General features: G+C 47.8%; 3 protein-coding genes across 3 annotated transcripts; 2 read left to right on the top strand and 1 right to left on the bottom strand.

Moving 5' to 3' along the window:
* The first annotated feature begins 24,677 nt into the window (after positions 1-24,677).
* On the top strand, positions 24,678-25,585 carry LOC122542940 (nanos homolog 2-like). The gene has a single exon (XM_043681082.1). The coding sequence runs from the start codon at positions 24,709-24,711 to the stop codon at positions 25,096-25,098; it is 390 nt and encodes a 129-aa protein (XP_043537017.1). The 5' UTR covers positions 24,678-24,708; the 3' UTR covers positions 25,099-25,585.
* A 3,531-nt stretch (positions 25,586-29,116) lies between these two features.
* Positions 29,117-38,786, top strand: LOC122542805 (zinc finger and BTB domain-containing protein 17-like). Its single transcript, XM_043680863.1, has 2 exons — positions 29,117-29,216; positions 35,902-38,786. The coding sequence occupies exon 2, from the start codon at positions 35,914-35,916 to the stop codon at positions 37,867-37,869; it is 1,956 nt and encodes a 651-aa protein (XP_043536798.1). The 5' UTR covers positions 29,117-29,216; positions 35,902-35,913; the 3' UTR covers positions 37,870-38,786.
* Positions 38,787-39,896: 1,110 nt separating this feature from the next.
* Positions 39,897-45,345, bottom strand: polr1g (RNA polymerase I subunit G). Its single transcript, XM_043681081.1, has 4 exons — positions 45,296-45,345; positions 44,845-45,044; positions 43,923-44,070; positions 39,897-40,842 (listed from the first exon to the last, which is right to left on the bottom strand). Exons 1-4 carry the CDS (start codon positions 45,328-45,330, stop codon positions 40,245-40,247), a joined length of 981 nt encoding a protein of 326 aa, XP_043537016.1. The 5' UTR covers positions 45,331-45,345; the 3' UTR covers positions 39,897-40,244.
* Positions 45,346-52,839: the final 7,494 nt, after the last annotated feature.

Genomic DNA, 52,839 nt, shown 5'->3' with positions numbered 1-52,839 from the left:
AATCCTCCAACCCTGGCAACATCCTTGTAAATCTTTTCTGAACATTTTCAAGTTTCACAACATCCTCTTGATAGGAAGGAGACCAGAATTGCACGCAATATTCCAAAAGTGGCCTAACCAATGGCCTGTACAGCAGTAATATGACCTCTCAACTCCTGTACTAAATACTCTGACCAATAAAGGAAAGCATATCAAACACCTTCTTTACTATCCAATCTACCTGCGACTCCACTTTCAAGGAGCTATGAACCTGCACTACAAGGCCTCTTTGTTCAGCAACACTCCCTAGGACCTTACCATTAAGTGTATAAGTCCTGCTAAGATTTGCTTTCCCAAAATGCAGCACCTCGCATTTATCTGAATTAAACTCCATCTGCCACTCCTCAGCCCACTGGCCCATCTGGTCCAGATCCTGTTGTAATCTGAGGTAACCCTCTTCGCTGTCCACTATACCTCCAATTTTGGTGTCATCTACAAACTTACTAACTGTACCTCTTATGCTCGCATCCAAATCATTTATGTAAATGACAAAAAGTAGAGGACCCAACACCGATTCTTGAGGCACTCCACTGGTCACAGGCCTCCAGTCTGAAAAACAACCCTCCACCACCACCCTCTGTCTTCTACCTTTGAGCCAGTTCTGTATCCAAATGGCTAGTTTTCCCTAATCAGTCTCCCATGGGGAACCTTGTTGAACGCCTTACTGAAGTCCATATAGATCACATCTACTGCTCTGCCCTCATCAATCTTCTTTGTTACTTCTTCAAAAAAACTCAATCAAATGTTTTTACACAATGGTGTCCCCTAGTTCAGGACTCTCTCACAATTTTTGGGGAGGCGGTGACGTTATGTTAATGCCTCAGGCCTAGTAATCCAGAAACCCTCATTAATGTTCTAGGGACATGGGTTAGAATCTCAAGGATACCTGGTCAGCAGAGATGAAATGGACCGAAGGGCCTGTTTCCATGCTGTATGGAGCAGACGGTGAATTTTGAATTCAACAAAAATCTGGAATTAGCAAAAGAAAAGCTAGCCTAATGTTGACCATGTAACCAATGCCAATTGTAGTGAAAAGCCCTTCGTCCTTACTGGTGACTCCAAATTAATAAAGGGTGGCTCAGTAGCTAGCACTGTTGCCTCGCAGTGCCAGGGAGCCGGGTTCGATTCCACCCTGGGGCAATTGTTTGTGTGGAGTTTGCACATTCTCCCCGTGTCTGCGTGGGTGCACTCCGACTTCCTCCTACATTCCAAAGATGTGCAGGTTAGGGTGGATTGGCCATGCTAAATTACCCCATAGTGTTCAGGGATGTGTAGGTAAGGTGCATTAGTCATGGGAAATGTAGGGAAATAGGTCTGGGTGGGGTACTCTTCAGAGGGTCGGTGTGGACTTGTTGGGCCAAATGGTCTGTTTCCACACTGTAAGGATTCCATGATATGATAATGTGGTTGGCTTCAAATTGCCCTGTGGGCAATTAGGGATGGGCAATAAATACTGGCCTAGCTGGAGACATCCACATTCCGGTGAATTAATAAAAGATAAAGTGGAACTTCAAGCGAGCTTAGTTCACTGGCAAGGCTATCAGGATGTGTTCGTCAGGATGCAGAAAGTTTAAAACAACAAAAATAACCAGAAATGGCATGAGAAACTCAGCAGTTCTGGCAGCATCCGTGGACAGAGTAACCAGAGTTGGGTTTTGAGTCTGATGCTGCTAATTCAGAATAAAAAGCAAAAGAACTGCAGATGCTGTAAAGACTAAATGAGAACTATGCTCTAACAAAGTGTCACTGAACTTGAAACGTTAACTCTATTCCTCTCTCTGACAGACCTGCTGAGCTTCTCCAACAATTTCTGGCTTTTTTTTTCTATTTGTTTCAGATCTCTAGCATCCGCAGTTTTTTTTTGAACAGAATTTTAAAAAAGTGCTTCCCCAATTCAGGTGTCCATCAAATCTTGGGCTAGTTAGCAGCAAATCCAATTGTGGATGTCACCATGGACATATAACACTGATTTGACAATATCAAATTTCCCCTTAGTTATAATTTAATCCTCCTGCCGTGATATTTCCTTCACGTTCCTTTGAGAGAAGGCCCAGTTTTGTAACAGTCTCTCATATCCCACTGCCTAGGTACAACAGGTGAGCTGTTTACCTGTCTTCCTGTGCTTTTGTCCTCTTCCATTCAGGCCCACTTCCTGGTTCAATGATGGGTGCAAGATCTCCCTTGCAATGGCTTCTGGGAACTGTAGTCCCTTCCCAATGGTTTCTGGGAGTTGTAGTCCACCTCCCAGTGACATCAAGGAATTGTAGGCAGTTCCCCACTGGCTTCTGGGAGTTGTAGGCAAATGTGAGCACTGCAGATGCTGGAGATTAGAGTCAAGAGTGTGGTGCTGGGAAAGCACAGCAGGTCAGGCAGCTTTGGAGGAGCAGGACAGTCGACATTTTGGGCAAAAGCAGGACAGTCGACATTTTGGGCAAAAGCCCTTCATCAGGAATGAGGCTGGGAGCCTTGGGGGTGGAGAGATAAATAGGAGGGGGCTGAGTCTAGGGGGAAGTTAGCTGAGAGTGCAATAGGTGGATAGAGGTCAGGGTAATGGTGATAGGTCAGAGCAGAGGGTGGAGTGGATAGGTGGGAAGGAAGATGGATAGGTAGGACAGGTCAAGAGGGCGGTGCTGAGTTGAAAGGTTGGAACTAGGAAAAGGTGGAGGGGAGGGGAAATGAGGAAGCTGGTGCAATCCACATTGATGTCATGGGGTTGGAGGGTCCTGAGGCAGAAGATGAGGCGTTCTTCCAAGCATCGAGTGGTGAGGGAGTGGCGATGGAGGAGGCCCAGGTCCTCAGCGGAGTGGGAAGGGGGACTGAAGTGTTCGGTCACGGGGCGGTGGGGTTGGTTGGTGCGGGTGTCCTGGAGATGTTCTCTGAAGTGTTTCTGAGATGGTGCAGGTGAATTTAAGGTTGAGGTAGAATGTGGAGGTGAAGTTGATGAATTGCAAAACCTGCTCCCACACCTCCCCCATCACCTCCATCCAAGGTCCCAAAGGAGTTTCACCTGCACTTCCACACATTTACTGTACCCGTTGCTTTCGATGCGGTCTCCTCTACATTGGGGAAACAAGATGGCTACTCACATCCTGGGTTCCTGACGCTGTGAGGCAGCGGTGTTAACCACTAAGCCACTGTGTAATTATAGAAGTGTATAGTATGGAAACAGAAGTGTCAACCAGATATCCTACATTAATCTAGTCCCATTTGCCAGCATTTGGCCCATATTCCTTTAAACCCTTCCTATTCATATACCCATCCAGATGCCTTTTAAGCACTGTAATTGTACCAGCTTCCTCTAGGGGCTCATTCCATACACCGCCACCCTCTGTGTGAAAAAGTTGCCCCTTAGGTCCCTTTTAAATCTTGCCCCTCTCACCCTAAACCTATGCCCTCTAGTTTTGGACTCCCCTACCCTGGGGAAAGGATTTTGGCTGTTCACCCTGTCCAGGATTTTACAAACCTCACCCCTCAGCCTATTGAATGGCAGAGCAGGTTCGATGGGCTGAATGGCCTACTCCTTCAATTTTCTATGAAACGTCAACTCGGTTTCTGACGTTGCCTTGCCTGCTGAATCTCCCCAGCACTTTCTATGTGTGTTATTTTTTTCAGCTTTCCAGAATCTGCAGTAGTTTGCTTTTATTTCATGCAAAATGACATTTTTGTTTGGAACTTGGGGATTTTTCTGACCCTGGGAGAGCAGGCTTTGAGTATTTGCCTGTAGGAGGAGAGAGCTGTGACTGTACTCTGTGCTAGTATCGGCAGTACCAAATCAGAATATAATGTAACAGCACAGACACAGACCTTGCATAAAATTTAACTTAATATTTTCAAAGCTATGTGCAACATTACATTTTAAAGTGTCTTTTTCTCTCTGTGTACTTACTTGGCAAGAAAGGCTTCAGATGTCAGCAAGACTTTAGGTAATGGTGACGTATTTTTTTCCCAAGATGAAACATCATGTTCATTTCTCAGAGATAATGAGCAAGTGGGGAAGTGGCAAAGTCGGATTAATGCAGAATCTGCTGGGTGCACACGTCGAAAAAACAGAGAAAGAGAGTCATAGAGATGTACAGCATGGAAACAGACCCTTCGATCTAACCCATCCATGCCGAACAGATATCCCAACCTGATCTAGTCCCACCTGCCAGCAACCGGCCCATGGATTTATCCACCTTTATGCGTTTCGAGACATCCAGCACTTCCTCCTCTGTAATATGGACATTTTTCAAGATGTCACCATCTATTTCCCTCCATTCTTTATCGTCCACGTCCTTTTCCACTGATGCAAAATACTCATTTAGTATCTCCCCCATCTCCTGCGGCTCCACACAAAGGGCACCTTGCTGATCTTTGAGGGGCCCTATTTGCTCCCTAGTTACCTTTTGGTCCTTAATGTATTTGTAAAAACCCTTTGGATTCTCCTTTACTCTATTTGCCAAAGCTATCTCATGTCCCCTTTTTGCCCTCCTGATTTCCCTTGAGTATACTCCTAATGCCTTTAAACTCTTCTAAGGATTCACTCGATCCATCCTGTCTTTACCTGACATATACTTCATTGCTGTGTTTCCATGGTTCGTGCATTCATTTTTTATTTCTCCCCAGGGATTTGGGCAACACTGGTGAGGTCAACATAAACTCTTCCTAATAAACTAAGCAGTTCATTCAACCTCTGCTGATTAAACTAATAAGGTTTGAATGAAAATAGAGTTTCCACTCCCCACTGAAGGGAAAAGGATTTGTACACTCTCCGTCATATGATGTTTAGCAGAAATTTAAAGGAAGGTCATGAATTGGCTCACCTTTTAAAAAATTCTGTTTGTTTATTGGGTTCTCAAAAGATTTACAAAGATGTTGCTGGGATGGGAGGGTTTGAGCTACAGGGAGAGGCTGAGGCTGTTTTCCCTGGAGGCTGAGGGGCGACCTTATTAGATTCCCTACAGTGTGGAAACAGGCCCTTTGGCCCAACCAGTCCACACCAACCCTCTGAAGAGTAACCCACCCAAACCCATTTCCTTCTGACTAATTTAGCCTGGCCAATTCACCTAACCTACACATCTTTGGACTGTGGGAGGAAACCCACACAGACATGAGGAGAACGTGCAAACTCCACAGACAGTCGCCCGAAGCTGGAATCGAACCTGGGTCCCTAGTGCTGTGAGGCAGCAGTGCTAACCACTGTGCCACTGTGCCGCCCTTATAGAGGTTTACAAACTCATGAGGGGAATGGATAGGGTAAATAGACAAGGTCTTTTCCCTGGGGTGGGGGAATTCAAAACTAGAGGGTTTAGGGTGAGAGGGGAAAAATTTAAAAGGGACTTAAGAGGCGACTTTTTCACACAGAGGGTGGTACGTGTACGGAATGAGCTGCCAGAGGAAGTGGTGGAGGCTGGTACAATTACAGCATTTAAAATGCATCTCAATGGGTATATGAATAGGAAGGGTTTGGAGGGATATGGGCCAAATGCTGGCAAATGGGACGAGATTAGGTTAGGATATCTGGTCGGCATGGACGGGTTGGACCAAAGGGTCTGTTTCTGTGCTGACCATTGCTGTGACTTTGTGTCTTGTCCCTTGAGAAGGTGGTGGTGAGCAGCCTTCCTGCTGCCCCCTGCAGCCCATGTGGAGTAATGACACCCACAATGCCCTTATAGTCAGACAACAGGGGAAACAGACCCTTTGGTCCAACCAGCCCATGCTGACCCATAATCCCAAACCAAACTAGTCCCACCTGCCTGGTCTTGGCCCATATCCCTCCAAACCTTTCCTATTCACGAATTTATCCAAATGTCCTTTAAATGTTGCAACTGTACCTACATTCACCACTTCCTCTGGAAGAGGGGTGGTTCAGTGGTTAGCACTGCTGCCTCAGAGTGCCAGGGACCTGGGTCCAATTCCACACTCGGGTGACTGTCTGTGTGGAGTTTGCACTTTCTCCGTGTCCGTGTGGCTTTCCTCCAGGTGCTCTGGTTTCCTCCCAGTGTCCAGGAATTTGCAGGTTAGGGTGAATTGGCCATGCTAAATTGCCCGTAGTGTCCAGGGATGTGCAGGCTAGGTGGGTTAGCCATGGGAGATACAGGACTGGGTGGGTCTGGGCAGGATGCTGTTTGCAGGGTTGTTGTGGACCTGATGGGCCAAATGGTCTGCTTTCACACTGTAGGGATTCTATGACGTTTATTCAGAAAGGGTATTTCAGGATTTTGACCCAGCAACAGTAGAGGAACACCAACATATTTCCAAGTCAGATGGTGGATGAATTGGAGGGGAACTTGCAAGAGCTGGTGTTCCCATGTGTCTGCTGGCTTTGGGTTGGTGGAGGTTGCAAATTTGTTCAATGCTATCAGATTGGTGCGCACGTTAGTTTTGGTTTTATTTATTTATGGGATGTTGTTATCAAATGCCAGGCCAGTATTTATTTCCCATCACTAATTAACCAGAAGGAGATTAATGAACCAGATGGATTTGTCCAACAATCAACAATAGTTTCATGGTCATCATTAGACTCTTAAATCCAGATTAAAAAATAAATAAATTAAAATTTCACCATCTGCCATGGCAGATTAGAACCCAGGCTGGAGAACATTATCAAAGTCTTTGAATTAATAGTCAAATGAGAATATTTCCTCATATCCTGCCATAATCAATTTTATAATGTTCCTGTGAAGTGACTTGGGAACATTATATTATGTTGAAGGGCACTACACGAATGCAAGTTATTGTTGTTATTGACACCGGCTGGATTCAGTTGTGGACTATTCAGTCCACATCACAAATCTATCACCTTCACATTTCAACTTTAACGTTTCATTTCCACATTTATAGTGGAAATTCATATATAAACTGCTGAAATTACAATTCCAGTATAACAAAAAGTGAAGGGGTGCATTTATATAGCACCTTTCATGACCTCAGAAGATCCCAAAGCACTCCATGTTCACAGTCTAGATTAGAGTGGTGTTGGAAAAGCACAGCAGGTCAGCCCTTCATCCAGAAGCCCTTAGCCCAAAACATCGATTTTCCTGCTCCTCGGAAGCTGCCTGACCGGCGGTGCTTTTCCAGCATCATTCTGATCTAGACTCTGATCTCCAGCATCTGCAGTCCTCACTTTTGCCTACTCAATGTTCACAGCCAATAGATTTCTTTCTTAAAAAAAAGTTCTTATTTCACTGTAAAATCCTTGAACATTTCAGATGTGTCTTAACCGATAAGATGAATACTTCAAAAACTTATGGATTCAAGTCATACTCCAGCAACACAATCTACTCATCCTCCAGTGTGGTACAGAAGCAGAGCTGCACTATTAGAGGTAGGGTTGTCAGCTTTTAAATGTATTTTTGGAGGTTTCCTCCGGCCTTGATCCGTGCAATCCAGCCATTGGTCAGATAACATGTCCATCCTTGTGACACACCCACTTTCTACACCAATTGGAAAGCAACAAGGCTCATTCTGCTATTGGACAGTGCTTGATACTTAAGTCCAAACTGTCTTCTTCTCTCCCCTTTTCCAATTGCTTTTGCAATATAAAAGAGAAAAACATTGTTTATCTATTATGGAAAATAACATGAAAGCATAGGAAGGGTTAAAGCATAAAGACCACTAGCAATCTGTGGTCTGTGGAAGGCAGGATGGGATAACCATAGTGGAACATTCTTACACCAATTAGCAGAGTAAAGTTAAGGCTGAAAGGTCACTTTGGCGAGATGAGATAACGCAAGTAATAAAGCAAGTTTCTCTGTTAAGTGTTATTATGACAGGATTGGGATAATAAATATTTGGGACATGACATTAAAATATCTAATTAATACTTAATAGAATCAACTTGAGATAGGAGACTGTTGTAACAGATGGAATAGCTAAATATCTATCATGACAGGTTAGTCAGGAATGGAAAGATCACTGTAGCAGAGTTAGCAATAAACATCTAACCATGAAATTAGAATAACATTAAGTAGAATGTACAACTAAAGAGATAATGGGAACTTACATCACTGGTTTATTGTGTAGCTAGAGTGAGGTACTTAGATTAATATAGTTGGACATGCTGATAAGCTAACAGAACCATGATAAAAAAAATATAAAAATCCATGGACCCTGAGGTTCAGGTGCATTCGAGAATCTGCTTTCTCAGTGTCACGGTTTTTTGTTTGCAAATAAAAGACCTACTTCTTGAAGAACTCTCTGCATCTCCTGGTGGTTCTCTATATTTTCTCCACAACACTATTAAAATCCCTGTTACACCAAGGATACACGCTGGCTGTGGTCTGGAGATTGATCTTCAACTCCTGGAAACTTTAGGTCAATTGGGCAGCACAGTGGTTAGCACTGCTGCCTCCCAGTGCCAGGGACTGTCTGTGTGGAGTTCTCCCTGTGTCAGCAGAACTGTTTCCTCCCACAGTCCAAAGATGTGTAGGTTAGGTGGATTGGCCATGCTAAATTGCACATAGTGTGCAGGTTAGTTGGGTTATCCATGGAGAATGTGGGGTTGGTGCAGACTCAATGGGCCAAATGGCCTTTTCCCACAATATAGGGATTCTATGAATTCTGAGGAGTTAGCAAACCTAACGTGAGTGCCATCTTTCAGATGAGATATGACTCTGAGGTTATCCGCTCTCTTGGGTGGACATGAAAGTCTTTCGTGGCATTATTTTGAGGAAGAACAGGCGAGTGCCAGTATTTATCACCAAAACAGACTGTCTATCTGTGCAAAAGGATTATCATTATAAATGTGGGGCCCCGCTATGGAGGGGTTGTCTCGTGAGCAAAGGCTCTACAGTGTGGAACTGTTCTCACTGAAGTTTAAGACGATGAGGGGAGATTTTGGGCTTCCAGTCCAAGGTGGCGATGGAGTAGGACTCCTCCGCTGGAGCTCATCTGCTCCGACTGCTGTTAGGTTTTATTCCATCTCTTTTCCTATTTTTACTTACCTTCTCCCACGCTTGGATACTGTTGGCAGCGGTGAGAGTCCAGAGCTCGGACCCTGAGTGGATCCAGGGCTGACACCCCGAGTGGACCCAAGTCTCGGACCCCGAGTGGACATAGGGCTCGGACCCCGAGTGGTCCCAGGGCTCAGACTCTGAATGGACATGGGGCCTGGACCCCGAGTGGACCCAGGGCTCAGACAAAGATGGACACAGTATTAGTGTCACCGAGGTCCTTGATGGTGATGAGCTGCCTCAGGACCGATGGACTCTCTTCAAGAAGTCCATCTTCCTTTTCTCAACCTACTCCAAATGGCACCGTTTCATGGCGCCAAATGAAAGCCTTTCACGTAAAATACACGTGACAATACAAATCAAAATTCTGTTGCACCATGTAGGATTGCTGTGGGGTGAGAGCGATGCAGAATCCTAGTGTATATTTAAGCCTGAGATCGATTGTTGATCAGTCGGGGAATCAAGGGTTATGGAGAAAGAGCAGGAAAGTGGACGTGAGGAATGTCAGATCAGCCATGACCCTACTGAATGGCAGCAACGACTCAAAGGGCTGAATGGCCTACTCCTGTTCCTATTTCTTATTAAACAGGAAATATTTACATGGAATGAAGCCTGGGGCTTACATTGAGTTGATGATTCCTCCTCCCAATGGCCCTCCTTCCTCCAAAGTTAATCTTTTTATCTATTCCAGCTGCCCACTTTCTCCACCCCCCCCCCCACCGCAGTCGCCACCTGCTGGTGCCAATCCTGGCGCAACTGCTTGAGCTTCCCCTGTCTGGTGTCCTCCCTCACCGTCGCCATCTGGCGCTGGAGGTTCTGCTACACACAACATTCTGGTCTTCATGAAGAGAGGCACATATTATGAGAGCAAGGAGGGCATGCTGAATTTATTCAGGACTCTATTAAACACTGATGGGAAGATTGTGTTCAGTTCTACACAGGTGAAGTCCCCAATTTGTTAGATATTAGATTCCCCTGCAATGCGGAAACAGGCCCTTCGGCCCAACAAGTCTACACCGACCCTCTGGAGAATAACCCACCCAGACCCATTTCCCTCTGATGACTGCATCCAACACTATGGGGCAATTTAGCACGGCCAATTCACCTGACCAGCACATCTTCGGACTGTGGGAGGAAACCGGAGCACCCGGAGGAAGCCCACGCAGACACGGGGAAAACGTGCAAACTCCACACAGACAGTCGCCCGAGGCTGGAATCGGACCAAGGTTCCTGGCGCTGCAAGGCAGCAGTGCTAACCACTGAGCCACCGTGCCGCCCCTGTGGATCCACACAGGATACCCCAAATCATTAAGTCCCCAGGAGAGGAGGGATGAACTAGGTTCTCATCTTAAGTCAATTATTCCTTGGTTGTTCACAACAAGGTCAACAAAAAATTCATTCCCGAGTGGATACTTTTCTCTCTGGCCCAGGTGTACCCATGTTTAAAAAGGGGCCGATTTAATCAGGCTTTTGTGAGTTAGCACAGAGTGGTGTTCACATTGTTAAACACAAGTCTAAAAGGATACAAAATGTTCGAAGACAGACAGTCTTTCAATTGGTCACAAAGGATGGATAAGTTGAATGCTACTGCTACTGCACTGGAGGTTCGAGGTAATCTTAACTACGCAGTCATAGAGATGTACAGCATAGAAACAGACCCTTCGGTCCAACCCGTCCATGCCGGCCAGATATCCCAACCCAATCTAGTCCCACCTGACAGCACCCGGCCCATATCCCTCCAAACCCTTCCTATTCATATACCCATCCTAATGCCTCTTAAATGTTGCAATTGTACCAACCTTCACCACATCCTCTGGCAGCTCATTCCATACACGTACCACCCTCTGCGTGAAAAAGTTGCCCTTAGATCTCTTTTATATCTTTCCCCTCTCACCCTAAACCTATGCCCTCTAGTTCTGGACTCCCCGATCCCAGGGAAAAGCCTTTGTCTATTTATCCTATCCATCCCCCTCATAATTTTGTAAACCTCGAACAATTGATTTCACAATCCTCAGTCTTGAAGATTGTTTGGGATTCTTTAGTTCTGATCTGTGATTGAATTCCAATCCTTTGTTGTCCTGTTTTCTTCTGGATGGCTGACGTCTAGAGAGTGAGAAAGGTCCCATACCTGCAACACAGGGGTGACGAGGCAATCGATCTTTGGTGACTTTCACAGCATGTTAATGTTTGAATCCAGGCTGGCAGACACGAGAGCTTTCAATCCCACCAGCACACTCCAGTACAGTTGAAATTTTAGTCCCTGTTGTTGTATTCTTCGGAGAGAGAGAAAAACACAAAATGTGCGTGTAGTTGGCGACATAAATTCTGGGGGGGGGGGGGTCATCGGCCTCTCATCTTGGTTCCAGTCTGTTTTGACTTGCTTCACCTTACCCCCATCCACTGCCTGCCCACCCATTTCCCTTCCCACCAGCAGGCATGAGATCCCAAGGATCAAGCTCTCTCCAGGCAGCCATCTTGATTCACATCCACTGCCATCTTGGTCCTTTTTCTTGAAAGAAACCATTTGGAATTGGAAGATAAAAACGTCCACAGTATTCTAACCTTTGGTCATGGAATCCCTACAGTGTGGAAGCAGGCCATTCAGCCCATACTGACCCTCTGAAGAGCGTCCCACCCTACCCCCTGAACCCTGCATTTGCCCATTTACCCCCTGGACTCTCTCTATGTGGCAATTTAGCTTGGCTAATTCACTTGCACATTTTTGGATTATGGGAGGAAACCAGAGCACCTGGAGGAAACCCACACAGACACGGGGAGAACGTGCCAACCCCACATAGACCAGTCGCCCGAGGGTGGAATCGAACCTGGGTCCCTGGTGTTGTGAGGCAGCAGTGCTAACCACTGTGCCACCCAGTTCCAGGGATGGGGAGCTTAAGTAAGGAGTGAAAAATTACACACAATAAATGGTGTTCTTTTTCAGAAAAAAGGGGGAGGCAGGCAGGTGCTGATGTATGTAAGTGTTACCCTTGACCCAGTGGAGGACAAACACCCGCCATGTACAAGACATGCAGCAGGGTAGCAAACATTCTCCAAAAGATAGCACATATAGTCATGGGCCATTCACTAATGGTACTGACGACACATAGTATAGATTAGATTAGATTAGATTACAGTGTGGAAACAGGCCCTTCGGCCCAACAAGTCCACACCGACCAGCCGAAGCGAAAGCCACCCATACCCCTACCCCTACATTTACCCCTTACCTAACACTATGGGCAATTTTAGTATGGCCAATTCACCTGACCCTGCACATCTTTTGGACTGTGGGAGGAAACCAGAGCACCCGGAGGAAACCCACGCAGACACGGGGAGAACGTGCAAACTCCACACAGTCAGTCGCCTGAGGCGGGAATTGAACCCGGGTCTCTGGCGCTGTGAGGCAGCTTTGCTAGCCACTGTGCCACCGTGCCGCCCACCAGTATAGTGGCCTATGTGAACTCAACAGCCTTTACAATGACGTCACTGCGGCAAACCAGGTTAGAGAAAATCCTGAATGCACCACATATAACTTTTACACACGAAGGAATTAATATGGCTGACAATATGGGAGGAGAGCCACACATGTGTGAGGAAAAGATACAGAGAGATGTCAAAGTTAGGACAGATTTACAGGCAATTCCATTAGTAGACCCAGAAGAAGTGCTGTTCCACAGATGGGTGCTGTTACAGACATCCAACTGAAGGACTTAAAGCAGCCTATGCAGTGGTGTGACGGACAAGTTAAGAATTTGAGGAAGTGTTGACAGGAAAAGTGACAGGCAAAGAATCAGCTCAGTTGGCTGAACTACAGGCAATGATAGCTGCGTTAGAATGGTCAGAGGGAAAAAGAGTAAATATCTACACCGACTCTGCATATGTGGCAGGGGCTATACAGGTAGAACTCAGTCAATGGATCAGGGCAGGATTCTTAACAGCAGCAAAAACCCCAAATAAACATGAAAAAGATGTGAAAAGATTAGCAGAGGCCCTAATGAAACCTGCAGAAGTGGCGGTGGTCAAGTGTAGAGGACATGATAAAGCAGATACAGTAGTAGCGAAGGGCAATCAGGAAGCCGACTCAGCAGCAAAGAAAGCAGCAGGGTATACACCACAGTATATAATGATGCAAACAGAGAGAACAGTGTATGACCTGCTGCCCGCCTGCGATGCAAATGTGTTAATCAAAGAGCAGCAGAAAAGCCTCTCCTCATGAACTGACAGTATGGAGAGAGAGAGGGGCCACTTAGTCAGAAGGGATTTGGTGGTCACCGGACGGTAGACCAGTCCTAACCCCCTGAAGAAGGGCTAATGCCCGAAACGTCGATTCTCCTGTTCCCTAGATGCTGCCTGACCTGCTGCGCTTTTCCAGCAACACAATTCCATCTCTGATCTCCAGCATCTGCAGACCTCACTTTCTCCTATACAGGTAGAACTCAGTCAATGGATTAGAGCAGGATTCTTAACAGCAGCAAAACCCCAATTAAACATGAAAAAGATGAAAAGATTAGCAGAGGCCCTAATGAAACCTGCAGAAGTGGCGGTGGTCAAGTGTAGAGGACATGATAAAGCAGATACAGTAGTAGCGAGGGGCAATCAGGAAGCCGACTCAGCAGCAAAGAAAGCAGCAGGGTATACAGCCCAGTATATAACGATGCAAACAGAGAGAACAGTGTATGACCTGCTGCCCGCCTGTGATGCAAATGTGTTAATCAAAGAGCAGCAGAAAGCCTCTCCTCATGAACTGACAGTATGGAGAGAGAGGGGCCACAGAGTCAGAAGGGATTTGGTGGTCACCAGACGGTAGACCAGTCCTACCCCCAGGTTTGATAGCTTCCATGCTCCAGGAAGGTCATGGGTTGACACATTGTGGAAAAACACAGATGCAGAGGTATCTGACACGTTGGTGGCATCCGTTCTTGCCAGCGATGATTGAAAATTACATCAGAGAATGTAGAACGTGTACAGAATACAATGTGAGACCAACAGTGAAACCACACGAGGGAAAATTCCCTCTCCCAAGAACGCCAGGTCAGGAAATAGTGATTGACTACACTGATATGATAGAGTAAACGGAGAGTACCTTTTGGTAGCAGTGGAAGCGATATCTGCGAAAAAGGAAGACGCAAAAATAGTGATCACATTTTTGATAAACCAATACATTCCAATGCATGGGTTTCCAAAGAGAGTCAGGTCAGATAATGGCACACATTTCAAGAACAAAGACCTGCAAGAAGTTGAAGCAGCTTTAGGACTGAAACATGCGTTTGGAACAGTGTACCATCCTCAGTCACAGGGAAAAGTGGAAAGAATGAATCAGTCCATAAAAGGAAAAATAGGAAAAGTGTGTGCCCAAACAAAGTTAAGTTGGGTGGAGGCCCTACCCTTTGCTTTACTGTCTATTAGAAGTTCAGTAAATTCCATCAAAGGGTTTACCCTGTACGAGCTAACAACAGGGCAGCAGTTCCCGGGACCAGGAGCTGGAATACAGATGTTAGAGGGAGGAGGAGCCTCTCTAAGGTACAAACCTTACTATGACCAACTAACAGCTTTGGTGTCAGCTTTCTCCAAACAGGTTGGATTGGAAAAGGGGGACCGACAGAGCCAGGTGCCACCTACCACGGACTGGGTCCTGCTGAAGGTGATCATACGGAAGTGGTCGGAGCCAAGGTGGACAGGGCCTTACAGGGTGGTGGAGGGGACACCCCATGCGGTCAGACTGCACGGGGTAATCATCACAGCAATTGAAGGGAAGGCTCCCCCACCCTACCAGATGGAGACGGAAACCATGGCTCTGGCAAGAAGGGAAAACTATGCATCGGAGAGCGAATGTGATGTATAAAACTGGTTTGTTGGTCTCATTTTCATGAGACCAAAAGGGGGACTTGTAAATATATGGTTTATTTATAAATATATGGCTGGCTGCGAGTGTAAATATACTCGGCATTCGGAAGCCTTTGGGGATGCTCCGTTATGCGCGCGCGCTGAAGGAGGTCACGTGATGCTCTGTTTCGCGTGCGAGGAAGTCACGTGATGCTCTGTTTCGCGCGCGAGGAAGTCACGTGGTACTCTGTTTCGCGGGCAAAACAAGTTAACGTGGGGTCGGACATCCGGGAACGCAAGGAGGCAGAGAATGGAGTCAGATCAACAGCCAATCAGAAGATAATCCCACCTCAGTGATTGCATGACGTTTTTTATTATATAAAAAGACTGGGTCAGGGACAGAAAGGTGTGGTACTTTCTGAACTGACACACTATATAGTTTGTCAGGGACAGAAAGGTCTAGACCCAGACCTCTGTATACTTTATCCACGTACTGCTAAAATAAACTAAGAGTGTGAGATTGAATATCTTCTCCCATTGCTTCATTTAAAGAACACGCAGGACTTGGCTCACACATAGAAGAAAGTAAGTTGGTAGATTGAGCCAAAGTCCAACAGGAGGAAAGATTGAAGAAGTTGTGACTGTTTTCCTTGGAGATGAGAAGGCTGAGGAGTGATTTTGTCGAGGTTTTCAAACTTCAGAGAGGTCTGGATGGAATAGATGGAGAGAAACTTGTAGATAGACCAAGAACCAGGAGGCATAGCCTCAAAATAAGGGGGGAGCAGATTTCAGACTGAACTGAGGAGGAACTTCTTCCCCCAGAGGGTTGTGAATCTGTGAAATTCCCTGCCCAGTGAAGCAGTTGAGGCTTCCTGATTGAATGTTTTTAAGGCAAAGATAGATATTTGAACAGTAAAGGGATTAAGGGTGATGGTGAGGGGGCGGGTAAGTGGAGCTGAGTCCATGATAAAGATCAGCCATGGTCTTATTGAATGGGGGAACAGGCTCGATGGGCCAAATGGCCTACTCTTGCTCCTAGTCCTTACCTTCTTGTGTAAATGGAAGGTGCAGTTTTAAAGTGTTTTGCAAAAGCAGCATATGGAAGTTGAGGTACAAACTTTTCCACTCAGTGGGTGGTTAGGGTGTGGAATGCACTGCCTGAAAATGTGTTGGAGGCTGGTTCAGTTCAGGCATTAATTAAAGGGGACACAGGAGGGTTGTGTAAACAGAAACAAAGTGCAGGCTTATGGGGAAAAAGATGGAAAATTGGCACTGAATCAAACAGAGAGCTGGTGCAGACACGATGACCTAAATGGACTCCATTTGCACTGTTGAGAGTGTGGTGCTGGAAAAGCACAGCAGGTCAGGCAGCATCCGAGGAGCAGGAGAATCGACATTTCAGGCCAGAGCCCTTCATCAGGAATCAGCTCCTCCTCCCACCCTACCTCCTGCAAAAATGCTATCCCCTCATTCCTGAAAGGTCGACTCTCCTGCTCCTCGGATGCTGCCTGACCTGCTGTGCTTTTCCAGCACCACACCAATCTGGACTCTGATCTCCAGCATCTGCAGACCTCACTGTCTCCTGTTGCCCTGTCACAATACTGAAGCAGACACAAAATACTCCCAATGTTTGAGATGATAAAATCCCCGCAGTTTGGAAACAGGCCCTTCGGCCCAACAAGTTCACACTGAACCTCTGAAGACTAACCCACCCAGACCCATTCCCCATTACTCATATTTATAAATAAAATACAAAATGCTAGAGAAATTAACATAACAATACAGCACAGAAACAGGCTGAACATGATGCCAAATTAAACTAATCCCTTCCGCCTTGGTCCATATCCCTCCATCTCTTACATATTCATGTGTTTATCTGAAACCCTCCTAAACACCCCCAACCACCGCGTTCCAGACTCCTACCACTCTCTCAGTTAAAAACTTGCCTCTCATATTTCCTTTGAACTTGCCCCCTCTCGCCAATAAATGCGTACCCCCTAGTTTTAGACATTTCAACTTTTGGAGAAAAAAATGATTTTGACCCTATTCTGTGCATCAAGTTAAAAAAAAACTTGCCTCTCATATTTCCTTTGAACTTGCCCCCTCTCGCCAATAAATGCGTACCCCTTAGCTTTAGACATTTCAACTTTTGGAGAAAAAAATGATTTTGACCCTATTCTGTGCATCACTTTTCTCTGCACACATGACAGTTAATAAATCAGATCTAAATCAAATCAAACTCAGCAAATCTGGCAGCATCTGTCCAGAGAGAGGCAGAGTTAATGCTTCAAGTCCAATCAAACTTATTAGAAGTTCTCCAGACCTTGCTGCTTTTACTTTGCAACATTTCTCTGTCAAATTCCAACTCTGCCGCGCCTGAACAGAAATTGTTTTAAGATGCTTCTTTTCAGGTTGAAAGATCAAGTGATCTCTGTAACTCACCAAAGTCTTGCTGTGATCAATTAAATTGTTGGAAAATTGAAAGAGAAAAGGGGTTTTTAAAAAAAAAACCCGTGTAGTGTATGACTGCAAAGAAACAATGTATAAGAATCCTCCCCAGGGACAAAGCAGTGTGGAGACACTCTGTCTGCAAACTCTCTAACTGACCTTGCCTAAGTCACCACTGTATACAATTTAACCTTTATCTGAACTGCTCGCCAGTTCAACTAGACCAGAAACCTTAAAGGGCTCACACCTATGTTTTTGTAGAACACTTCATTGGAAACAGAATATTAGCTTGCTCTGTGGGTCCGTGGGATAGCATTGTCTGCTCTGATCTAGAGGCTACCCCTGAAGTTATGGAGTTTTTGCAGCACAGAAAAAAATAGAAGACCCTTCAGCCCATTGCCTCTATGCCAGATGTCCAACTATTCTAATCCCATTTTCCAGCTTTTGCCCCCATGGTCTTATGTGTTCTGGTGCTTCAAATCTAAGATTACAAAGGGATGGCGATTTTTGAGAACATTTGTAGCTCAGGTTGATGATAAGTCTGTAAGCTAGCTCACTGAGCTGGAAGGTTTGTTTTCAGATGTTTCGTCACCATGATGAGGTAACATCATCAGTGAGAGTATCCGGTGAAGCGCTGGTGGTATGTCCCACCTCTCTTTTTATAGGACTTGGTTTCTTTAGGGATGGTGATCACAGGGGTCTAGGGGCTGAAAAATGGCAGAGGGAGTTCAGTCTGGATAAATATGAGGTGTTGCATTTTGGTGCAACAAACTTAGGGTACGGCTTATACAATCAACGGTAGAGCCTTGGATAGTGCCGTAAAACAGAGGGACCTGGGGTGCAGGCACATAGTTCTTTGAAGTTTGCATCACATGTGGGCAGGGTGGTTAAGAAGGCGTTTAGCACGCTTGCCCTCATTGCTCAGACCTTTGAGTATGCGAGTTGGGACGTTACGTTGAGGTTGTACAGGATGTTGCTGAGGCCCCTTCTGTGTCCAGTTCTGGTCGCCCTGTTATAGGAAGGAGATTGTTAAACTGGAGAGAATTCAGAAAAGATTTACCGGGATGTTGCCAGATGTGCAAGGATTTTATAAAACAAAGGTTGGATAGGCTGGGACATTTTTCCCTGGAACGTAGGAGGTTGAGAGGTGACCATATAAAATGTTATAAAATCATGAGGGGTATAGATAGAGTTAATGGTAGATATATTTTCCCTGGGATGAGGGATTTCAAGACTAAGGGGCACGTTTTTAAGGTGAGAGAGATTTTAAAAAGACATGGGGGGGGGGAAATTTTTTCCATAGAGAGTGATTCATGTGTAGAATGAACTTCCCAAGGAAGTGATGGATGTGGGTACAGTTACATTTAAAGGACATGTAGATGGACACATGAAGGTTTGGAGGGATATGGGCCAGGAGCAGGCAGCTGGGACTAGTTTAGTTTGGGATTATGGTCAGCATGGACTGGGTGGACCGAAGGGTCTGTGTCTGTGCTGTCATTTGACCTTTCGCTCATGGGAGGTACATTGGGATATTTCATTAAGCTCAGGCAGCTACATAAATGCAAGTAGGTCTTGTCATTGTCATGTGCCTGTTTACAGGTGTTTGCTGTGTGAGTCATTAGCTGCTGTGGCTCCCACATCACAATCCTGAGGAGACGATCACAGAATTATTCCAGACTACTAAGACCCCTCGGAATCCTAGTAGCACACAAACCCACCAATACTCTCAAACAAAAACTAACAAACTTAAAAGAACCAGTAAGACTCATGGACAAAACCAATGTCATCTACAAAATTCCATGCAAGGACTGCCACAAACACTACGTAGGACAAACAGGAAGAAAGTTAGCCACCAGGATACACGAACACCAGCTAGCCACAAAAAGACACGACCCTCTCTCTCTCGTAGCCCTACACACAGATGAAAAAAACCACCAATTCGACTGGGACAACACATCGATCCTGGGACAGATTAAGCAAAGACATGCCAGAGAATTCCTAGAGGCCTGGCACTCCAACCACACAACGCCATAAACAAACACATAGATCTCGATGCCATCTATCAACCCCTCAGAAAACGAACAGGAAGTGACATCACCACAAACCCCAAGGAACCCCATCCAGGAGAAAGATATAAATAGAAAGCAGGAGACAACAGCTTCGCTTCACTTGGAGGTTACCACTGATGATGTTACCTAGCCAGGTAATGAAACGTCCGGATACCAAACCTACAGCTCAGCGAGCAAACCTACACCCTAAACTATTCCAGTACAGAGGGAGATCATTCTGGATCAGTGTCGGCACCCAGGTCCTCCTGGAGGGCTTGTGGTTTCTTATTCCTGCCTGGGAAGGTGAAGTGGAGCTTCTTCCTTGGAGACATTGCTAAGCAATGGTGGGAGCTAGGGGAAACTCACTTCCAGAGAATGGGATATCATAAAACACTGAAACAGACCCTTTGGTCCAACTAACCATAGAATCCCTGCAGTAACGGGCTATCAAGGCCACAGTGACTCCTTGAAAAGCATCCCCCACCCAGACCCACCCCTCTATTTCCCATTTAGCCAGCACATTATGAGTAATTTAGCATGGCCAATCCACCCTAACCTGCATATCTTTGGACTGTAGGAGGAAGCCCACACAGACACAGGGAGAACATATAATATTCCTGGAAGCTGTCACCCGAGGCTGGAATTGTACCTGGATCCTTAGCACCATAGGGCAGCATTGCTGACCACTGAGCCACGGTGTTGCTCCTAACCATAGTGTCCGTGTTCCCAAAATAAACTAGTCCAACCCGCACGCGCTCGGCCCATACCCCTCCAAACCTTTCGAGTTCAAGTGTCTTTTGAACGTTGTAGCTACAACCACCACCCTCTCTGGCAGTTCATTCCACACACGAGCCACTCTCTGTATCAAATAAATCGCCCCTCATGTCCTCCTTGAATCTTCTCCTCTCACCTGATAAACATGCCCCTAATCTTCAAATCCCTCCCCCTAAGAAAAAGACCCTTCTCATTCACCTTATTTGTCCTCCCCATGATTTTATAAATTTCAATAAGGTCACCCCTCCACCTCCCACGCTGCAGGGAAAAAAGTCCCAGTCTATTTTTATGTCTCAAACCTTCCATTCCCAGCAACATCCTGGTAAATCTTTTCTGAACCCTCTTCAGTTTAATGATATTCCTTCCTGTAACAGGGTTGGCCAGAACTGGAGACAGTACTCCAGATGAGGCTTCACTGATGTCCTGTACAGCCTGTGATGTGTAGAGGTGCAGTTGGCTTTTAACCTGGTCTGTCTCTTTAAGGTTGCTGTTCGGGACCCTTGAGGTTAGTTTATTGAGCTGAGTTGATAACGGATCCCAAATACCCGGTCTTTTCTTTAACAGTAACCTTGAGGAAGTGGTACTATTAGGAGGCTATGGCCTAGTGGTATTATCGCTGGACTGTTGATGCGGAGACCCAGGTAAGGTCCTGTGTTCAAATCCTGTAAGTCTCACCTTCACTTCTGCATAGTCATAAAAAAAGAGAATAGTGTGTCATATATTATTTGCATTTGTGAAGATTGCTGTTAACATAGGTTTGTTCAATATATCATTTCAGTTCCATAACACTGTAATCTTTTGCTATAAGTTCTGTGTCTTATGATCCTGCTCCACAACCACCTGATGAAAGAGCAGTGCTCCAAAAGCTAGTGCTTCCAAATAAACCTGTTGGACTATAACCTGAGGTTGTGTGATTTTTAACTTTGTCCACTCAAGTCCAAGACCAGCTCCTCTACATCAAAACATAGGTCTTAACAGAGGATGTAGCCTCTGCAAGCGATTGGCTTTCCTGGTTCATTAATGTCCTTTAGGGAATGAAATCTGTCACCCTTACCTGGTCTGGCCTACACGTGACTCCACACTCTGAACTGCCCCCTGAGCGATTAGGGGTGGGCAATAAATGCTGGCCCAACCGGCGATGTCCACATCCCCCGACTGAAAATAAAACTCACACCTTTTGTCAGCCGACCCTTTCACCAGCGAACATGCGAATTGTTTCCCGGCTTGAGAATTCAGAAATAGGGGGTCACAGAGAAGGGGTTGGTCATTTGACACTGAAGTGAGAAATGTCTGTGAAATAACTTCACAGAGGCCGATATCCCATCCCCCTTTATTTGCACGTGGAGAGTCCTTAATGCTGATCCAGCTCCCTCAGAGCCAGCTCTCAGAGTGAGCAGAACCCCAGACACTCCTGTTTATTTTCTTCTCTCAGAGTGAACAGGATGTAGGACATTGCTTGCTTTTTTTTTGCTCTCTTTCTTTTTATTACCCCCACACTACCGCCTAACCGCGGTAGTGCTTATTTTTCCCCCAGCCCCCATGGTGTGTGTGTGCAGGTGTGAGACACAGTGAGAGACACAAGGTGCACGAATCTTTATTCAGTTTCCACCACCAGGAAGAAAGGAAACACCTGAGTGGCCAGTGACAAGCAGTGCCCTTCACATCAAAGGGCAGTGTTGTGTGATCAAACAGTGAAGGGGAGGGTAGGGATTAAATCAAAATAGAGTTGGAGGGGGAAATAATACACTCCACTCCCTGCGGTGCCCACCTCTCCCTGAACAACTCCAGGGTGTTGGTGGACACCACGTGCTCCTTCTCCAGAGACACCCGGGCCCTAACGTAACCGCGGAAGAGGGCCAGGCAGTCGGCCTTAACGATCCCCTCCACGGCCCGCTGCCTGGACCCGTTGATGGCCAGTTTGGCCATCTCCTGTTTATTTTTTTTTTTCCCTTTTTTTCCCCTCTTTTTCTTTTTTTTTTCCTTTTTATTTTAACCCCCACACTACCGCCTAAGTGCGGTAGTGCTTATTTTATCCCCAGCCCCCATGGTGTGTGTGTGCAGGTGTGAGACACAGTGGAAGACACAAAGTGCACGAATCTTTATTCAATTTCCACCACCAGGAAGATAGGAAAACACCCGGGTGGCCAGTGACAAACAGTGCCCTTCACATCAAAGGGCAGTGCTGTGTGATCAAAAACAGTGAGGGGGAGGGTTGGAGGGAGAAATGATGCACTCCACTCCCTGCGGCGCCCACCTCTCCCTGAACAACTCCAGGGTGTTGGTGGACACCGCGTGCTCCTTCTCCAGCGACGCCCGGGCTCTAACATAACCGCGGAAGAGGGGCAGGCAGTCAGCCCTAACGACCCCCTCCACGACCTGATGCCTGGACCTGTTTTTATCTGTCAGCCAGGGCTTCCTGATTGGACCAGGTTAACAGCCCCAGTCAGGGAACTCATATTCCATGAGGACCACATGGCTGACCCTGTTCCAATCACTACAGTCCTCTCTCCACTGGCTGTGAATTTTGGATGTTGCTAACCCAGAGAGCTCTGGATGCTAAATCATTGAATACCTTTCAGATGAGGCCAATAGTTGGAGACTTAAGAGAATCAAGGGAAATGCAAAATGGCAGGAAAATGCTGTTGAGGTTAAAGCTGAGTCATAGTCATTTTGAATAGCCATAGAAAATGATAGAGGCCAAAACATTGAATTTTTTCAAGAAGGAGTTAGATATAGTCCTTAGGGCTAAAGGAATCAAAGGGTACAGGGTAGGGAGAAGCAGGAACAGGGGATTGAGTTGCACAGTGGAGCAGCCTCGAAAGGCCTACTCCTGCCTATTTTCTTTGAATGGCGAAGCAAGCTTGAGGGGCTGATTGGCCTCCAATTTGCTCAGGTCTGAGAATAATTCTACATTTGCCGTTAGATTAGATTCCCTACAGTGTGGAAACAGGTCCTTCAGCCCAAACCGACCCTCCGAAGAGTAACCCACCCAGACCCATTTCCCTCTGACTGATGCACCAAACACAATGGGCAATTTAGCATGGCCAATTCACCTGGCCTGCGGGAGGAAACCCACGCAGACATGGGGAGAATGTGCAAACTCCACACAGACAGTCACAGACTGCTGGGATTGAACCTGGGACCCTGGTGCTGTGAGGCAGCAGTGCTAACCACTGAGCCACCGTGCCGTCCTATAGGGTGCAAGTGCTGCTTGTTTGAGCTGCCGATGTTGCTCTCTTATCAGAATCAGACCAGCTGTCAAACGGATGAAGTTTGTGTACAGGTGTCCCCCCGCTACCTGGAAGTAGAGCGTTTCTGTGAAACCTTTCGTAGGCCGAAATGGCATAAAGCGAAGAAGCATTAATATGGGAAAAATTTTGCCTTTTTATATAAAAGTGAGAATCCTCTTTGGATTTATTTCGGTTAGCGAAAACAGGTATTAATGTAGTTCATTCAGAAAAGTGAAGTGGTGTAGAGTGAACCTTTGAAAAGAGGAGGATACCTGTATGTGGAGGGAAGGTCAGGAAGTGGGGGGGAGAGGAGGACACAAAGAGGGTGTTTATGAAGGTGGGAGGGGGGGTTTAATTACGAGAAATGGAAACTCAGGGTTAACATCGATGATCTGGCACATTGCAGTTCCAGGCTCCCCATCACGTGCAGTACTGAGGGAGTTGCTGCGCAGTTGTGGGGTGTGGTTGGAGGGGGTTGCGGAGCGAGGGTGGGGAGGGGGTGCGTTGCCATCTTCTGGATAGGACGTCCAACATCGTCCGCGTTCTCCCGCGGTCAGCGAGCCGTGGGGGCTCACGTTCCATGGCCTGGCTCACCATCACCAGTGAAAGAAACGATCTGACCTCACCCTCATCCCCATCATCGCATTGCTGTTTGCGGGATCTCACTGTGCCGCCAACCCGCCCCTCTTCCTGCATTGCAATAGCGACCGGGCTGGAGTGGGACGGGCGATAGGGGTGTGCAATCGGGAGTCCTTGCCTAGTGGGAGTTGTGCAGGTACTCGGAGGGATTAGACTGTATACTGCTTTTCCCTGCTGACAGGAGCCAGTCCCCTGCCTCCCCAAAACCTCCTCCCTCCTGCCTCGCCTCCCTTGCTCATCCGGCCAGTGCAAACCCAGCAGATAGTAGGGTTCTGGCCTGCAGTTTGAACACTGGAGAAGGAATGCAACTGGTTGCATGCTGACTTTTTCACTTTGCATTCAGTCAGTTGAGCAATGCAAGTTGAATTTAGGAATGTGTAACAGACTGTCATGGGCTCTGGGAGGTGGGGGAGAGGTGCTGGAGAGGGTGCGTCTGTGTGTTTTGAGAGAGACAGAAATCTCTGTAAACTTGATACCTGCCTGGGACCAGAAACTATAACAAGTGGGCTTTAAAATTAAAATACACTTGGCCACACCCTCCTGGTATTTCATTGCTACAACCCCTCCTCTCCTCTGACCCTTTAAAGAATCCTGATGGATTACTGGTGACACTGCTCCTGTGGTGAGTAGTTGGTAGGGTTCCTCAATAGGTTCAGCACCCCCATCCCACCCCCAAAACTCCCACCCCACCCCCCCGCCCCCATGGATGGAAAGCCCCAGACGCATTCTCCCCGGAGCCAGGAGTTCGACTTATGGAAGGACTACTTGCAGCTATCGATGAGGGTGGAGGAGATCTGGAGGCCCGTGGCGGGCGGGCAGGAGCTGGGTACGGTCAGCCCGCTGGCCGAGGGAGCCTTGGAGGCGGGTACGGAGGCCCCACCCCCCGGCGCCAGCAGCCCGGGCGCTGAGAAGCCGTCGAAGAGGGCGGGTGGTGTCTGCACCTTCTGCAAGCACAACGGCGAGTCGCGGAAGGTGTACGCCTCACATGCGCTGAAGACGGAGAGCGGCAGGGTGCTGTGCCCGATCCTGCGCAACTATGTCTGCCCTCTGTGCCAGGCGACCGGCGACACCGCGCACACCCTGAAATACTGCGGCTTCAACCCCGAGAGGCAGTCCCTGTATCGCAGCCACGGGCGGAACTCTGTAGGCAAAAGATCGAAACGCTGAGAGCGCACGCGGGGGGCAGAGAGGAAAGACCTCCCGTTGAATGTACAGTGTAAAATATAAAGAAGAAATATTTGTAGATAGATAGCGATGGCAGCACCAATAATGTTGAAAAATAAGGACAGTTTTCCGAGGGACACCCCCCAGTGAACGAGGGGACGGATTTACGTTTTCCTTACGTCGATCAACAATCAAAGTTTTTTTCGATTGGACAGTGATTCAAGAAATGACTGTTTCTCCAAACAAAAGGAACATTTTATTTTTTTAAACACCCCCTCCGGAAATATAATTGTACATTAAAGCCTTTTCCTTTCTGAATTCTGGCTAGTGTTTTTGTTTTGGATTTCTTTTCACCGCATTCCTTCTCTGCTCAGGAGAAGGGAGGGCTGTGTTTGTTTTTCACTCATATGTTGGATGTGGGCCAACAGTTATTGCCTGTCCCTAATTGCCCCTTTGAGAAGGTGGGGGTGAGCTGCCTTCTTGAACTGCTGCTGTCCGTGTGCTGTGGGTTGACCCACAATGCACTTCAGGGAGGGAATTCCAGGATTTTGACTCAGCGATACTGAAGGAACGGCGATATATTTCCAAATTGGAATGGTGAGTGGAGGTGAACTTGCAGGGGATGGTGTCCCCATGTATCTGCTGCCCTTGTCCTTCTAGATGGAAGTGGTCGTGGATTTGGAAGGTGCTGTCTGAGGATCTTTGGTGAGCTGCTGCAGTGCATCTTGTAAATGGTGCTCACTGCTGCTACTGAGCGTCAGTGGTAGAGGGGGTTGATGCTTGTGGATGTGGTGCCAATCAAAAAGGATGTTTCGTCCTGGTTAAAAATTGTAATTGAATATTCCTTAAGGATCATGGCAGTTGTGTCTCTGAGTCAGAACATTCACTGATGTCCTTTGGGGAAGGAAATCTACCATCCTTATCTGGTTTGGCCTACAGGTAACTCCAGACCCAGAGCAATGTGATTGACTCTTAACTGCCCTCTGGGCAATTAGGGATGGGTGACACCCACATCCCACAAATATATATAAAAAAAATAGTAGGGTCATGTCCTGCTTCAGAGTTGCTGATCTCAGCTGACTGTCCCTGTGCAGTGCTGTGGGACAGCTGCATTATCAGTGACGGTCTCCTAAGATTAGTGTCACAAGGTTAATCCCAGGTATAGGGGATTCCCTTACAAACATCTCATGGAGTCCCTACAGCGCAGAGAATACATACCAACCCTACGAAGGGAATCCCACCTAATCTCCATAAGCCCTATGTCTCCCATGGCTAACCCACATAGCCTGCACATCCCTGAACACTATGGGCAATTTAGCACAGCCAATCCTAACCTACACATCTTCGGACCGTGGGAGGAAACCAGAGCAAACTCGCACAGACACAGGGAGAACGTACAAACACCACACAGACAGTCATACAAGGCTGGAATCAAACCTGGGTCCCTGGCACTGTGAGGCAGCAGTGCTAACCACTGAGCCACACACAAGGGGAAATTGAGCACGTTAGGTTTGTCCTGTGCATTACATTTTTTTACATTATATTACAGTGTGGAAACAGGCCCTTCGGCCCAACAAGTCCACACCAACCCGCCGAAGAGCAACCCACCCATACCCCTACATATACCCCTTACCTAACACTATGGGCAATTTAGCATGGCCAATTCACCTGACCTGCACATCTTTGTGACTGTGGGAGGAAACCAGAGCACCCGGAGGAAACCCACGCAGACACAGGGAGAACGTGCAAACTCCACACAGTCAGTCGCCTGAGGCGGGAATTGAACCCGGGTCTCAGGCGCGGTGAGGCAGCAGTGCTAACCACTGTGCCACCGTGCCGCCCACATCAAACTGAAGTCCTACCCAGGCTTGGAGACAATAAGGACTGCAGATGCTAGAAGCCAGACTCAATAGCCGTGGAGCTGGAGAAGCACAGCTGGTCAGACAGCATCTGAGGAGCAGGAAAGTCAATGTCTCGGGCCGGGACTACTCTGTGCCTCTCCAGCACATGTATTGGCTCCAACTCATACTGTTGCAGCAACACTACCTTACAGAAGAGGAGGGAGACCCACCCCAGGGACCTGATTCTTTGATCAACATGGCTAATGCATATTAACTGGTCACTGCTGCTTGTGTGCACTTTGGCAGAAAGTGGAGAAGAGCTGAATATTATTAAATAGGGAAAGACTGCAGGAAGCTGCTGAACATAGGAACTGGGGGAAGGGGTGATGGCAGCGTCCGAGTGCATGAATCACAAAAGGTTAGCATCCAGGTTCAGTGGGTAACAGGTTGGCAGATGGACTAGCGTCCTTTATTTCAAATGCAATGGAGTATAAAAAAAGGAAGATGAGAGGGGGGAGTCAGTGGCTGTAAACAGGATATGACTTAAATCATTGTCACAACAAGAAGATTGTTATCCACATTGCCCTGACAATATTCATCCCTCAATCAATGACACATCGGTTCAATGATCTGGTCATTTCCTTTTGCAGTTGTTTGAAGTTTGCATCACATGTAGACAGGGTGGTTAAGAAGGCGTTTAGCACACCTGCTTTCATTGCTCAGACCTTTGAGTATTAGAGTTGGGACGTCATGTTGAGGTTGTAAAGGACATTGGTGAGGTCTCTTCTGGAGAACTCTGTCCCAATCAATGACACATCGGTTCAATGATCTGGTCATTTCCTTTTGCAGTTGTTTGAAGTTTGCATCACATGTAGACAGGGTGGTTAAGAAGGCGTTTAGCACGCTTGCTTTCATTGCTCAGACCTTTGAGTATTAGAGTTGGGACGTCATGTTGAGGTTGTACAGGACAATGGTGAGGTCTCTTCTGGAGAACTCTGTCCAGCTCTGGTCACCCTGTTACAGGAAGGATACTATTAAGTTAGAGAAGGTTCATAAGAGATTTAGCAAGGTGTTATACGATCATAAGACATAGGAGTGGAAGTAAGGCCATTCGGCCCATCGAGTCCACTCCGCCATTTAATCATGGCTGATGGGCATTTCAACCCCACTTCCCGCACTCTCCCCGTACCTCTTTAATTCTTTGCGAGATCAAGAATTTATCAATCTCTGCCTTGAAGGCATTTAACGTCCCAGCCTCCACTGTGCTCCATGGCAATGAATTCCATAGGCCCGCCTGGAATTCCCAAACTGAATTATCCCATTTGTCGGAAGTTGGCCCAGCGTTTGGCCAGTATTGCCGGGAATGAGATATCAGGAGAGGCTGGATAGACTGGGATTATTTTCATTGCAGCATAGGAGGTTGAGGGCGACCTTATAGAGGTTTATAAAATCATGAGGGGCATGGATAAGGTGAATGACAGGGGTCTTTTCCCTAAGTAGGGGATTTCAAAACTAAGGGGCATATTTTTAAAGTGAGAGGGACCTAAGAGACAACATTTTCACACAGAGGGTGGTTTGTGTGTGGAATGGACTGCCAGAGGAAGTAGTAGATGTGGGTACAGTTACAACATCTAAAAGATATTTGAACAGTAGATGAACAGGAAAGGTTTAGAGAGAGATATGGGCCAAACGCTGGCAAATGGGACTATTTCAGTTTGAGAAACTTAGCATGGATGGGTTGGACCAAAGGGTCTGTTTTTGTGCTGTATGACTCTAAATTGGCTGAAAGATTTCCTACAAAGTGAATGTAATCCATGTGGTGTGTCATTGGCCACCAGTAGCTTTGGTACATCTGCTGGTCTCTTGGTACCAGCCCTTTTCGCTGTAAGATCACAGGCCTATTTGTGGGATCTTGCAGTGCACACCTCATCAGTTCCCACATCCCCATCCCAAACAACCACCCACTCCCGACCCTCCTCTCTTTTCCCTAAATTCCAGCTCCAAGGGTCAGTTTATTGGCTGCAAGGGGCCTCCCAGCGGTCGTGAGAGGCGCTACAGCAATGCAAGTGCACGCTTCCCCATCCCCGATGAGTGGGAGTTGAGGAACTACAAACCCAGTAGCGGAGGAACTACATCTCCCGGCAGGCGGCGCGGTGGTTGGGGGGTTTGCGCATGCTCTCCTAGTGGCCGGGCTGATGGACCGGAAGTGCCTAGAACGTTGGCCCGGGAGGCCTGTATCAATTTGCAGCGTCTGTGTATCAATTTGCAGAGGGGAAGGAGGTGAGTTGTTGTGGGGCGCTCCAGCAGCTGCATATATATATATATATATATATATATAAATATATATTTTTAAACAAAATATTTTGCAAAATAGTCACACTGCAGTCAACTTGCGAGAGCCCCAATTTTGGCTGCCCCCTGAAATCTACAAACAGAATCTTCGCGGTGGAGAGTGGGGAAACAGCATGGGCCATGGCGATGACAGTGAGTGGGTCGAATGCTCTCCCTGCAGCTCCCATGCCCCAGGGGAATGCCTTGTAGGCGAGTGGGGGCAAGGCAACGTCTGATTGCCACTGGGGATGATCTCTAATCAACCTGTTCAGGCATGTTGTGAATAAAGGTAAAGTCTCGGGGGGGATTGTCAGGCTGCTGTCTCTCTGTGGAGAGGGAGAGGCGGCTGGTGGTGAGTTTAAGCTGCCACATACATCCTCTGGAGCTAGTCGGCCTCCTGCCTTAGAGGTAGGGACACTGATGGTTATTTGGAGCAGCCTTATGCATCCCTCTGGCCTGGGAGAGATTTTCCTCACGGCCTTAAAATGGTGCCAGGAGCTTTTCTCATTCATTCATGGGATGAGGGGATCACTTTCCAGACCAGTGTTTATTGCCCATCCCTAATTGCCCAGAGGGCAGTACAGAGTCAACCACGTTGCTGTGGGTCTGGAGTCATATGTAGGCCAGACCAGGTAAGGATGACAGTTTTGTAGAGTCACAGAGATGTACTGCACGGAAACAGACCCTTCGGTCCAACTTGTCAATGCCGATCAGATATTCTAAACTAATCTAGTCCTATTTGCTAGCATTTGGACCATATCCCTCTAAACCCTTCCTATTCATATACCAATCCAGATACCTTTTAAAGGGGCAATTTTTTCACTGAGATGGTGGTGCGTGTATGGAATGAACTGCCAGAAGGTGTGGTGGAGGCTGGTACAATTTCAACATTTAAAAGGCACCTGGATGAGTATATGAACAGGGAGGGTTTAGAGGGATATTGGCCGAGTGCTGGCAAATGGGACTAGATTAGGTTAGGATATCTGGTCGGCATGGACAAGTTGGACCGAAGGGTCTATTTCTGTGCTGTACATCTCTATGACTCTATATGCAGGTTAGGGTGGATTGGCTGTGCTAACTTGCACCATAATGTACAGGTTAGGTGGGTTAGCCACGGGAAATGCAGGGTTATAGGGATGGAGCTGGGTCTGGGTGAGATGCTGTTCGGAGATTGGTGTGCACCTGTTGGGTCAAGTGGCCTGTTTCCACACTGTAGAGATTCTATTTGATTAAGGTGGACTACAATTCCCAAAAGGTCAGGCAGCATCCGAGGAGCAGGAAAATCAACGTTTCGGGCAAAAGCCCTTCATCGGGAATGAGGCTGTGAGCCAAGGTGGTGGAGATAAATGGGAGAGGGAGGGGGATGGGCTGGGGGAGGGGGGAGGTAGCTGAGAGTGTGATAGGTGGATGAAGGTGGGGATAATGGTGATAGGTCAGAGTCTTGAACCCCAATATTTAAAAGTAATCTGGATGGGTATATGAACAGGAAGGGTTTGGAGAGATATGGGCCAGGTGATGGCAGGTGGGACTAGATTGGGTTGGGATATCTGGCTGGCATGGATGAGTTGGACCAAAGGGTCTGTTTCCATGCTGTACATCTCTATGACTCTATAAATGCTGTAATTATACCAGCATCCACCACTTCTTCTGGTAGCTCATTCCATACACACACCACCCTCTGCATGAAAAAGTTGGCCCTTAGGTCCCTTTTAAATTTTTCCTCTTTCACCCTAAACCTATGCCCTCTAGTTTTGGAATTTCCTTCCCTAAAGGGCAATAGTGAACCAGATAGGTTTCTCTAACAGTGGGTTGATGGTCATTTGATTTTTAAATTCAGCATTTTTAAAAAAAATTGAATTCAACTTTCACCATTTGACAACATAGGATTTGAACCTGGGTCTCTAGTTTAACAGTCCAGTGATAATACCACTAGGCCACTACCTCCCCAGTCATTGTAGTGAGTGTGAATGAGCCATACCATAACTTTGAAGGATTACAGTCATGATTAGACTCTGAAATTGGAGGAGGCTGTGGCTGAGTGTATTATCGTGAACTGTTAATCCAGAGACCCAGGTAATGTTCCGGGATCCCAGGTTCGAATCCTTCCATGGCAAATGGTGGAATTTGAATTCAATAAAAACATGGAATTAAGAGCCTTAATGATGAACCATGAATCTATTGTCTGGAAAAAAACATCTGGGTCACTAATGTCCTTTAAGGAAGGAAACTGCCATCCTTACCTGGTCTGGCCTACCTGTGACTCCAGACCCACAGCAATGGGGTTCACTCGTAACTGTCGCCTGGGGCAATTAGGGATGGGCAATAAATGCTGGTCTAGCCAGTAAACACCCACATCCCATGAATGAATTAAAAAGAATTCCAGATTTTTTAAAAATTGAATTCAAATTCCACCATCTACCAAGGTAGGGTTTGAACCCAGGTCGTTACCTTGGTAGATGGTGGAATTAGAATTCAATTTTTTTAAAATCTGGAATTCTTTTTAATTCATCCATGGGATATGAGTGTTACTGGCTAGACCAGCATTTATTACCAGGTTATTACCTGGGTCTCTGGATTAACAATTTAGCGATAATACCATTAGGCCATCACCTCAATAATTGGGCTTAGATATATGGTGATCTAATCTCATTGCCACTCTAGGGCCCGGCCTACTCTTTCTCTCCAGCTCACCCAATCCCACTCCCCTCTCCTGAGGTTTAGCCCTCTGGATTAACTTGGTGCCTCCTGCATCTGAGGATTGACCTCTGCAACACTCGCCACGGAATGTAAGAGAAATGTCAATGGGGAGTTTAAAACCTTCGAATTAGGGGCAGGAATAGGTCACTTGGCACCTCAAGTTTGTTCTGCCGTTCAGTAAGATCAGGGCTATGGCCTGTACTGTATTCTCTGTAGTTCTGAAGGACCTGAAGCAATCTTGTGGACTTGCAATGTTCTCAAAGGGATAGACAGAGTAAGTTCATGAGTTATATTTCTCCTAGTTGAGGAGTGAACGCAGCCCTTAGGACCGAGATGAGGAGGGATCTCTTTACTCCAAGGGTGACGAATCTTTTGAATCATGTATGCCCAAAGTGGAAGCTCAGTTATCATGTACATTCGAGATGGAGATCAATGGATTTCTAATCCCTAATGATGTTAAGGGTTATGGGAAGTGTGGTGTACGAGGCAGATGATTGAGAATGCTGAGCAGGCACATGGGGCTGAATGGTCTCCTCCTCCCACGATCTGATTATCCCACATTGTCTCCTACCCCTGATAGTTTACCCCCACTAGTTTTCAATAATCTATCTACTTCTTCCTTGAAAATATCCAAGGGCTCAGCTTCCAGTGCCTTTTGAGGAAGAGAGTTCCAAAGTCTCATGTGAGAAACAGTTTCACCTTATCTCAGTTTTATTTTTAAACAGTGACCCAAGTTTCAGATTCTCCCACAAGGGGAAACATCTCCTCCATACTGGATTATAGTTCTGGCACTTCCTCCATTTAAAAAGAAATGTACAGCTCAGCCTGTCTAGCCTCATAAGCCAAACTACCCTTCTTAAAAATTCATTCACAGTACATGGACTTTACCAGTTTTCTCATTTCCCTCCGCCCACCTTACCCCAGTTCCAACCTGCCAGCTCAGCACCATCCTCATGACCTGTCCTACCAGCTAAACTTCCTTCCCACCTATCCACTTCACCCTCCTCTCTGACCTATCACCTTCACCCCACCCCCATTCTCCTATTGCACTCTCAGCTACCTTCTCCCCAGCCCCACTCCTCCTCCCATTTACCCCTCCACCCCGGAGGCTCCCTGCCTCATTCCTGATGAAGGACTGTTGCCCGAAACTTCAGTTTTCCTGCTGCTCGGATGCTGCCTGACCTGCTGTGCTTTTCCACCATCCTCTCATCTTGACTCTGATCTCCAGCATCTGTAGTCCTCACTTTCACCTATGCGGATATCACTGGCTAGGCCAGCATTTATTGCCCAGAGGGCAGTTCAGAGTCAACTCCATTGCTGTGGGTCTGGAGTCACATGTCAGCTAGATCAGGTAGGGATGGCAGTTTCCTTCTGTAAAGGACATGAGTGACCCAGATGGGTTTTTCCAACAATGGATTCATGGTCATCATTAGACTCTTAAATCCAGATTTTTATTGAATTTAATTTTAACCATCTGCTGTGGCGGGATTTGAACCTGGGTCCCCAGCACATTGGTTCGTTCTCTGGATTGATAGGCTAGCGATAATACCACTTGGGTGTCAAACTCATCTAAAATGAGAATAAGCACAAAAGGTGCCTTCTCTGTCACTGAGGAAGGTTCAAGAAGCAACTTAACAGTGCACTGACTTGTAACATTGGCAGTGGTGGGATTTGAACCCATGTCTCCAGAGACTGAAGCCCAAACCCAGGGCATTACACTGCTCAGCCTCTTAGGGAGCTACAGCCACATCCTGTAAATGAATCTTTTAAAAACGGGTGGCTGATCTCATAGGCTAGGCTTGTATCCACTGGGAGTTCCGAAGAGTGAGAGGTGACTTTATTCCAATATCAGTCTCATAAACTTTCCTTGAATTGTTCCCAATGTATTTACTTCCTTAGATAAGGTCACTGACATTGTATACAGTACTCCAGAGGTGATCTCACCAGTATTCTCCACCACTGAAGCTAAACTTTCCGAATTTTATGTTTTATTCTTTCTGTAATTAGCGTTGGTATTCTATTAGTTTTTCTAATTACTTGTTGTACCAACAGTGTAGCCTATTACGACCCATTCTCTAGGGTACTCAGATCCCAAGCTCTGCGATCTGTGTGCACGAAGAATGAAATCACAGCATTATCAGACACTGCAGGAGGCAAGTTCAGATACACGCCTCAAATTCAGGGTGGTCCTGGCAAGTCTGGGTTAGGTGGTCACCCTTCCTGATCCCTGTAACTTCCTGCAGCCCTTACTATGGTCTAAACTCTCTGCATGCCTCTAATTCCTGCCTTGTGAAACATCCCTGATTTTCTTGGTTCTACCATTGGCCTTCTACTGCCAAGGCGTTAAATTCTGGGGTTTCTTAAACCTTTCTGCCTCTTGTCTTTTAAAGGTATGACCTCAAACACCTACGAAACTCTCAGTCAAGCTAACATCTCCTTGTGTGACTTGGTGTCAGTTTGTGTCTGCTTGTCCTTTCCCTGAAGTAACTTGGGATTTTTTTTTTTATTCATTGATGGGAAATGCATGTCACTGGCTAGGCCATTGTTTATTGCCCATCCCTAATTTCGAGAGGGCAGTCAAAAGTCAGGAGTCAAGTGTAGGCCAGACCGGATAAGGCTGGCAGAGCTTTAGAAAGTACAGAGGAATCTTGATTATCCGAAGGACACGAGTGGGGAATATTTCATTCAGTTAATCAAATTCCGGATATTTGAATGCCGGCTCACATAACTTAGCTGAGCATCAGGACCTTGCGATCTTGCCAGATAATTCTATATTCGGATAATCGAGGTTCCTCTGTACTTGGAAGAACATCTGATGTGTCATAATATTCAAGGCTATGCGTCTGGATTGAGAAAGTGGGACGAGTGTACTTTTGATGGTACAGACTCCCTTCCGTACTGTATGATTTGATTCCCTTCCCTAAAGGACATAGCAAACCACACAGGTTTTTACTACACTCAACACCCATTGCCATTAAACTGACTTTTTAATGCCAGAATTTGTTTTGTATGGAATTCAAATTACACCATCTGCATGGGATCTAAACCAACTCCCCCTGAACATTCTGTAGTTTTGTTGAAGGGTCAGTGGACCCAAAAGGATGGTTTTATTTTCTCACCACAGATGCTGCCAGTAATTTCAGTTTTTAATTAATTCATTTATGGGATGTTGGCATCTCTGGCTAGGGCAGCATTTATTGGAAATCAAATTCCCCTATCCACTGTGGGATTTGTAGGAGAAAGTGAGGACTGCAGATGCTGGAGATCAGAGCTGAAAATGTGTTGCTGGAAAAGCGCAGCAGGTCAGGCAGCATCCAAGGAACAGGAGAATCGACGTTTCGGGCATAAGCCCTTCTTCAGGAAAGATTCCTGAAGAAGGGTTTATGCCCGAAACGTCAATTCTCCTGTTCCTAGGTTGCTGCCTGACCTGCTGCACTTTTCCAGCAACACATTTTCAACTGTGGGATTTGTACCCAGGTTCCCAGAGCAGCATTTAATACCCCATGCCTAATGGAGTCAACCAAATTGTCGTGGGCCTGGGGTCACATACAGACCAGCCCAGGAAAGGATGGCCATTCACTTCTCTACAAGGCATGGGTGAGCCAGATGGGTTCTATTGCAACAATTGACAATAGATTCACGGCCACCATTAGACTCTTAATTCCAGATTTTTAATTGAATTCAAATTTCACCATCTTGCCACGGCAGGATTTGAACCTGGGTGCCCAGAACATTATCTGAGTCTCTGGATTAACCGTCCAGTGATAGTACCACTAGGCCCTCCTCTCCCCTTAGAGAGACCTTGGGGTGCAGGTTCGTAGGAACAGGTCGAGTCTTCAGGAACATTGGAGATGAAGTGAAAGTTTTCTTATGGGGGAGGTCAGAGATGTTTTCTTCTGGGGGTGTATTAAGTGTGGCACGTGTGGTTGTGTTACAGGTGGCGGGCAGGATGCAGCTGGCCAGACACAGCGACCACGTGTTACAGCAGTTGTGCTGCCAGCTGGAGTATGGCTTCCTTTGCGACTGCTCCATCACGGTGGGTGACGTACACTTTCGGGCGCACCGCGTGGTGCTCGCAGCCTGCAGCTCCTATTTCCACAAGCTCTTCGTGAATCAGCCGGGGGAGGCGTCCCAGGTGTGCCTGAGCTCGCAGGCCGTCAGCCCTGACCACTTCGACCTGATCCTCCAGCTGATGTACACCGGCCGCCTGGTGTCCTTGCCCTCCGACCCCGACCAGTTCCGGGCCTCCCTCAACTTCCTGAAGCTCTACGGCGCTCCCCGGTTCTCCGCCGGGGGCAGCGAGGAGGCGGCAATGGCTCCTCCTCAGGTCTCGGAGGGTGGCAAGGGTGAGCCGCTGGTCTTCGGGGTGGAGCTGCGGCCCTGGGACAGAAGCAGGCCGGAGGACATCCCAGAGCAGCAGCAGCAGCAACAGCAACTCCCAGTCACCGTCAAGTCCGAAACACCGGAGGGGCCGTGGGAGGAGGGTGTGGAGGGTCCGCCCAGCCCCCCCAGGCTGTGCTGCCCCCTCTGTGGCCTGGCCTTCGAGCAGCCCCGCGGTTTGCAGGAACACCTCCCCGGCTGCCTGCGCGGGAGGGGCCAGGGCTGGGGCGCAGGGAGCGGCCAGGGGGCAGACCCACGCAGCCCCACCCCCGAGGTGAAGCAGGAGGCCCCCGAGAGGAGGTGGGAGGGGGAAGGAGGCATCCCCGAGGAGCAGGGGGCTGGAGGCATGAAGAGGCTGAAGGTGGAGGCCCCCGAGCAGGAAGAGGTAGGGACCCCAGGGCAGGGGAACCCCCTGCTGCTGGAGCTCAGTGGCATCACGGTGGTGAGGGTGGGGGGAGGAGGGGAGCCAGAGGCTAGGGTCTCCCCGGGGTTGGGCCCGCCAGAGGACTACGAGCTGGAGGAGGGAGAGGTGCGTTTCCCGGGCGACGACGACCTGGTGCTGGAGAACCCGGAGGAGGAGGACGATGAGGGCTCCTTCAGCAGCTCTAGCGAGGGCAGCACCTCCAGCTCAGACAGCCCCAGCCCAGCGCCCAGTGAGGACGAGGGGAGGCCTCGGGCCCGGATCCCGGGGAGGGCATGGAGCTGCCAGGCCTGCTGCCCGACTGAGGGGAGAGCCCCGGCTCGCAGCCAGACCAAGGCCCGGGGGAAGGCAGAGTGTGCCCGAGCCCCCTCACAGTGCTGCGGGACAGAGAGCGGCGTGTGCCACGCTCGCCCCAACGGCAGGCAGCAACCCAGCCGCCCGGGGTGGGAGAGGACCCAGGTGTTGGACCACGCGCTGTCCAGGGGGGCAGTGCCTGGGCGTGGCAAGAAAGGGCAGAAAGTGGCCAAGCAGTCACGGGCGCCTGGCCACAAGAAGGGCACGGAGGCCGGGCAGGGGAAGCAGCAGCGGCGGCGTCCTGCCAAGACCGTGACCTCTGGGCCTGGCAAACACAGTGGGCCACGCAAACACTCCTGCCAGATCTGCGGCAAGGCTTTCCTGCAGCGAGGCCACTTGGCAGAGCACGTGGCCACCCACAGCGAGGTCGGGAGGTTCGCGTGCCGGGCGTGTGGGCAGGAGTTCCCGAGAGAGCTTGAGCTGCGGCTCCATGCCACCACCCATGCCGGCGACTCCCGCTACGCCTGCCGGCTGTGCGGCCAGGGCAGCTACCGCAAGCACGGCCACCTGCGCCACATGGCCAGCCACCTCTCACGGGGCCAGGTCCTCTGCCGGGTCTGCTTCGAGATCTTCCAGGGCGCGCCAGAGCTGGAGCGGCACCTCGAGAGCCACCTGTACCCCTGTGGGACGTGCGGTGAGAAGTTCAAGCGCAAAAAAGATGCGGCGGCACATTCCGCCGGCTGCTGGATGAAGAAACTGATGACCTCAGAGCTGGACAGGCCATCGAATGGTCAGAGGAACGTGGACTGACCGTCTCACCTTCCCTCCCACAACCAAGGACTCTGTGTCACACCCAATCTTCTGTTGCATTGTGGCCTCCTGGGTGAGCCACACGGGGGCTAAAGATCCCAGTTTTGATATCTGGACCCATTTCTGAATTAGTCTCTTGTGGCCAGGACTGTGGTAGATGGATGGACAGGGTTGGTTCCAGTGGATATTCAGCCACGGTTTTCCATTCGCCATTGCAGTACATCTCGCTCCTGGTTTGGGTTGGAGCGTGGGGATGGCAGAGAACAGGACGAGGTTGCCTGATGGTATTGGGGATTCAAGAGTAGGAATACTCCAGTACACCTCCATAATGCCCAATCTGCAAACGACTACCTCAAGCAACGTTTCTCACTCCATTGTCTTCCTGCTTCTTCCATTCAAACCCTCCCCCCCCCCCCCCCCGTTTTATACCTTACTTTGCATGAGAAAACCCTCTTGGTTTTAAGGGCCGAAGTGATCCCACAATCAGCAGGATTGGAAACCAGGGATTTAGAGGGAGCTTATCGGGATGTTAAGATTCAGTGTTAGACAAGGGCAGGATCGAAATCCAACCACCCCAGCCCTGCAAAACCAACACTTTCAATGCATCTCCTTCTGCATCCGAACAAAATGTGCAAGCTGGAGGGAAGCTGAGAGTCAACGGGAAAATCAGTGCCAAATCTGCAAAAGGCGGCAAGTGGAGGGAGGCACCATATGGTCAGTGGCCATTGTCTGATCTCCAATAGCTGCTCAGGTATTGGGAAAGGGCTGTTTGATTATCGACGTTTGGAGATTTGAAAACCCACAGTTTGGGTTTCCAACAGTATTGGTTTATAGACTCGAGTTTTGTATGCTGTCTTCTATTAATTGGAAGGTCTTAAGATCAGTGTACAAATAATTAAAATGATTCTTAACAATAATGATTTATTCCTGGGTTCTTTAAGCTTTGAGCAAAAGGTGTTGGTGACATTACCTGTGAAAGAGTGAAGAAGTTGAGCTGAGCTTTGCTGTGGTCCAGCTGCACTGATGTCCTCTTTAATAGACTGTCTCAGGGGTAATAACAAAACTGAGCATCCCTCAAAATGTAGCTCCCTCACACTAGGCTCACTGCTTGCTTTGAGTATTTTATTAAACTTCTGGTCTACACTGCTTCTCCATGTCCTGTACCCTTACTAGTTATTAATAACAATTCTTCCTTCTCCCTAGCAAGAAATACTGGTCTTGCCAGCAACACCCACAGCCCCAAATAAATTCCGACCTAAGTAACCACTGATCTGACTAGGACCTTGAGAGTGATATTATCGCCGGACTGTAAATCCAGAGACCTGGGTAATGTTCTGGAGACCCAGGTTTGAATCCTACATGGCAGATGGTGGAATTGGAATTCAATAAAAATCTGGAATTAAGAGTCTAATGCTGGCGATGATTGTTCAAAAAACCCACCTGAGTCACTAATGTCCTTTAAAGGAAGGAAACTGCTATCCTTACCTGGTCTGGCCTACACCTGACTCCCGATCCACAGCAACATGGTTGACTCTGAACTGCCCTCTGGGCAGTTAGGGATGGGCAATAAATGCTGCCCTAGCCAGTGAAACCCTTATCCCACAAATGAATAGAAAAGAAACTCCCATTTCTATCAAAAATAAATATTCAAGTCTTGTTTGACAATGATCCAGACTCTCTATCCAAACACCAACAATCCTGAGAAAAAAATTCCACATTTCCATTTTATATGGGAGACCCCTTATTTTGAAACTGTGTCCCCTTGTGCTAGAATTTCTCCGCAAGAGAAAGGTCTCTGCGGCATCAAAATCATCTCCCTCCGAATCATGTTTTGATGCCTGTCAGGATAGGCCCAGCCTTTCCCATAAGGCAGATCCCTGCAGTGGAGTCAACCTCTGCTTAAACAGGACTGTATCTTGCCTGTCTTAGTTACGCAACGCTTGGCTGAGATACTGGAGAGACCCCAGCACAGCAGAAACGAAGGAGAAAGAGTCTGTGTTCAGCCTTGACTGCCACAATTCTGAACCTGTATTCCAAATGACAGATTTATTCTTTTTAAAAAAATACACATTCTTCAGTACACAAAAGGATTGCATGGGGGACAGGTGTTGCAGTCTCAAAAGGAGGAGCGAGTGGATGTTCTGGAGAGAGCCGAGTACAGAACAGCACGCTTCTGCGTCTCGACAGAAACCTGGGTCTGCCTTCACTTGAAATCTTCCAACACCTTGGAATTCTCAAATGTGCACTCAGACAGAAAAGGACAGTTTCTTAAATACATCGCAGTTCAGCATAGCCTGTTTACCATACAGTTTCCTGTGAATGGTTTGACGTAATCTTTCTGAATGGGTAATGTCCTCAGGAGTTCCAGTGAACAATTAAGATTTATGCTTCTTTTTCTTCTTGTGACTCTTACTCACCTTGGGGGGCGCAGTCTGTGGGATCTCTCTCTCTTTCCTCCTCCTCTTCTCCTGCTTTCGGTTCTTGGGTTTTGGCATCTCAGTATCGGAGTGTTTGAAGCCAGCTTCCTCCTGGTCTCGTTTGCTCTTTTTCTTTCTCAGGGTGCCGGCCACTGCTGTATGGTCAGGCTCGTCCCCACTGACTGCTACCTTTCCTTTCAGCCGCTTCCTCCTCTTGGCCTTAGGCTCCCCTGTATCGTCGCGCTCCGGTGGGGTGGCTGTTAGCCGGCAGGGTGAGGCAGCGCCAAAAGGCTGGAACCTCAGCTTCAGGCCTGGCGGGATGCTGGGGGCCGGACTGGTGGGGATGGAGCGTGGCTCACTGCTGCCTGTGTCCTCCCAACTCTCGCCAATAGTGACGGAACCTGCGAATGTCGGGCAGCCCTGTGTGCCTGATGGGAGGACCAGGCAGACTCCTCCTGCTCCTCTGGGCGTGCTAAACACGTTATAAAGTTTGTCCTTGCACGTCTTCGACCGAAGTGTCTGAAAACCAACCAACGGGATCTTCCTTCCAGAGAAACTGAAAGAGCGGAAAAGAAACGAAAATACTGGGGAGTTAGAGCCAACTGCAAATACAATCACATGCTCTGAAGTGCCAAGTAACCAACGTGTGTTTATGTAGTGCCTTTCAAGCTCGTTGGACATCCCACAACACAGCCATGAAATGCTTTTCACGTGTCGTTACTGTTGTAGGAAACACAGCCATCAGTCTGTGAACAGCAAGCTCCCAAAAAATAAAGTGACATTTATTGGACAAATCCTTTTGATGACATTGAGTATTAGCCAGGGCACTAGGGAGAACTCCCTTGTTCTTTGGATTAGTGTCATGAGCCCTTTTGCATTTATAAAATTATATCAAAATTACATAATCCACAGTGTGGGGGCACGTCATTTGGCCTACTGAGTCCACAACGAGCCTGTGAAGAGCATCCCACCCAGACCCACCCCCTTACCCTATCCCTGTAACCCTGCATTTCCCATGGCTAACCCACCAAGCCTGCACATCCCTGGGCATTACAGGACAGTTGAACACAGCCAATCCACCCTAACCTGCACATCTTCGGATTGTGGAAGGAAACCAGAGCACATGCAGCACTCCCTTTGCAGTACACAAACCATTCTGAATGAAGAGTGGGAAGTGCTATAGCTAACACCCATTTAATTAAAAACCAAAAGAAAGTGCTGGAAAATTTCAGTAGGTCTGGTAACATGTGGAGAGAAATCAGAGGTAACAATTTGGGTCAAGTCACCCTTCTTCAGAACACAAGCGCTATAGCTGACACCCACTCAAATAATTTATCCTTTCAGGTGACCAGACATTGCTGGCATTTGTCAACTATTCATCTCTGCCCATGAGTACAGGAGTTGGGAGGTCATATTGTAGCTGTAATGAACATTGGTTAGGCCACTTTTGGAATACTGCATTCAGTTCTGGTCTCCCTGCTATGGGAAGGATGTTATGAAACTTGAAAGGGTTCAGAAATGATTTACAAGGATGTTGCCAGGATTGGAGGGTTTGAGCTACAGGGAGAGACTGAATCGGCTGGGGCTGTTTCCCTGGAGCGTTGGAGGCTGAGGGGTGACTTTTTAGAGGTTTATAAAATTATGAGGGGCATGGATAGGATAAATAAACAATGTTTTTACCCTGGGATGGGGGAGTTCAGAACTAGAGGGCTTAGGTTTAGAGTGAGAGGAAAAAGATATAAAAGGGGAAGTGAGAGAGGCTAGTACAATGACAACATTTCTACTACAAGCCCACCTCCTCCCACCCTACCTTCTGCAAAATCACCATCCCTTATTCCCAATTCATCCACCTCCGCTGCATTTGTTCCCAAAATGACCAATTCCATCTCAGAAAATTACAGACGGCCTCCTTCTTCCAAGATCGCAATTTCCCTTCCCATGTGGTCGACGGTGCCCTCCAGCACATCTCCTCCACTTCTCACACCACCGCACTTGACCCACACCTCCCAACCCATCAAGGACAGAACCACTCCACGGTTCAAATCTTTCACCCCACCAACCTCCGCAAACATCGCATCATCCTACACCACTTCTGCCACCTCCAAATGGACCCTGCCAAAGATACATTTCCCTTCCCACCCCTATCAGCGTTCCGGAAAGACCATTCTCTACACAACTCCCTCGTCAGGTCCATGCCCCCCACCAGCCCACACTCTACTCCTGACACCTTCCCCTGCCACCGCAGGAAGTGCAAAACCAGCACCCACACCACTCCCCTCACCTCCGTCCAATGCCTCAAAAGGATCCTTCCACATCCGTCAGGAATTTACTTGTACCTCTCCCAATGTCATCTACTGCATTACACCCGATGTAGTCTCCTCTACATCGGGGAGACAGGACATCCTCTTGCAGATTGTTTCAGACAACATCTCTGGGACACCTGCACTGACCAACCCCACTGCCCTGTGGCTGAACACTTCAACGCCCCCTGCCACTCCAAAGACATGCAGGTCTTGGGCCTCGTCCGCCATTAAACCATTACCACCCGCGTCTGGAGAAAGAACGCCTCATATTTCACCTTGGGACCCTGCAACCACATGAGATCAATGTGGATTTCAACAGTTTCCTCATTTCCCCTCCACCCAGATCATCCTGGTCCCAAGCCTCCAGCTTGGCAACGCCCTCCAGACCTGTCCATCACCTTTCCCATTTATCCACTCCACACCCCCCGACCTATCTCCTCCTTCCTCACCTTCAGCCACCTATTGCTTTCTCAGCTACCTTGCCCCCAACCCCATCCCCCTCCCATTTATCTCTCAGCACCCCAAGTCCACGACCCTCATTCCTGATGAAGGGCTTTTGCCCGAAATGTCGATTCTCCTGCTCTTCGGATGCTGCCTGACTTGCTGTGTTTTCCAGCACCGTACTCTCGACCCTGAACATTTGAAAGGCGTCTGGAAGAATATATGAATAGGAAGGGTTTAAAGGGATATGGGCCAAGTGCTGGCAAACGGGATGAGATCAGTTTAGGATATCTGGTCAGCACGGGTGGGTTGGACTGAAGGGTCTGTTTCCATGCTGTATGGCTCTATGACTGGGTGGCTTGCTCAGCCATTTCAGAAGGCCGTTGAAATGTGGGTCTGGAGTTAGGTACAGGCCAGACCAGACAAGGACAGGTGTCCTTCCCTAAAAAAGGCACTAGTGAATAAGGTGTATTTTACCACAACTCACGATAATTTTGTGATCGCCATCACTGGGACTAGTTTCCACTTAGATTTTATTCTGAACTTACACCAGACTTGAAACATTAACTCTATTGCTCTCCGCAGATGCTGGTAGATGTGCTTTTTCCTTGTTTGTGATTTTTAGTTGAATTCAAGTTCCACAAGTCCTGACAGGATTCAAACTGGATTCCCCAGGCCTCTGGATTACTACTGTGCCACCATCTTACCCCTTCATGAGTATGTGACTAAGTGTTATCATAACATTGCTTTAAAACGAGAGACAAAAATTGCAAATGCAGGAAAAGCTCAGCAGATCTATGAAGAGAAATCAGAGTTAATGTTTTGGGTGCACTGACCCTTAGAGATTTTAAAACGAGAGGTTCGCAGGTGATTCAATGCTCTGCGTGCTCACCTATGTGGATCGAAGTCCGTGGGTGCTTTGATGAGCCAGAGTTCTGTGGAGGGGTCGTTCACTTTCTCCGGCTTGAGCTCACACGATGTTGCCTGTGGACATGGGGTAAATTCCGATGGACACTGAAACTTTGTCACCCTAGCAGGCCCTGAAACGACAAGTAAAACAGCCTCAGTCTTTAAGTCAAAGACAGAAGTGGCTGGAGAAACCCAGCAGGTCAGGCAAGAGAAAGCAGAGTTGACATGGAGTGCAGCTCTGAAGGGTGACTGGACTCAAAATGTAAAGAGACGGCAAAAGGAGTGAGAGTTTGCAGCCAACATAGGAGGAGGAATCATACAACATAGAAACAGACCCTCCAGTCCAACTAGTCCATGCCAACCATAATCCCAAAATAAACAGTCCTACCTGCCTGTTCAGTCCATATCCCCCCCAAACATTTCTCACTAGTAGTTATCTAAATGTCTTTTAAATGTTGTAACTGTACCCGCATCCACCACTTCCTGTGGATGCTCATTCCACACACGAACCACCCTCCGTGTAAAAACAAAAGTTGACTCTTGTCTTTTCTAAATCTCTCTCCCTTCGTCTTAAAAACACACCTCCCTAGTCTTGAAATCCCCCGCCCTAAGGAAAAGACCTTCTGTCAATCACCTTATATACGCCCCTCATGATTTTATGAACCTTCGGAAGGTCACCCCCTCTGGAGGTTTCTCATCCGTCCCTTTTCTGTCTCCCAAGTGAATAAGGGATTTGGGGTCGATCCCCATTACCAGCCCCCCCGGGGAGGGTGTCAGTCCGTCCCCATTACCAGCCCCCCCGGGGAGGGTGTCAGTCCGTCCCCATTAACAGTCCCCCCCGGTCCCGGTGCCTCCATGAGGCGGGTGAGCAATGCTCGGCCTCGGGCTCGGGTCGGGCTCCTCACCTGGTAGCGGCTCCAGGCACCGGCCTCGGGGCGGTGTGTCAGGGCTCTCGATGTCACTCTCCTCGCTGCTGGACACGGCCCAGCGCTCCCGCTCCATCCCGTGGCCGAGGCGGCGGCGGCGGCGAGGACCAGGCCCGTCTCCCCGGGCAACCACGTGCCGACCTTTGACCCGACCGAACCATCGCTCACCCTGTGGGACACTGGGGGGGGGAGTTCAAGTCTTGCCTTTACCCCCATGTCAACAATATCAACATTTACAACCAACTCTACACCGCGGAACAAATTTTTCTTTATTTATAAACTTCTCTTAAATACAGCGGACGGCGTTCCCAGCCTCTGACAACGTTTATTTAGATTCAGCACAAACGTCCCCCTCCCTCAGCTCCTAATGAAACAATCTCCAGCTCCCTCACTTGTCCACCTCCATCGAACTGACCTATATCTCTCTTACCGAAGAAAAACGTCTACATCCGACACCTGTTTCATAATATTAATGATTATTATTGTTAAGTTGGGCTCACAATGTAATTTTAGCTGTTCACAAAATGTATTTGCTGTATATTCTTATCACCATCTGTTCCCCCCTATAAAAATGGAATGGTGCAGCCTCAAGGGAAATTTTAAAGCTGAACTTTAGGCTAATCCACTTGAATGGAGGGGGGGGGATGAAGATATCTATTTTTATTATTTCCCTTTCAGTCACAAAGGTCATTGAGAATTGTTGATTTCATTTCTAAATGATGAATAACATTGCTTATGTTTTAATACGTTTCGGTAAATGTCTCCAGTGGTTAGTTCCCACAGCAAGTCCCTTAAAGGGGTTGTGACCCATCAAGTCTGCCGACAGAAATTCCACTTGTGCAGCAGAGAGCGCTGTTGGACAAAGTTGGCCAAACTTATTTGTCTTTCAGATGCAGTTCCAGAAATTGCGACTGAACTAATCAGATGAGTTAATTTTCTAATCAATCTGTTCAGAGATGCCATTTCACACCTCTGGAGCAGGTGGGATTTGAACTTGGGTCTCCTGGCTCATAGGTAGGGATAGTACCACTGCACCACAACAGCCCTCTCACTAATCCGGTGAAGTTAATTGTTAAGAGGGAATGGACCATCTATTTAAAATGCTTATCTTTGTTTTGATAGAATTCACTTGACAAGGGAGCAGCTTGTGAATTCAAATAAACCTGTTGGACTATAACCTGGTGTCTTATGACATCTGACTTTGTCCACCCAAGTTCAACGTTGGCACCTCCACATCATGGCTACAAACTGCCGGCTCAAAGTGGAGAGGATCAATATTTCACCTGACAAAGGAGGAGCGCTCCGAAAGCTTGTGATTTCAAATAAACTGTTAGTATAGAACTGGGTGTCATGTGACATCCAACTTCATCGTTGTTCACACATCTCTCCTTACCCTTGCCCCCTCTGTCTAACCTCTTTCAATCCCATGACTCTCTGGGGTCTCCGTGCTCCTCCAATTCTAGCCCTTTGCTCATGCACTCATTGGTGCTTGTGCCTTCAGCAGCTTGGGTCGTAGGCTCAACAATTCCCTCCCTAAACCTCCATGCCTCTCTGACCTCCTTCAAGGCAATGGGCAAAATTCACTTCTTTGACTATACTTTCCAAACCAATTGACTCATAAGGCACAAAATCTGAAATTGCCGGAAAAACTCAGCAGGTCTGCCAGCATCTGTGGAGAGAAAGCATGGTTAATGTTTTTGGGTCTAGTCACCTTTCCTCAGAATTGAATGTATCTAGGGAAAGGTTGGTACACATGTTGAAGATGGCTGTGGCGGGGGAAGGAGTAAACAGTAGGTGGAGATAGAGCCCAGAGAGAGAGAAAAAAACAGTTGGGCAAACAAAGGAGTGAGTAAAGGTCAGCCTGGGAGAATGAATAGCTGCAAATGAAGACCATTAGTGGCTGATGATGGGTAGTGTTGTGGTAGCAGCCCATGTGATATCAAGGCTTGATACGTGGGGGTTGGGATAAGGACATGGGAGAAGTTGCTCAGGTCGAAAAGTTATTGAATTCAATATTGAGTCCTGAAGGTTGTCGGGTTCCACAGTGGAAAATGAAATGCTGTTCTTCCAACTTGTGCTAAGCTGGAGCACTGTATTAAGCCTGAGACAGAGATGTTGGGCAGGGAACAGGGCGGTGTGTTAATTCTGCCTTCCATCCACAGATGTTGCCAGACCTGCTGAGTTTTTTCCTTCCAACAATTTCCGATTTTGTTTCTGATTTCCAGCATCTGCTGTTCTTTGGGGTTTTTGTCTCATTAGGGAGCTCCGTCAAATTGTACTCAATGGTGCTCCCAGGAAGCACCTTGGGATGATTCACCACTTTAAAGGTGCTGTGTAAAAGCAAGTTGTTGTTGTCTAAGGGTTTGGTATTCAGGTAATGGAACTGGGGGAGCTCAGGGAAATCAAACTTGGGAAGAGGTGGACAAGACTGGAAGTGTGGGGCTGTGCAAATGAGACCAAGCTTGAGAAGCCATGTTGAGCGTTTCAAATTCTTTCATGGAATACAGGCCTTGCCAGCAAGGTCAGCATTTGTAGTGCATCTCTAATTGCCCTTGAAGGGGAGTGCACATGGAACATGTGGGTCTGGAGTCATAGGCTAGACTGGGTAAACATAGCAGGTTTCCTTGCCTGATAAGACTTATCCAATTGATGGTAGGACCATGAGTAATGTTGTATAATAGAGAGACCTAGGGATTCAGGGACATAATTCTTTGAAGTCTGTGCTGCAGGTAGACAGAGAGGTTAGGAAGGCGTTGGGCATGCTTGCCTTCATTGCTCAGACTATTGAGTGTCGGGGTTCAGATGAGAAGTTGAGGTTGTACATGACATTGGTGAGGCCCCATCTGGAATACTATGTCCAGTTCTGGTCGCCCTGTTATAGGAAGGGCGTTATTAGACATGATGTGGAGGTGCCGGTCTTGGACTGGGGTGGACAAAGTTAAAAATCACACAACCCCAGTTTATAGTCCAACAGGTTTATTTGGAAGCACTAGCTTTCAGAGCACTGCACCTTCATCAGGTAATGAGTGGGGCAGGATCATAAGACACAGAATTCATAGCAAAAGCTCATAGTGTCATGCAATTAAAACAATATATTGAATGATTTAATTGCATGACACTGTGATCTTTTGCTATAAATTCTGTGTCTAATGATCCTGCTCCACAGTTAGATTAGATTACTTACAGTGTGGAAACAGGCCCTTCAGGCCAACAAGTCCACACCGACACACAACCCACCCAGACCCATTCCCCTACATTTACCCCTTCACCTAACACTACAGGCAATTCAGCATGGCCAATCCACCTAACCTGCACATTTTTGGACTGTGGGAGGAAACCGGAGCACACCCACGCAGACAATGTGCAAACTCCACACAGAGAGTCACCTGAGGTGGGAATTGAACCCAGGTCTCTGGCGCTGTGAGGTAGCAGTGCTAACCACTGTGCCGCCCAATTACCTGATAAAGGAGCAACGCTCCAAAAGCTAGTGCTTCCAAATAAACCTGTTGGACTATAACCTGGTGATGTGTGATTTTTAACATTATTAAACATAGAGAGGGTACCAGGATGTTGTCAGGAATGGAAGGTTTGAGGCATAAAAATAGACAGGATAGAGTGGGACCTTTTTTCACTGGAACGTAGGATGTTGAGGGGTGACCTTATTGAGGTTTATCAAATCATGAGGGGCATGAATAGGGTGAATGACAAGGGCTTTATCCCTAGGGTGGGGGAGTTCAAAACTAGGGGCCATATTTTTAAGGTGAGAGGAGAAAGATTTAAAAAGGACATGGGGGCAAGTTTTTTATACAGAGAATGATTCGTGTGTGGAATGAACTTCCGTTACACCATTGAAAAGATATTTGGATAAGTTCATGAATAGGGAATGTTTGGAAGGATATGAGCCAAGTGCAAGTAGGTGGGACTAATTTAGTTTGGGATTATGGTCGGCATGGACTGGTTGGACCGAAGGGTCTGTTTCTGTGCTGGATGATTCTATAACTCTCTTTGACTCTAAGTGCGTTTGTGAACTAGATTTTTGTTTTGCTTTATGATACTTGTCATGGTCACCATTGCTGAGGCTAGCTTCCAATTTAATTAATTGAGCTCAGATTCTATCAAGGAGAAAAAACACAGCGTCATATTTGAAAGTGGACAGATTGGAGCTCCACTTTGAAATATATAGTGCAAGTCAGACCAATATGTATTAGTCACAAATTGTACCTGTAGGATTTGTCCTGATATTTCCAGGATATTAACCTGGGTCTCTGGATCACTAGCCCAGTGATGGTCTGTCTGTATTAATGGTGCTGAGGTGGAGATGGTCAAGAGCTTCAAGTTCCGACACATAAATATCACCAACAATCTGTCCCGATCCATCCACGTCGAAGCCAAGGTTAAGAAAGCACACCACCGCCTTACTTCCTCAGGAGGCTATGAAAATTTGGCATGTCTACAATTGCTGTACCACAGGTGTACCACAGAAAGCATCCTATCCGGATGCATCACGACGAGTATGGCAACTGCTCTGCCCAAGATCGTAAGAAACTGCAGAGGGATGTGAACACAGCCCAGTCTATCACCAGCCTCCCATCTACTGACTCCATCTACATTTCCCACTGCCTCAGGAAGGCAGCCAACATCATCATAGACCCCTCCCACCTGGTTATACTCTCTCCCACCCTCTTCCATTGGGCAGAAGATACAAAAATTTGAAAACACGTTCCAACAGATTCAAGAACAGCTTCTTCCTCGCTGTTATCAGGCTGATGAATGGACCTCTCATACATTAGAGTTAATCTTTCACTGGCATCTTCTCTGTAGATGTAACACTATATTCTGCATTCTGTTTTATTACCCTCATGTACTTATGTAAGGTAGGATTTGGCTGGATAGCATGCAAAGCAATACTTTTCACTGTATCTCGGTATACAGGACAACGATAAAATCAAATCACAACAGCACAGTCTCCATTAATGAACATACATGATGGTGGTTTACAGGACGAGGGGAGGAACAGTCTGAAGAGGCACCAACTTGTGATTGAGATGAGGAGGAATTTCTTCTCTCAGAGGGCTGTGAGTCTTTGGAACCCCTTGCCACAGAGAGCTGTGGGGGACAGAGTCCTTGTGTATATTTAAGGCTGAGATTGATTCTGGAACAGTCGGGGAATCAAAGGGAAAGGGCAGGAAAGTGAACGTGGGGAATGTCGGATCAGCCATGATCCTGTTGAATGGGGGGGGGGGGGCAGGCTCAATGGGCGGAATGGCCTACTCCTGCTCCTGTTTCTTAAGGGCTGGGGATGTGGCATGGAATGAGAGAGGGATGAACCTAGAGCAGCGATGATGGAGCGTGAAATGGGGGTATTTGGTCATGGCAATCAGGGAATGGACCTGTGAGACCTGATTGGCTAATTCAACCGGATGAGTTGGGAGAGGGGAACAGGAGAAAGGTGCTGGGAGTAGACTGTGGATATGCAAATGGACCCAGAGGAATGTAGCAGAGAGAACCTGGGCTGGTGAAGCAATGCTGGGACATCTTGTTGGATTTTCAACAGGGGCTCAGGAGTCTGACCCTCTTATCATTTCCCCTCTCCCTCTACAATCTGTGGAATTCTCTACCTCAGAAAGCAGAGGCCTGTGGGATGCATACAACACTAATTTTTGATTCATCGAGGAGCCAAGAGTAATTGGGAACGTGGCATTAAGGCCCTGATCAGATCAGTCTCAAGCCAGTGGAATGATGGGACTTGAGAGGCTGAATGGCCATCATTATTATTCATTCACAAGATGAAGGTGTCTCTGGCTGGGCCAGCCTTTATTGCCCTATCCCTAATTGCCCACAGGGATGAGTTAAGAGTCAACCACATCGCTGTGGGTCTGGAGTTACATGTAGGCCCAGACCAGGTAAGGATGGCAGTTTCTTTCCCTAAAAGGCATTAGGGAACCAAATGGGTGTTTCCAACAATCGATTAGATTCCCTACAGTGTGGAAACAGGCCCTTCGGCCCAACCAGTCCACACCGACCCTCCGAAGAGTAACCCACCCAGACCCATTTCCCTCTGTCTAATGCACCTAGCACTATGGGCAATTTAGCATGGCCAATTCACCTAACCTGCACATCTTTGGACTGTGGGAGGAAACTGGAGCACCCAGAGGAATTCCACACAGACACAATGTGCAAACTCCACACAGACAGTCACCCGAGGCTGGAATCAAACCTGGGACCCTGGTGCCGTGGGGCTGCAGTGTTAACCACTGAGCCACCGTGCCGCCCATTCATGGCCATTGTTAGATTCTGAATTCCAGATTTTTATTGAATTCAAATTCCACCTCTTCCTGCGGTGAGATTCGAACCCAGGTCGCCAGATCATTACCTGAGTCTCTGGATTAACAATCCAGCGATAATGCCCATCACAGGGACTCTGATTCAGAAGGTTATAAAGATTTTTAAGATGAGTTGCTGAGGTGCTTCTGCTTTAACTGCTCCCCTATTCTGTGTGTTGGTTTTATTCTTCAGACGATACCTTCCATCACTGGGAGAGCTATACTTTTGGCTTTGTGTTTGGAATATTCTGTGATACTGGAGCCAATGACGAAGCTCACTTGGGACTCCTTCTTCTCTCACAGCTGCGGAACTATATTCGACGCCTCAGTCCTCCCCAGTGTGCTCGATTCACTGCCACAGACTACAAAGATTGAGCTAATTAAGGATGTGCCAACTCATTTTAAATCTTGGCTTTGCAAAGGGGAATGTGCCTCAACGGGAGACAGCATCAAACACGACAGCTCCAGATCACAGAATCACAGCACCAGCACAAGAAAAGAGACCAATCTGCCTATCATGGTGTGTACTGGCTCTCTAGAGAATTCCTTCCCTCGTGCTTTTCGCCCCATAACCTGTGGCATTCTTCCTTTCAAGATAAATCTAAACTCCTCTTGATCGTCTCCATTCAGTCAGCCTGTCCCCATTAGTCCAAGAACTCCCCACCTACGTTCGTGACACCACCCACGCCCTCCACCTCCTCCAGGATTTCCGCTTCCCCGGTCCCCAACGCCTCATCTTCACCATGGACATCCAGTCCCTGTACACCTCCATCCCCCATCACGAAGGACTCAAAGCACTCCGCTTCTTCCTTTCCCGCCGTACCACACAGTACCCTTCCACCGACACCCTCCTTCGACTGACCGAACTGGTCCTCACCCTGAACAACTTTTCTTTCCAATCCTCCCACTTTCTCCAAACAAAAGGAGTAGCCATAGGCACCCGCATGGGCCCCAGCTATGCCTGCCTCTTCATAGGGTATGTGGAACAATCCATCTTCCGCAAATACACTGGCCCCACCCCCCATCTCTTCCTTCGCTACATTGATGACTGTATCGGCGCTACCTCGTGCTCCCACGAGGAGGTTGAACAGTTCATCCACTACACTAACACCTTCCACCCCGACCTCAAATTCACCTGGACAGTCTCGGACTCCTCCCCCCCCTTCCTAGACCTTTCTGTTTCTATCTCAGGCGACCGAATCAACACGGACATCTACTACAAACCAACCGACTCCCACAGCTACCTAGACTACACCTCCTCCCATCCTGCCCCCTGTAAAAACGCCATCCCATTCTCCCAATTCCTTCGTCTCCGCCGCATCTGCTCCCAGGAGGACCAGTTCAAAATACGTACAACACAGATGGCCTCCTTCTTCAAGGACCGCAATTTACCCCCCGACGTGGTCGACGGTGCCCTCCACCGCATCTCCTCCACTTCCCGCTCCCCCGCCCTTGAGCCCCGCCCCCCCAACCGCCACCAGGACAGAACCCCACTGGTCCTCACCTACCACCCCACCAATCTCCATGTACAGCGCATCATCCGCCGTCACTTCCGCCACCTCCAAACAGACCCCAGCACCAAGAATATATTTCCCTCCCCTCCCCTATCAGCTGTCCGTAGAGACCACTCCCTCCGCGACTCCCTCGTCAG

The sequence above is a fragment of the Chiloscyllium plagiosum genome, chromosome 41 (assembly GCF_004010195.1).
Source record: "Chiloscyllium plagiosum isolate BGI_BamShark_2017 chromosome 41, ASM401019v2, whole genome shotgun sequence".
Taxonomy (NCBI): Eukaryota; Metazoa; Chordata; class Chondrichthyes; order Orectolobiformes; family Hemiscylliidae; genus Chiloscyllium; species Chiloscyllium plagiosum.
Note: the sequence above shows the minus strand (reverse complement) of the source record. Positions and strands in the feature narration are given on the sequence as shown.

Bases quoted from the DNA above. Each gene is read 5' to 3' on its own strand.
- LOC122542940 (XM_043681082.1), top strand. From the start codon at position 24,709: ATGAGGGTGGAGGAGATCTGGAGGCCCGTGGCGGGCGGGCAGGAGCTG.
- polr1g (XM_043681081.1), bottom strand. From the start codon at position 45,330: ATGAAACAGGTGTCGGATGTAGACGTTTTTCTTCG. The intron at 45,045-45,295 runs GTAAGAGAGATA...TCCCCCCCCCAG, and splicing joins GATGTAGACGTTTTTCTTCG to TGTCCCACAGGGTGAGCGAT. The intron at 40,843-43,922 runs GTGAGCACGCAG...CCGCTCTTTCAG, and splicing joins ACGGACTTCGATCCACATAG to TTTCTCTGGAAGGAAGATCC.
- LOC122542805 (XM_043680863.1), top strand. From the start codon at position 35,914: ATGCAGCTGGCCAGACACAGCGACCACGTGTTACAGCAGTTGTGCTGC.